Source organism: Neolamprologus brichardi, chromosome 3 (assembly GCF_056152115.1).
Source record: "Neolamprologus brichardi isolate AB-2024 chromosome 3, ASM5615211v1, whole genome shotgun sequence".
Lineage (NCBI taxonomy): Eukaryota > Metazoa > Chordata > Actinopteri > Cichliformes > Cichlidae > Neolamprologus > Neolamprologus brichardi.
In genome coordinates, this window is record NC_142106.1 from 10,829,344 (window position 1) to 10,899,465 (window position 70,122).

The following is a 70,122-nucleotide window of genomic DNA, read 5'->3' on the forward strand; positions in this document are numbered from 1 at the left end:
TTGTTGGTGCTTCTTTGATGGAGCTTTCACAGCATTTACTCAGACTGATGAGGACGGTTTCTGATGTGTGCTCAGGGTTTCCGTACCTCCACCTCCTAACTGCTGCACTGAAAACAAGCAGGATCCTGTTATTGACTTAGCAGCAGACCTCAGGCCTGTGTTTGCGTTCACTGGGTTAAAGAGGTGTTCCTATTGAAGTGGCACCTCCCACACACCTTTGACTGTCACAGTAAAGACAAATCCAGATTTTGTCTACATTGACTTTACAGGGATGATCTGATATCGTCGTGTTGGTGTTGTTCCCAGATCATCATGAAAATGTTGTTCCAGGTTCAACATTGCAAGTGACCAATCACATTATTGTGACGTTATTCTTTTGCGCACCAACCCATTCGTGCATTTATGAAATTCCAATGTTGCAAGGACAATATCAATTCTGCTTAGCGTTTATTAAAGGGTTAGGGTTAGGGTCCGTTGATCGACGGACAAAGGCGGTTTCTCGCAGCTTAAGTACAGTTTTTTTGTTTTACGCCGGTTTTTCCCAAAGTTGCAAAAGTATGACATCACAACATTCTGATTGGTCACTTGCAATGTTGATCCTGGAACAACCTTTAGTATGATGATCTGGGAACAACACCAACACGAGGATATCAGATCGTGCGACTTTACAGAGCCAGCAGCAGCAGATCAGCTGTCAGAGCTCCTGTTCCAGAAATGTGGCTTTTCTGCTTTCTCCTCTGCTCCCTGGGCGCTTCTTTACAAGGTGATTTTAGAATAAATGCAACTAAGAAACAGAACAGAAAGCAGTATCAAACAAATGAGTTGTTCACTTTTCCGTGTGGATCATTTTCATTGTAACCCTCACAGCTCGTCTGACTCTGAGTCCCAGCAGCTCTCAGTTCTTTAAAGGAGACTTTGTGTCTCTGAGCTGTGAGGAGGACGACAGCTCTGCTGGATGGACTCTGAGGAGAAACACAAGCAAACGACAGAGGACTCAGTGTGGAGATGTGTGGGGAACATCATTTAACTCTTCCTGTGACATTAGTTACATCGTTGAACGAGACAGTGGAGTTTACTGGTGTGAGTCCAGAGAGGGTCCCATCAGTAACATGGTTAACCTGACAGTCACTGGTAAGCTGAGTGTGTGGAGTTAGTGTTGATGAAGCTGTGTGTAAATGGATGAAATGCTGTAGTTTGTCTCTGTGTTGAGGTGGATCAGTGATCCTGCAGAGTCCTGTCCTCCCTGTGATGGAGGGAGATGACGTCACTCTGCTCTGTAAAACAAAGACCACTCCCTCCAACCTCCCAGCTGCTTTCTTCAAAGATGGCGTCTTCATTGGGAATAGGCCTACAGGTCACATGACCATCCAGCATGTTTCCAGGTCTGATGAAGGCCTCTACAAGTGTGACATCAGCGGTCATGGAGAGTCTCCATCCAGCTGGATCACTGTCACAGGTGACACACTCACCTGTCTGTGTTTCTGCAGCTTTCAACATTCACAATGTGACGACAACTTAATGACTGTGTTTGCTTTATTTTAGGGGAACACACCACCACACCTCCACCTACATCCACCTCTAACCCTGCATCTACCCCTGATCCAGCTGCAGTGAGAACATAAGACATCTGAGAAAACAGACCCAGAGGTACAGCTGATTTTCATTTAGTAAAAAGAAGATAAATCTGTTTCATAAAAGGTTGAACTGTTCCTTTAAATTGATCAGGAAGAGTCAGCAACACGAGCAGGGGGCCAGATCTAGTCTGCTGTGTTTGGATGGGCAGCTAAAAATAAAAGTCGGGACATTATATAAAACACAGAACCTCACAGTCCATTGTTCATTCAGTGGTGCTATTTTCAGTCGTCATGCAAATGTACTGGGAAACCTGCAGTCAGCTGAGACTGAAAAATTGAAAACGCTACGTCCAGATGAACAGAATCAACTTTTTGGGACTTCCTGTTGGGTTTCTTTCACATTAAAAGCATATACATGAGAGTTTGGTTGCCAAACGTTTATTGTGGAAATTCTGGAGGAAGATCTTTGTTATATTCTTTGACATTGTTCAGTGAAGTGTGTTTTGAAATAAAGGCCATTGTTTATTCGTTCAAACCCTCTGATAATGATGATTCTAAATATGTTTGTAGTTTCTGAGGGACAGCTTTGGTTGTGTGCACAGCTGCTTATTTTTCTCTTTGGTGTTTGTGAGTTTACAGTTTCTGCCGCCACAGATCTGAGACGCTAGTGAGCCACCAGACCAACAACTGCAACCAAGCTTCTGGTCTTTCTTTGTGTTTCTTTTAAAAGGTTCTACTGATAAAACAAACTAACAAATACATTTAAAATGTAAAATGTAAAACAAAAAATATTATAAAAAGATATAATAAATCAATATTTTCTTTGTCTTTACATGTTTTGTCACAGTTTTCTGTATTTTAAATGTTCTTTGTCTGAGTAGACGTTTATGAGGTCTCACTCAGTACTTTAAGATGAAAGCAGAGAGCTGAGAGCTCTTTGTGTCTGACAAACTTCAGCAGAATGAAAGTGTGAGTCAGTGTGAGTCAGTGTGAGTCAGTGTGAGTCAGTGTGAGTCGCATCTCGTTGCTGCTCTGCAGAAACTCCAGAGTCTGAAAACTGTGAAGAAGTCTGCTGCCATCTATTGACGACACTGGTGCATTACATGGTGAATATTTGAATGTCTAAAATGATCAGTTCATTGTAAAATGAGCAATAACTCATTTATTATTGATTATTATAACAATGGGCTGTGCAAATAACTGAGACTTTTTTAACCATTTTCTGACCTTTCAAATGTGAGTAAGAACACAAAGCCTTTAGTCTGCAATCATGTTTTCTCTGCTAAACCAAACTACAAGCAAACAAACGTGAATCAGTTTCAACAAATGAACTTAAGACAGCTGGAGTTTTGAAGGCCCTCAGGAAGTCAGAGGTCATGTTCACTCTTTGAGCTTGCTCTTACAAACAGGACCACCATTCATTAATATGTTTGTAACATTTCTTCTCAGTTTGGGTTTAATATTCCAGAGATTTGACTGACAGGAGGAACAGGAGTGTATATTATTGAAAAACATAACATGAAACATAAATAAAACTGCCACGGCTGTATACATACAGTAACCGTGTCGATATGTTTAACCCTTTAAAGCCGGTCAGAGCAGCACGCTCCGTTTTGCGCAACTACTTTTAAATCCCGGTAGCTCTGCAACCACGTAAGCTAGCGCAATAATTTTAAGTGCATATGAAACCGGAGGAGTTGTACTTACATCTTATGCCATCAGCTTGTCCTCGGTCACAGTTTCCTTCCACATACAGTTTTGCAAAAACTGCATAAAAAGCACTTGCAGCAACAAAAACATAATATTCCAGAAACACGGTTTGCCGATCCGATCAGCTGTTTCGTTTTTCTTTGTTTTTGACAAGGTTGACATGATCTCAGCCTGTAACGCAGAAACTGGAGTCTTAAGGCTTGATGATGAATTGTATCTAATTTCCTTAGTAATATCTTTAAAGCTGAACCATAAATGGTTATAAATGATCCATAATCAAGAATTGATCTGATTACCCGTGTGGATAGACTTTAATGGCGTTTTATCTGCACCCCATTCTCTGGTCCTCAGTCATCTAAATATATTTAAAATCCTTTTACATCTTGTTGTGCATATGTTTACTGCTAAAGCAGATTCCCAAATATTTAAAATGATCTTTTCTTTCTATAGCATTCTCATATAATTTAAGATTAATATGAAGACTGTATTTCTTATATGTAAAGACTAGGCGTGCAACGATACACAAAATTCACGGTTCGGTACTTTGGTGTCACGGTTCGATATTTTTTCGATACAAAAAATGTTCATGCCTTTTTAATTTGTCATTTATTAAAATTATAAATATATATTTTTAAATTTAATGTTGCTGAAACAACAAAATAGTTAAAAAAATAAAATAAATCTATCTAATTGAGAAATCCCTCATCTTTGGAAAAGAGAGTTTATTACAGAGAAATGGCTCTTTCCAAAATAAAAGCTATACTATACGCTTCTTCTGGGCTATATTCTCAGCAGCATATTAAACATACCAGGTCCCCATAAGGAGAATCATGTGCTAACGGCTGTCTAAATGACTCGGGTAAAGTTTGTAGCATGCGTGCTTGTTGTTTTTGTCTGCTTCCACTTGTCTTTGCACTAGGATGATGTCGGCGTAAATGTGCAGTCATATTCGTTGTGTTCCCACTAGTGCTGTCAGCGTTAATCTCGTTGAAATGACGTTAATGCCATAACGCCGCCAATCTCCGTTAACGAGTATATATATATATATATATATATATATATATATATATATATATATATATATATATATATATATATATGTTGGATTTTTGAAAGAGAGAGGAGACACTTCTCTTCTTTTAAATAAAAGTAGAACTGAGTCCAGGCAGCTCAGACTGACCGACACAGACCGAGGTCACTGACCAGCAGAGCTTTAACCAGTGCTTTAATAAACAACTCTGTGCTTGGACGACCTTTCAAAGTGCAGACTGGCACCACATGATTGTGTTTGCAGAAAATATTTTATCGTGAGTGTCAGGAAACTTTTCCACTTACAGCTGAGATGAAAATGAAGGTTATACCTGGAATATAGATTTCATAGAGAGGCTTGGCTTTTCTCAAACTTTAGCTCACATGCTCTGAATTAATTTATTTATTGGTTTTAGCAGATGCAAAAGTGATAAAAGTTTCAGGGGGAGTCACCAAACCCCAACAACGAACAGAAAATATGAGTTCAATTTTCAGCTGGAGACACGAAGCATGAAGACGCAGCTCTGTGGTTTCAGGTCGGAGCGTCTTCCTCCTCAGCAGGAAGTTGGTGGATGTTTATAATCTGTGGTTTTATGTAGAAGCTGCTGCCGCTGAGCTTGTTGGTGCTTCTTTGATGGAGCTTTCACAGCATTTACTCAGACTGATGAGGACGGTTTCTGATGTGTGCTCAGGGTTTCCGTACCTCCACCTCCTAACTGCTGCACTGAAAACAAGCAGGATCCTGTTATTGACTTAGCAGCAGACCTCAGGCCTGTGTTTGCGTTCACTGGGTTAAAGAGGTGTTCCTATTGAAGTGGCACCTCCCACACACCTTTGACTGTCACAGTAAAGACAAATCCAGATTTTGTCTACATTGACTTTACAGGAATGATCTGATATCGTCGTGTTGGTGTTGTTCCCAGATCATCATGAAAATGTTGTTCCAGGTTCAACATTGCAAGTGACCAATCACATTATTGTGACGTTATTCTTTTGCGCACCAACCCATTCGTGCATTTATGAAATTCCAATGTTTCAAGGACAATATCAATTCTGCTTAGCGTTTATTAAAGGGTCAGGGTTAGGGTCCGTTGATCGACGGACAAAGGCGGTTTCTCGCAGCTTAAGTACAGTTTTTTTGTTTTACGCCGGTTTTTCCCAAAGTTGCAAAAGTATGACATCACAACATTCTGATTGGTCACTTGCAATGTTGATCCTGGAACAACCTTTAGTATGATGATCTGGGAACAACACCAACACGAGGATATCAGATCGTGCGACTTTACAGAGCCAGCAGCAGCAGATCAGCTGTCAGAGCTCCTGTTCCAGAAATGTGGCTTTTCTGCTTTCTCCTCTGCTCCCTGGGTGCTTCTTTACAAGGTGATTTTAGAATAAATGCAACTAAGAAACAGAACAGAAAACAGTATCAAACAAATGAGTTGTTCACTTTTCCGTGTGGATCATTTTCATTGTAACCCTCACAGCTCGTCTGACTGTGAGTCCCAGCAGCTCTCAGTTCTTTAAATATGACTTTGTGTCTCTGAGCTGTGAGGAGGACGACAGCTCTGCTGGATGGACTCTGAGGAGAAACACAAGCAAACAACAGAGGACTCAGTGTGGAGATGGGTGGGGAACATCATTTAACTCTTACTGTGACATTAGTTACATCGTTGAACGAGACAGTGGAGTTTACTGGTGTGAGTCCAGAGAGGCTCCCATCAGTAACATGGTTAACCTGACAGTCACTGGTAAGCTGAGTGTGTGGAGTTAGTGTTGATGAAGCTGTGTGTAAATGGATGAAATGCTGTAGTTTGTCTCTGTGTTGAGGTGGATCAGTGATCCTGCAGAGTCCTGTCCTCCCTGTGATGGAGGGAGATGACGTCACTCTGCTCTGTAAAACAAAGACCACTCCCTCCAACCTCCCAGCTGCTTTCTATAAAGATGGCTCCCTCATCAGGAAGCAGCCTACAGGTCACATGACCATCCAGCATGTTTCCAGGTCTGATGAAGGCCTCTACAAGTGTGACATCAGCGGTCATGGAGAGTCTCCATCCAGCTGGATCACTGTCACAGGTGACACACTCACCTGTCTGTGTTTCTGCAGCTTTCAACATTCACAATGTGACGACAACTTAATGACTGTGTTTGCTTTGTTTTAGGGGAACACACCACCACACCTCCACCTACATCCACCTCTAACCCTGCATCTACCCCTGATCCAGCTGCAGTGAGAACATAAGACATCTGAGAAAACAGACCCAGAGGTACAGCTGATTTTCATTTAGTAAAAAGAAGATAAATCTGTTTCCTAAAAGGTTGAACTGTTCCTTTAAATTAATCAGGAAGAGTCAGCAACACGAGCAGGGGCCAGATCTAGTCTGCTGTGTTTGGATGGGCAGCTAAAAATAAAAGTGGGGACATTATATAAAACACAGAACCTCACAGTCCATTGTTCATTCAGTGGTGCTATTTTCAGTCATCATGCAAATGTAGGGGAGACCGGGGATAGTTGTAACGTGGGTCAGTTGTAACACTTCCAATTTCTCCAATCAGGGCTAAGTTTCAAATGATGTGACTCATCCTGTGCATGCCCAATTCAGTTCTGCTATCACATGTGAAAAATCAGCACATTTTGTCAAACACAGACAATTTAACACGAAAAAAAGTAATTTGTATGCCAAAAAGTAAGTTTTTCTACTTTATTTCAATTTCTAATAGCATTATCTGCTTTGCAGTTAAACTCATCAAACTTAAATTATGTTATTTGTATGTCTATGGGGATATATTCTGTGTAGGTCTTTAGTGCTAATGTTTTAGCCATTGGCTGTAATGTTAGCTAGTTCATGGCTATAGGAGTCTGGGTCAGTTGTAACAGCAACAGTCTGGGTTAGTTGTAACAATAATGCAGATGTTACAACTTACCACACTATTACTTTAACTTATATTAAACAAGTTGGGGCAACGACATCAGCAGAGAGAGGTTCACTGGTCGCTTTTGTATATGCGGTTAATGCCATTGGCAACACAATTCCTCCACTGTTTGTGTTCCCACACATACATTATGCAGACCACTGTGTCAGAGATGGACCAGTAGGAAGTATTGGTAATGGAAATAAATCAGGATGGGTGCAAGAAACAGATTTCCTCATCTTTCTGAAGCACTTTGCAAACCACACCAAGGAAAGCCATGATAAAAAGTAATGGAATTGCGATGCTGGTGAACAACTACATTTTTTCAGCTTCATTGTTATGTTCAAAATTGGTGCAAGAGTTGTAGGTTATAATGCCCACTGAGCCAATGAGGCCAAACTCAAGGAAGACCAACCAAAATCAATGAAATATTCAGTTGCAGAAAATTCCATAATTTGTCTTTTTTGGGGGGGTTGGAATATGTTCAAAAGCTAGATTTCTGCATTCTGTCACACACACACATAGCTACATAAATGGCTCTAAGTGCATTCATGTATTGAATAAACAAAGATTACATGTTAATGTTTTGTTAGTACCCTTATTTCATTGTGTTACATTTCACCCCAGGATATGTTACAACTAACCCAGACTATGGGGTTAATTGTAACATTTCACTCTTTGTGTTTGAGACCATACCATGCAATGGGTAATTGTGCTGCAGAAAAAATAGCTGCACTATTTAATAGCCGAGACATGTAAATACTTTGCATTACATTTTCAATCCACTACCTTAAAAGAGCTTCAATTTACAGACAGAAATGTCAAAAATGTTACAACTATCCCCGGTCTCCCCTACTGGGAAACCTGCAGTCAGCTGAGACTGAAAAATTGAAAACGCTACGTCCAGATGAACAGAATCAACTTTTTGGGACTTCCTGTTGGGTTTCTTTCACATTAAAAGCATATACATGAGAGTTTGGTTGCCAAACGTTTATTGTGGAAATTCTGGAGGAAGATCTTTGTTATATTCTTTGACATTGTTCAGTGAAGTGTGTTTTGAAATAAAGGCCATTGTTTATTCGTTCAAACCCTCTGATAATGATAATTCTAAATATGTTTGTAGTTTCTGAGGGACAGCTTTGGTTGTGTGCACAGCTGCTTATTTTTCTCTTTGGTGTTTGTGAGTTTACAGTTTCTGCCGCCACAGATCTGAGACGCTAGTGAGCCACCAGACCAACAACTGCAACCAAGCTTCTGGTCTTTCTTTGTGTTTCTTTTAAAAGGTTCTACTGATAAAACAAACTAACAAATACATTTAAAATGTAAAATGTAAAACAAAAAATATTATAAAAAGATATAATAAATCAATATTTTCTTTGTCTTTACATGTTTTGTCACAGTTGTCTGTATTTTAAATGTTCTTTGTCTGAGGAGACGTATATATAAGTACTTTAAGATGAAAGCAGAGAGCTGAGAGCTCTTTGTGTCTGACAAACTTCAGCAGAATGAAAGTGTGAGTCAGTGTGAGTCAGTGTGAGTCAGTGTGAGTCGTATCTCGTTGCTGCTCTGCAGAAACTCCAGAGTCTGAAAACTGTGAAGCATTTAAAGTCTGCTGCCATCTATTGATGACACTGGTGCATTACATGGTGAATATTTGAACGTCTAAAATGATCAGTTCATTGTAAAATGAGCAATAACTCATTTATTATTGATTATTATAACAATGGGCTGTGCAAATAACTGAGACTTTTTTAACCATTTTCTGACCTTTCAAATGTGAGTAAGAACACAAAGCCTTTAGTCTGCAATCATGTTTTCTCTGCTAAACCAAACTACAAGCAGTGCCGGTCCTAGCCTGTTTGGCACCCTGGGCGAACACTCCCTCTGGCGCCCCCCCCCCCCCCCCCCCCTCCCACACACACACACACAAAACATATTAAGGATTGTACATTAACATAAAGCTGTTGTACACACACACGAAGAGAGAGAGTATACATAGTATGCAAACGGCTACCAAACAGCCATCATAATACGTCATACAATGAGAACAGGACAAATCAACAATTGACAATGACTAATTAATATTAAAATCTGTAACATAATGTTTGGAGTTTAGTCTGTTACTGTTACTATTTTTACCATTTCTTCTTGGAGCAACTGTAACCCACATAATTTCCTTAGGGATTAATAAAGTATTCTGATTCTGATTGTTTCAGGATGACCTGCCATTATCCAATCACACATCTGCTTACCTGCATCTTTTGCTCGTTTCTCCTCCTCTTCTTTTCTCTTTTTTCTAAACTGAGGACCTGATGGCTTTGAACTTTTCTTGTCCATCTTGGTTTTAATTTTGCACTCCAGTATGAACACAAATCCCCCAACCCGAGGATCACCACAACATGATCTAACACACCTACACCTTAGTTCACAGATTCACTTTGTCTAGGGTTTATTTCTGAGATTTCAAACAATCCAGGATTCAAATCATGAATACATAATGGGCTTGGATTTACATCATTATAAATGAAATGTGCTCTATTTGGAAGCAGCCGGCCCCCCTCCCCTTTCGACGGGCTGTGTGTGAGACTTTAAATCATCAAACTGTAAATTATAAATTTTAAATTGTTATTGATCCCTTTACCCCGAGTCCTAAAGTGTATATTTATTTTCTTACTCTTCTTATATTTATTGTTTGTTTACTTGCACTGCTGTAAGTGGAGCCTCGTCGTCTCGTCTCTCTATATACTGGACTGTATGTAGCGGAGATGACAATAAAGTTTACTTTGACTTCAGCAGCGAGCAGGCGCACCGAGGGCTCTCGCTCACTTTTCACGTATAGAATTTTGAAAAAACATCGGTGCAAATTATAAGTCTGTATCATGATGTCTGCTGTTTTCGTGTTTGTTGTTTTGTTTTTATTTTATTTTGCGAGTTGGTTATTAGATGCTGCTCCAGCCAGCCAGAGACTCCCCCGCCGCCCCGCCCTCTCCTCTCTGCGCCGCAAGCAGCAGGCGCACCTCGCAAACGGAGGGCGCTCTTACTCCCAGCAAATGGGCGATAGAAAACCGATCGGTGCCTGTACCATTCCCAATATGCGCTGGCATGATGTACAGCATGAGTACAAGCAATTTTTTTTTTTTTTTTTGCTGATGCCCGTGATGCCGCCCCCCACCACAATACCGCCCCGGGCAACTGCCCGTGTCGCCCGTATCTAAAACTGCTACTGGCTACAAGCAAACAAACGTGAATCAGTTTCAACAAATGAACTTAAGACAGCTGGAGTTTTGAAGGCCCTCAGGAAGTCAGAGGTCATGTTCACTCTTTGAGCTTGCTCTTACAAACAGGACCACCATTCATTAATATGTTTGTAACATTTCTTCTGCTCTCAGTTTGGGTTTAATATTCCAGAGATTTGACTGACAGGAGGAACAGGAGTGTATATTATTGAAAAACATAACATGAAACATAAATAAAACTGCCACGGCTGTATACATACAGTAACCGTGTCGATATGTTTAACCCTTTAAAGCCGGTCAGAGCAGCACGCTCCGTTTTGCGCAACTACTTTTAAATCCCGGTAGCTCTGCAACCACGTGAGCTAGCGCAATAATGTTTTTTGCATATGAAACCGGAGGAGTTGTACTTACATCTTATGCCATCAGCTTGTCCTCGGTCACAGTTTCCTTCCACATACAGCTTTGCAAAAACTGCATAAAAAGCACTTGCAGCAACAAAAACATAATATTCCAGAAATACGCTTTGCCGATCCGATCAGCTGTTTGTAACACTTCCTACATTAGAATAGACATCAGCGCAAACTTTCGCATGTCCGCCATGACCTGCCCAAAACCGGAAGTGACGTCATTTTCGCGGAAATGTAGTTTTTTACCATCAGGGCCTCATGAGCCTATACTGGTGTTTTTAAAAGTTATGTTTGACTTTATGACTTTCTGTGTCGTTTCTGGGATGCTTAGGACTCATATTGCACTGCTGGAAATAGTTTATTTTGATGCATATGCTGCTTTTTTGCAAATTTGCTTTATAATATTTATTTTCGTTTTTTCTGCAGTATATAAAAATTGGTGTATTTCAAAAATAAAACTATGCAGACACTCAAAATAAATTTCCTGTGGTCTGAAACTATTTTGTGCAACTTTTTTGTATTTACAGTTTTGAGGAATAAGCCTCTTAAATTTCTCTAACTAGAAATATATGTTAAAAAAAACAAAAACGATTTTCAATTTTTTTGTAGTTTATTGCACTTTCTTGCAAGTTATGTAATTACTATGCACTTAATGCAGACATATTATTAAAATTTAGGCTGTAATGGTTGTATTGATGTATCGCAACTTGAAATGCTCCCAAAAATGGCTCCACAGCATGTAAAAATATAATATAAGCTCTGGCGGACTTGGTTCTATGGTAGGTCTTAAAGGGTTAAGGGAATGCGGTTCAGCAGCTTTAAGTTGACGTAACTTCTCATTACTCCTGATGTCAACAAGCATATTCTGAATGTCATTAAATAACACGCTGGGACTAGTTTCCATCGTCCTGTTTATGTCCGACTCTGTGCTTGTTTTTTTCAGTCCTTGGCAGTCAGTAAATAACAGATGTTAGCTGGTCATTTAGCTATTAAAATGATGTTTCTGTGATGAGAACGCCTCAGTTCTTATCGGTGTTTGCAGCAGGTGATCATGTTAACCTATAAGTGTACTTGCCAACCTGCTGATCTAGCTCTACAGAAACCTAAAAAGCACTCGACTTCAGCTCCAGGCGACACAGAGTGAAGACTACACAGAGACAAACAGCAGTCGAGCCGTAGCCTCAGGCTGATACTCATTATTATCACATGTCGATCATTTCCGACATATTTCCTGTTAAAAAACAGATGCAGCTCAGATTCCAGTAAGACCCAACTGTATGTTTACTTTCTTTAACGAAGACGTTAAAACAGACTTGTGTGATTCAAAGTTCAGCTTCACCTCACCAACAGTTTTATGATGAAATATTTTCCTATCATTGCTTCTGTCACTAAACTATCCAGCAAACCTTCTTCTAAATTTAAAAACAGATCACAGCTTAAGGATTTGGGGAACTGACTGAGGAGATTAAATGAGTGTTTTCAGTTATTTGAAGCAGATGGTAACGCTGTTATATGATCAAAACACAGCTGCTGATTAAGAACTTTAAATAAAAAGGGCTAAAAAGAGGAAACAATTAAAGCTACGTGATAATTATTTAAACTTTTATTTCGTTTTCTGCATCATCGACCCTCAGCTGGATGATACAGACGGGGTCCCCGTCTGGATTAGCTCTCTTCCTGGGGTCTGTTCCTCTCATGAAGACGTGACACTCGTACACTCCAGTGTCAGTAGCCGTCACTTTCTGCAGCACCAAAGACGCGTCTCCGTCCTCCATCTGTCTGTCCTGCAGATCCATCCGGTTGTCAAAATACGGACGCTCGTTTACTGGATCGAACGTCGTATCATGGTGAAGAAAAACCTGTTCTGGGTGCAGGTCCGGTCTGCTCCACTCTACACCGATGATGTCGTTGTTTGGAGCTCGACATGGCAGAATGATCGTCTGTCCCGGCTCCGCTGTGATGATTTTCTGGTCTGATAAAGAGCAGAGAGGTTAAAGTAACTGCAGCAGCAGCCAGTCAGACAGAGATTGCTGAGCTCTGCTAAATGGGACCAGAGGACGAGGAGGTTTACCATCAGCTGGATGTCTGACAAAATATGATCCACATTGAGTTCATTGAGCGAACTGAAGAAGATCAGCACGTCCATCTGAATATGGACGACATTTGTGTTTTCACTAACATTCAGCACTTTTCTATAACCAGCTTCAACTTTCCCAGATGCTGGATTAAGCTAAACTCCTGCACCGAACTCTGCTATGATGAAGGTTTCAGATGCCTGGGCTCAAAGTTTACATTTACAGATATCTGTTCAGGCTGAAAAGTTCCTCAGATGCCTTTAATTTTAGTATCTTTTACTTGACAATATGAAACATTGAATCATCTGCACTTGGTTGTGTGAACACAGTTCAATTCAGTTCAATAACTTCAGAAACTTGTTTGATAGCATTTGTTCGGTTGACAAATATTTCCTGGTTGGTTTTGTTGAAGCGTCACAAAGATAATTAAAGTGTAAGGTAACAAAGAGCCTGACAGTTCCTTATTATCCACAGTTAATGAAAGAAGAAGAGCTGCCTCTGCTCTTACACTGAGTCCAGCTCTAATACAAGAATGATTTATTCCAGATTTACACCAACTTCTGTAAAGGCGTAAAGATCCAATCCGAGCTTTGACGTTTTGTTCTTATGACAAAGTTGAAAAACTTGCAACAGGAGTCCGATGAAAACTCAGTGCAGCAGAGAGAGTTTTCATTGGCTCTCTTTCTGGAACAAAGTCATCTGATGGTCAAATCTGAATCTTCTCCTTGGAACAGATCACTTAAACTTAATTCAGCTTCAGTAGAATAGGCTCAGGTCATAGAATAGGACAGAATAACTATTTTATTGTAACTCTGAATATACACCAGTTATTGAGCATTAGAACTGCCATCAGACTAATACAATATAATGAATCTAAGCATCTACGAAATAAATATGTTCCCACATACACACAGAAATACAGCAATAAAGCCCAGTGGACATCTCTATTGCAGACATTTTGCACTCATACGGAGGGATTTTAAACAGTTTCAGAGATCATTTACATCCTGAATGTTTACAGAACTCTTCATGAAATCCTGTTTGATTCAAAAAGATTATTCTCACCTGCAGAGACGAGCAGGAGGCAGACAGACAGTAAAGTCCAGCAGAGAGACGCAGAAGTTACAGCGGACATTTCACACAGACGTCCAACGATGGTTCGATTGTTTGAGAATGGCAGAGAAAGTAACTGAGTGTTTTACAAGGCGTGCATGTGAGGTGATGGGGATTGGTTGAGGGTTGCTCTGACTTGTTTCTGACAGAGGTGGAGTCAGAGTAACTGAAGTGTTTCAGGCTTGAATTGTGTGTTTGCTCAGACAGTCGGAGACTTGTTTATAATGACACTCATCATTTCATTTCCATCGCAAATTATATTTGATTTATATCGATTATATCCTTATTAGTACCACACAACCAGCTTTTAATGCAGTGTTGCCTGAGGGCCTGACAACAGGAACGAACAAAAACCAGGACGACTCTCACTCAGTACGTTAACACGAGCTCTTTGTGTCTAATAAACTTCACATTTATGAACACATGACTGAGCTGATCAGTTGTAGTCGCAGGTCTTTAGATATAATTATGAATATCCAGCACACATTTCTGACATGTTTCTTTTACGTCTGATACAAAATATATCATAAATCTTATGCACATGAAAATCTGATGGTCAACCACAACGCTTACATTCTTTAACTACAGTATGTAACTAACAAACTGGCATTAAAATGTGATTTGAAGTTCATGTACCTCCCCAGGACTTTTACTGCTGCAACAACAGCAGTGAAGCTCAATAACTCATTTCTTTAAACAGTTCTTAGTTTATATTAAATCAAATTTTTCAAATTTAAAGTAAGAATTGAAAAAAGCATTTAAGATCATTTTGGGGGGTTTATACATTTTATAAATGATTTAAATCCTGTTACATAAAATAATGTTAAAATAAACTGAAAGAAACAACACAGAACATAAGAAACACATTTTATATTAAAGCTGCTTTCAAAATCTTTAGATATTGTACATATAAATAGTTAAAGTTAAGCAGTAAACAACACCATGAAATTTAGTTAAAGTAACTCAAGTGCTAATGCTAATGTGTCCCCGTTGCAATGTTTACATTACTCTGCACCAGAGATGAGTGCGAGGATGTGACATTTATGACCTGTGTTGAACTTGAATTCACAGTTTTCATTGTCACAAACTTTGGCTCTATTTCACCTGCTCGGATCATGATTGGTAAATGAAACTAAACGGAAAACTTGAGAGAGCTGGTTTGTTTAGTGAATTCAGTGAGCAAGAGCTGTTCTGACCCTCTGATACTCTTAGGTGTAAACATATAATATAGCATCTGAATCAATTTCATTCAGTTTATTTCTATAGCACCAAATCACAGATTATAGTCGTTAGCTTCTGATATCAGACAAGATCAGGTGAACACGCCAAACATTCATATGGAAGAAATTAAAAAAAAGCAAACCAGGAGTCAGACAAAAATTCACTGCAGTTTTAATTATCTGTTTTTCTTTAACAAACCCTCACCTGACGGTTAGCAAAACCAGTCTTATCTGGTCTGGAACAGACCCAAGATCAGATCTAGCCATGCCACATGCAAAACATTGGTATGAGGAAATGAATAAGACAAACCAGGAGTCTGATAAAAGTTCACTGTCATTGGCTGAATTTTATTTGGCTCTATTCTCGGAACAAAACCTCACCTGATGGTGAGGGGAGGACGAGGACGTGACATTTATGGGATTAATGACCTCTGCTAAGCTTAAATTCACAGTTTCCAAGCTCTCTTTTCATCTGCTCCGATCGTGATTGCTAAATTAAACTAAACACATGATGTGATTCAGAGCAGTTTGCTTACCATTAGCTTGTTTTAGGACTGTTTTTGTTTGGGTGAAACATCAATATGTTAGATGTTTAGCCCATTTAGTAGTTGGAGTTTCATCCAGCATTCAGGATGCCTGGGTTCAAAAACTTCCAGATACACGTCGATATGTTGCTCAGATGTATTGACAGACCAACCACACCCTGCCTCTTTTCAGTGTTTAACTAAGATGTCTTATCTGTGGTTTGGTCCCAGATCACAAAAAAAACAAAAACCTTTAAAAAAGTGAATTTTGGATTTCTTCATGACTCCAGCTGGCCCGAGTATCTCCACTGACTCTTTAGCAGTATGAGGGCTAGTGATGGTAAGTTTGATTCTTTTTACTGAATCGAGTTTTAATGAGTCACTCACCAAAGTGAATCGTTTTTTTTTGAGTCATTTGATTCACTGAGTCAGTCGACCAGGCAGTGTAAAAATTTACATTTTTACTCAAACTTAATTTGTTTCTCTTTTCATGTAAATCCTACTGCTAAGATGAATGATTCTAAAAGAAAACAACTATTTTATAGAGCAAAAAAGAGCAAAAACATTTCTAAAATTAAGCAATTTAGTATCAAAATTGCTTAATAAACATTTATTTTTATTTTATTTTATTTTATTAGTATTTTCCTTAAATGTCTTAAATATATATTTTCTCATCTAAATGTCCACTGAGCTGTGAGCCAGGGGGCGGTAATGCGCCTTAACATTGGTTGCCAACCAAGAAGAAAAAGAAGCTGTGAGCCAGGAGGGAGGGGGTGAGTAGCTCAAATGTGCTGTTAGCATGTTAGCAGAGCGATGCTACTGTGAACCGAGGAGCTATTTTCTTGATGTGAGCTTCTACTCAGGGTTTTTTCTTCCAGTTCAGAGCAGAAATGTTTTTGTTAAGATACTGGATGTTGTGTTTTTCTCCACAATTTTAATTATAAGCTAGATACATGCTAACAGCAACAGGGATGAGTCAGTGAGTCAGTTGGGCTTGTGAATCAAGATTCATGAGTCAGTAAAGTGATTCTCGAATATTGAACGATTCGTTCATGATTTGCACATCACTAATGAGGGCTGTGGTTTCCTATCAGCCAGTCAGAGCTGCTGTTCTGTGATTGCCAAGAACCCTGTGTTTGATTGTTATTTGATGATTCGTCTTTTAGTGACTTTGTCTATGGGCATTCTTTTTCTGAAGAGTGAGTCTGGTCGCCATTTTCTAATTTATCTCATTACTTTATTAGTTGAGTCAGTGTCCTGAAGGATCATAATCATGTACTGCATGAAAACAGTTAATCTTTGTACATTTAGCAGCATCACACATGCAGACCTTATTTTTATGTCAGAGTTGACAGTGCTACGTTTACTGACTCTCACACATCTGACATAGTTAGTGACCATAAATAAAACAGATTGTTGTGAATCAGGACTAAAAATCGTAAAGTGTTGAAAAAACAGGTTTTGTGTGTTGTGTTTTCAGTTCTCAGCGTGTCAGTTTACAGAAATGATGTTACTGAAACCAGAAACTACAAAGAGCCTCTGGATGGAATTTCATCAGAAGAGAAGGAACAAACTAGTTCATGACTATTTTAAACACATTAAAAACTCCAACATGATTTATTACATTGCTCTGTCGTCTCAGGCCCTGCTGTCATCAGGGCAAACTGTAAAACTGATATGAACATAATCAACCCAGATATTTGTTTACTTGGCCACTAGAGGGAGATGTTTGAGCACTACACACACACTGCATGGCTTCATTAGATCATCCATTATTTAATAACATTCAGTTGAACATAAGCAGGTTTTTTTTTTAAATAAATATCAGTGCTTTAATTAACTATTAATAAAAATCAGCTTCACTTAAATATGCCCATATGCTTTGACGTTTTGTTCTTATGACAAAATTGAAAAACTTGCAACAGGGGTCAGATGAAAACTCAGTGTAGCAGAGAGAGTTTTCATTGGCTCTGAAATCATCTGATGGTCAAATCTGAATCTTCTCCTTGGAACAGATCACTTCTAATTCAGCTTCAGTAGAATAGGCTCAGGTCATAGAATAGGACAGAATAACTATTTTATTGTAAGTCTGAATATACACCAGTTATTGAGCATTAGAACTGCTATCAGACTAATACAATATAATGAATCTAAGCATCTATGAAATAAGTATGTTCCCACATACACACAGAAATACAGCAATAAAGCTCAGTGGACATCTCTATTCCAGACATTTTGCACTCATACGGAGTGATTTTAAAAAGTTTCAGAGATCATTTACATCATGAATGTTTACAGAACTCTTCAGGAAATCCTGTTTGATTCAAAAAGATTATTCTCACCCGCAGAGACGAGCAGGAGGCAGACAGACAGTAAAGTCCAGCAGAGAGACGCAGAAGTTACAGCGGACATTTCACACAGACGTCCAACGATGGTTCGATTGTTTGAGAATGGCAGAGAAAGTAACTGAGTGTTTTACAAGGTGTGCATGTGAGGTGATGGGGATTGGTTGAGGGTTGCTCTGACTTGTTTCTGACAGAGGTGGAGTCAGAGTAACTGAAGTATTTCAGGGTTGAACTGTGTGTTTGCTCAGAAAGTCGGAGACTTGTTTATAATGACACTCATCATTTCATTTCCATCGCAAATTATATTTGATTTATATCGATTATATCCTTATTAGTACCACACAACCAGCTTTTAATGCAGTGTTGCCTGAGGGCCTGACAACAGGAACGAACAAAAACCAGGACGACTCTCACTCGGTACGTTAACACGAGCTCTTTGTGTCTAATAAACTTCACATTTATGAACACATGACTGAGCTGATCAGTTGTAGTCGCGGGTCTATAGATATAATTATGAATATCCAGCACACATTTCTGACATGTTTCTTTTACGTCTGATACAAAATATATCATAAATCTTATGTACATGAAAATCTGATGGTCAACCACAACGCGTACATTCTTTAACTACAGTATGTAACTAACAAACTGACATTAAAATGTGATTTGAAGTTCATGTACCTCCCCAGGACTTTTACTGCTGCAACAACAGCAGTGAAGCTCAATAACTCATTTCTTCAAACAGTTCTTAGTTTATATTAAATCAAATTTTTTAAATTTAAAGTAAGAATTGAAAAAAGCATTTAAGATCATTTTTTGGGGGGGGTTATACATTTTATAAATGATTTATATCCTGTTACAAAAAATAATGTTAAAATAAACTGAAAGAAACAACACAAAACGCAAGAAACACATTTTATATTAAAGCTGCAGTGATGAGCGGCTCCTCGCACCCTGGTGCACATCTGAGCGTGTGCGGTTTACAAGAGCGAGCGTGTTGTTGAGTCACACGATCATATGATTGTCTTTAGCAGGGGATGCTGATTGGATGCTGTCATTTGGGGTGATCGTGGCTCAAGAGTTGGGAGTTCGCCTTGTAATCAGAAGGTTGCCGGTTCGAGCCCCGGCTTGGACAGTCTCGGTCGTTGTGTGCTTGGGCAAGACACTTCACCTGTTGCCTACTGGTGGCGCCAGTGTCCGGCAGCCTCGCCTCTGTCAGGGTGGCTGTGGCTACAATGTAGCTGCCATCACCAGTGTGTGAATGGGTGCATGACTGGATATGTAAAGCGCTTTGGGGTCCCTAGGGACTAGTAAAGCGCTATATAAATACAGGCCATTTACCATTTACTGAACACCTCCTGTGTCCACTAGATGGCGGTGAAGATTACGCACTAACTTTATGCAGGCGATCATGTTAAAATTTCCTCTAAATGCCATGACAATGACCTATTGCTGATTTTCTGCTGCCACCAGGTGACATTTGTGTCACCTAATAATGGTACATGGACGTCTCCAGACTCAAATTCCCATCAAGCACAAGTTTTAAGTTTGGAACATATTGGATCATTTGCAGTTGAGATATACGATTTTGAGTCTTTTGGCGAATGATTAAAATTAGTGCCATGACATTTCAACAACAAGTCTCTTTTTAAGACTAAATTAGAATTTGGAGAAAACTCACAGTTTTGAACATAAACTGAGTAAACTGCTTTAGGGTATGAGGCTGCTGTATAATGAAAAATGTTCTTTATTTGTTTAAATGATGCTGTCTTTGTGGTATTGTATCAAGAGTCCAGCAGCATGATTTAAAAGGCTGTGTTAAATTAGATTTCAAACTAGAGAGCCGTGTGTGTGTGTGTGTGTGTGTGTGTGTGTGTGTGTGTGTGATGTATGTCGGTTTTTTTATTGTCTTTTAAGTTAAGCAGTAAACAACACCATTAAATATAGTTAAAGTAACTCAAGTGCTAATGCTGATGTGTCCCCGTTGCAATGTTTAGTGATTACTAACAGCTGCAAAAGTTCTGGAGTCACTAATAAACACAAATAAAACAAAAAGTATAAAAAATGTTTATTCTGTGGAGGTGAAATTTCCTCCATGGAGGTGCAGGAAGATCTGCTGACCTGTTGGTGGCAGGTCTTTAATTCTAGTAACTTTGGTAGGGTGTATGTTGGAGCGCTCTCTCCTTGTTTTCTTTTTAAAAGGGGCACAAAGCTCAGCATTACATAGATAAGGGGTTAGGTGGGGAATAGTTTCAATGCAAACCCAGGATGACAGCACGAGGTGAGGCAGAGGAGGAGCAGGGAAGTGACGAAGGAGGACCAAAAGGATCCTTCTGTATCTTTGGGTTTGCAGCAATAAGCAGGTGGATTTTTAATGTTTCTAACTGTTTGCACAGTTTCCATGCTGTTATTTTTTAGCTTTGGGGCCGTTTTATAATAGTTTTGTCTGAGGTATTTAAGCTTCTATTTGTTCTATTTTAGCTCCTCAACAACGCGTTTAATCTGCTCTAAAACGTTTACAGTGGTTTGATTCTATATGAGCTCGTTCCAGTTCTTTCAGTCAGTCCACTGCTTCTCTCCGGATCATTTTCCCTGTTCCTCATAAATCCCAAGGATGGAGCCCGTGGGTGAATGTTAGAGTCTGGACACATTTCCAACCTGAAAAGAAGAAATGACATTCAGTTACCTTTGTGTGCAGCAGAAATGCCTCTTGGGTGCACTGGAAATAGAAAAGCACATTCCTCACTTATTTTAAAGCTAATGCGTTCAATAGCATTTCTATAAAATCAGACCTGATTTTTATTAGGGGGGGGGGGGGGGGGGGGGGGGGCGCTAGTTTCATTCACCATATTTACTGATTCCTCTCAAACAAGTAAATCTCCTCATGAACCAACTCCATCATATTAAGCCCATCTCTCAGCATAAACATTACTGTCATGGGTTACTTTGATAACTCCAAACTACAGGGGGTCAGAGGTCGTTAGAAGCTCCCTGGCTGTGAAGAGACAGGAGGCGAGCTGTAGGAAACCCTTTGACAGCTGATAAAGAATTGTAAATGCTTTTCCTTGGAAGACGGCAGCTCGTGAAAGGCAGATGTGCAATGCTTTTGTGCTGTCTGAACGACCATCGCTGAACATCTATAATCCAGGTTTATCCCTTTTTGTTAGGTGTGACTGCACTTAAAGAGGTGTCTGTCTTCATGCATGAGAGACAAAGGTGCCACCCTGTCTGCTGGCTTTGTTATCTTCACACCTCGGCTCGTATGATTAGGTAGAGGATGATTAGGGGGTCCATGACCCTCTTGGGGACACTCCCATGTGGCTAAATGTGGGACTCTCCATCAGTAGCTCCTTACACTACGCTGAGCTGGATGACTGAGAACCTTCACAGACATACTTCCAGGTGAATGTAACCCTACGGAGAAACTACAGCGAGAGTCAAGCGGCTAACTTTGGTGTTTTTACAAGTATCAGGTAATTTTATATGTGACTTTTCTATCAGCTGAACAAACTGTGCATGGATATTCACGCTAAAGTTAAATGCAGAGAAAGCGCAGAGTCTCTGCTTTCAGAAACAATTGGATTTGTTTCAATTGAGTGAACGGTTCAAAAGTTACAGTGATTTAAAAACACGTTGCAAAAACCTGTTGGATTGTGAGGTTCAGACATTAAAATGCAATTCTACATCCGGACACTAGAGGGCGCAGAGCGCGATGGTGGTACTGAACAGTGTTTTGGGGCGCAGAAGAAGAATTTCACAGAAAGAACTTCCTGTTATGAAGCTAACGCCAGCACAGCATGTGTGTCTTTTGTGTTCACGGTTTAAAGAAGATTTTTGTGTTTTCGTCTACTTGTTACCCAGGCTGACAGCAGCTTCACTGCCTCAGGTTAGTAAACACGCATTACAATGAATGTGCACGGCACACCTCACAGTGCAGGATGTTGTTCGGTCATTCGTACATCTCGGTAAAGGATGCAGGTCATTGTGTGTACATTGTGGGTTCAGGCTGCAGGCTGATTGATGCTAATGCAGAATACAGTGGAACCCCGACTTACGAAAACTTTCACGAAACATTCAAGTTACGAAGGCACTGAACGGCAATACTTCTGCCCGTGTTACGGCAAAATGCCCGCGTAACGAAATCCGCTGGCTCTGATTGGCTGAGCCTTCAATGCCCACAATGCCTTCCGAATCATGTGACAACCCCTTCACTTCCGTACTTGCGCTTTGCTGTCCACTTGAACCACGCAGCTAGCAAAATGAAGCGTAAAGTGCTGTCGATGAAAACAAAGAGAGAAATTATTGATAAATATGAGCGAGGTGTGAAACTTAGTGCTATTGCACGTGAGTATGGCCGAAATCCTTCGACCATAGGAACAATTCTAAAACAAAAAGAAGTCATCAAAGCAGGTAAGCCTTCACTGGGCACCACCATCATGTCCAAAAGGAGGACCCCCATACACGACGAGATGGAAAGGCTTCTCCTTGTTTGGATTAAAGACAAGGGAAAGACTGGCAATACCCTCACAGAGACTATCATTTGCGAGAAGGCGTCCTCAATTTATAATGATTTAGTAAGTAAGGCAGCTTCCGATGAGCAGCCAACGGCATCGATGTCCTCGCAGGAGGCACCCCTAACCTCCCCAGAGTTCAGGGCATCGCATGGGTGGTTTTACCGGTTCAAGAAGAGGACTGGCAACCACTCCGTTGTGCGTCACAGCGAGGCAGCAAGTTCCGATCACAAGGCTGCCGAAGAATTTGTTAAAAAATTTGAGGAACTTATAAATCAAGAAGGCTACATCCCCCAGCAGGTATTCAACTGTGATGAGACTGGCCTCTTCTGGAAAAAGATGCCGCGGCGTACGTACATCACCGTGGAGGAAATAAAGATGCCAGGCCACAAGCCCATGAAGGACCGTCTTACCCTCGCCCTGTGTGCTAATGCCAGTGGGGACTGTAAGGTCAAGCCACTCCTAGTGTACCACTCGGAAAATCCACGTGCCTTCAAGAAACACAAAATTTTAAAGGAGAGGCTCGAGGTTATGTGGAGGTCCAACCCCAAGGCCTGGGTGACCCGACAGTTCTTTGTCGAATGGGTCAACTTGGTCTTTGGCCCTGCTGTCAAGAAGTTCCTCGAGGAGAACGATCTCCCCATGAAGTGCCTGCTGATCATCGATAACGCCCCCGCCCACCCCTCTGGCCTCGAGGACGACATCCTGGAGGAGTTCTCGTTCATCAAGGTTCTCTTCCTCCCTCCCAACACGACCCCTCTCCTCCAGCCCATGGATCAGCAAGTGACCTCTAATTTAAAGAGACTGTACACGAAGCACATGTTCAAACGGTGTTCGGACATAACGGAGAGTACGCAGCTCAGCCTCAGGGAGTTTTGGAAATATCATTTCGACATCGTTGCATGCCTCAAGTTGATTTCTTTGGCATGGCGGGAGGTGAGTCGTCGAACGCTAAATTCTGCTTGGAGGAAGCTGTGGCCTGATGCTGTTGCTGCCCCTCGAGATTTTGAAGGCTTCGAGGGGGAACCTCAACCTGAAGTCAAGGTTGAGGAGATCGTAAATCTTGGCACCGCCCTGGGACTGGAGGTTGACGAGGAGGATATAAACGACCTCGTGCATGAACATCGAGAGGAGCTGTCAGCGGCAGAGCTGCAAGAGTTGGAGGCGATGCTGCACTCATCATTACAGCAACAATTCAGCGAGGAGGAGGAGGAGGCCGTCATACCATCGGCCGATATCAAGGACATTCTCTGCGCTTTTCAGAGGGTGGCCGCTTTTGTCGAACAAAATCACCCTGAAAAGAACTTTACCGCTCGTGCTATAGAGCATTTTGGTGACGTCTGCCTCTCCCACTTCAGATCCATTTTGAAAAGTAGACAGAGACGGACGTCGTTGGATAGATTTTTCACAACGAGGCCAGCAACAAGTCAACCTTCAGGTGAAAGTGTGCCTTAGAAGGCGAAAAGCAATGAAAGTAGCAGTAGTGATTAGTTCAAAAACATAAAAATGCACAAAAAATATAAAATAAAAAAAATTATACAAGTTTAAAAAATATGTAAGTTTTAGTTTTAATGTTTAGAACGTCATGTACATGCAGCATATGTATGCATGCATACAGTTGACACATATATACACTTATTCCTCTAATTTTGAGTTATTGGTAATGTTTTTACCCAAATACTTCTTAAAATACAAGCAGACATTACAAAGAAAGCTGAAGTGTTACTAATCGTGTAAAAATGTCTGAATTGTTTTTGTGGCCTTTCTTTTTTACTTGTAGTCTTTTAGATGTCAGGGCTGTTGGTGGATTAAAACTTTTTGTTAATAAAAAATAATGTTTTCTCTGGTCTTTAATGTGCACTTCAGTGTCTGTTGCACTACCTCCTGATGTAAAACCGGTCGGAGCGGGCACGCTCTGTTTTGCGTAACTATTTTTAAATCCCGGTAGCTCTGCAACCACGTGAGCTAGCGCAAAAATTTTTTTTGCATATGAAACCTGAGGAGTTGTACTTACATCTTATGCCATCAGCTTGTCCTCGGTCACAGTTTCCTTCCACATATAGCTTTGGAAAAACTGCATAAAAAGCGCTTGCAGCAACAAAAACATAATATTCCAGAAACACGCTTTGCCGATCTGATCAGCTGTTCATAACACTTCCTACATTGGAATAGACGTCAGCGCGAACTTTTGCATGTCCGCCATGACCTGCCCGAAACCGGAAGTGACGTCATTTTCGCGGAAATGTAGTTTTTTACCATCAGGGCCTCATGAGCCTATACTGGTGTTTTTAAAAGTTATGTTTGACTTTATGACTTTCTGTGTCGTTTCTGGAATGCTTAGGACTCATATTGCACTGCTGGAAATAGTTTATTTTGATGCATATGCTGCTTTTTTGCAAATTTGCATTATAATATTTATTTTCGTTTTTCCTGCAGTGTATAAAAATTGGTGTATTTCAAAAATAAAACTATTAAGACACTCAAAATAAATTTCCTGTGGTGGGAAACTGTTTTGTGCAACTTTTTTGTATTTACAGTTTTGAGGGATAAGCCTCTTAAATTTCTCTAACTAGAAATATATGTTAAAAAAAACAAAAACGATTTTCAATTATTTTGTAGTTTATTGCACTTTTTTGCAATTTATGTAATTACTATGCACTTAATTCATACATATTATTAAAATCTAGGCTATAATGGTTGTATTGATGTATAGCAACTTGAAATGCTCCCAAAAATGGCTCCACAGCATGTAAAAGTATAATATAAGCTCTGGTGGACTTGGTTCTATGGTAGGTCTTAAAGGGTTAAAGCGTGATTAATCTTTGAATTAAAAAAATCAAGAACTTTACACCCTAATGTTATGCCAGTTTCCCCCGTGGTGGTGCTGTATGTATGCATGCATACGTATGCTTTCTTCAGCCTCTGCCACCAAGAACTTCGTCTCCAGCCAGCATCGTCTCACTCAAAAGGCGCGACGGGTGCTTCGATTTACGAAAAACCGTCGGGAACAGATTAATTTCGTAAGTCGGGGTTCCACTGCAGTGTGTTGCTGGACTTAGTCCCAATATGCGTGCTTGTGTGTATGGTGTGTGTACTGTTTGCAAAGGTGCTCCGACGCTTTCGGAGACTGTGTCTCAGATCAGTTGGTGACAGTCGAACAGAAGTGTTGCAGACTTGCTTTTCAGGAGCTGCTACCAACAAACCACTAAATATTTCATCTGTGACACTTGTGAGGTTCCCTCAGACACACTCTGTCAGTCTTGTTGCTGTTAAAAGCAAAATATAAAAAAATCCACCATCTGTTCCACCGTCACAGTTAATCTGGAACACCGGGTGATTTAACGCTACTCCGTTTTCATACTTGGAAGTATTAGCATGTTATTGACTTGGATACTATATTGTTTTAAGCTATTGTGAATGTTTGTTCATTTTAAAGTGAAAACGCCATCTGCTTTTGGCACAAAGCTATCAAATTTGCAGCTTCAGTTAAGTGGGATGGTTTGTCAGACATCACCGTAACATAATCCTACGGTAGGACCGTTTGTCAAACGGTGGTTACATGATGTCTGGAGACTTTCTGGTTCAGTTTTGTTTGTTTAGCAACTTTTGCTCATTTGCGTAACCGCTGTTTTAGTCGTGGCTTGTTTTCTTTGCGTTTGCTGGTTGTAGAAATGGTTTCTATGAAGCGTTTCTTTTAGCTGAACGAACTGCTCGTGTGCGTGCGTGTTTTATACATGTGCTAAAGTTAAATGTGTTTGTGTGCTTTGGAGAAACGGCAGAGGATCAACAAAGGTTCAGTTTTAAAGTAGGTACTGCTCGGTGTCCAGTGTAGCGACATAGCTAGCTTTGCATCATACAGAGACGTGCTACTGGTGCTATGAAGTGATATGGGGAGTTTGTCTCTCTCTTTGTATTTGCAGTCCAAACAGCATGGAGAGAAACATTGTGTACTGCCTGCTGTGCAACAAGCCCCAGCATTCCATTTGGAATCACCTGAGCAAAGTGTGCCTGAAAGACGGCACAGCACAGGAGAGGGAGCAAGAAGCTTCCAGAGCTACTGCCTCCCAGAAGCTGTTTTCCAGGGAAGGTCGACTCTGGAGCATCTCGGAGCTGCAGGAGTTTTGCAAGGACGCAGCATCTTGCACCAAACTCTGCAGTCGCCTTCAGAGCCGTGGCTTTATCGTCACAGACACTCCCCAAACCTGCCCAACACAGAGGTCTGATGAGCTTATTGCCACTCTGGCTCACTTATACTGCAGGACACATACGCACTTTCAACACTGTCATACTGTCACCTTTGCAACAGCTCTGATAAGAAGGAAGTCCTCGCCGTGGCTAAAAAGGACATCGAGTATTTCCACCAAAAGCTTGCAGGCGGTGATTGTATCCCCAACGTTGCCATGACAACGTTCAGGCAGTACTGCGAGGCCATCCTGATGGTACAGCACGGTCTGACAGCAAGTGCTGTTCAGGAACTTTCTGTAAGCGCCGCCAACAAAAACAGTAGATTATAAGTGATAGTTGATGGAAGTGTGCATCACCCTAAGCTCCAACACTTTGTCCCACACACACAGGTGCAGGACTGGATGGAGCGAAGGGCAAGCTTGAGGATGACCATCCAGGAAGAAGAAGTAAGTCCTTTGTTCTCAGCAGCGACTCTCTTCCTGCTCTGTTGTTATAATGGTTGTCATTGATGGCTCTTGTCTCTGCAGCTGTTGGAGTGCTACTTTAAGAACATCCGCCCAGTGTCCTTACAAAACCAAAGAGCTGGCGGTGATGACGGGGGCAGGTTCTTCCTGGGAGAAGGTGGGGTCCCTCTGACCAACCCAGGAGGAGATGTACGGCGCCTGAGGGCCAGGTGAGTGCTGCACACCACTGGATCCATACTGGCAAAACGTAGCCAGTGTGGTCATAACACTCAAACACATGTGTTGCTGCGTTTGTTGGTGGATGTATAACTGCTTCACCTTTCTAATTTGGTTAGATACCTGCGCAGCGACACTGAGGATCCTGCGGCTGGGTCAGCATCACACTCAGCAGGAGGAGTAGAAACCTCGGGACAGGCCAGGTATGCTTTTCGTTTTTATGTTACCCACTAGCACAAGAAAACCTGCGTTACAAGTTTCCACATCCAAACTATTGGTGGATTTCTCTCTCATTCTGTGTAGGCCCATTTCCACAAAGCGCCCACCACTCAGAGAATGGGATGCCTTCCAGCGGACCTTCCCAGTAACCCTAAATGGAGAGCCACCTTCAAAACGCCGGTGTGTACAGGCTGGTTTTCCACACCACCGAGCCCACTACCGCAAGTGGAGGGATCTTCAGCTTAAGCAGAGAGTTCAGCACATCCTTGGTAAGCCCGTCATGCTAATGGCCGCTCGTCCTCCATTATTTACACCTCTAATATATACAAATAGCTCAGTAATACTTCACATCACAGAGGTTCAAATATATATGATTGACTCAGATGGTTGATTTGCATTATTCCTCACGTCTCGCTCTGGGACAGGGTGTGTCAGAAGAGGCAACGCCCCTCAGCGTGCAAGAGTACAGACGGCATTAGATAAGGAGACCTGGAGCACCAACAAGCCCACTGTTGATGCCGTCCTACAGGCCTGGGTTGCTCCACAGCCCAGGATCCAGGACAGCCAGTCCCTCATGTCCTCGATTACAGAGCAGAAATGGAAGGGCCTGGCTTTGAAGGACTTTGGTGAGGAAAAGGGCAAAGGTAAATGCACCTATCGTTTGGACCACACCCTCGTTTGACAGCAAGTCGACATTTCTAAAGAGCTTATGATGACTTCCTGTTTGCTCACAGGTGTCATCGCCCTGATGCCCTTCAACAAAGGAGACGTCGTCTGCGACTACCACGGGACGTGCATCACCAAAGCTGCAGAGAATCAGAGGCTGCGGTCAGGGTCTCTCTTCTTCTACAGGGGCGAGTGCCACAGGGTTGATGCCACTGCGCCCCCTTGTGCCTGCCACCTGCACAAGGACTCCTATGGAAGGCACATGAACCGTTGCCAAAGGAATCCAAACGTGAAGCCACAAAGGTTCACAATGAACTTCCCTGCTGGTCCTCGGGAGAGTGTGCTGTTCATCGCCCTGAAGGACATCGCGGTTGGAGAGGAGCTCCTGTGGGACTATGGAGTCTAGAGGTGGCACCGTGTTTTATGTCCCATACCATATCATGGTATGGGACACTTGTTTGTGTTTTTGAGTCGTTGCCTTCGTTGTTACCTTCTTTGTTGCCTTCTTGGCTCTCGCAGCAGGCTTCTTCTTGGTAGACCTTACCAAAGCATTGGTAAGACTGAAAGTGAATCATTATACAACACATTTATATGCACAGCCTCTTGATAAGATCTGAGTGGTATTTTTTCTTTCCTTCCAGAATCATAGCAGGTTTCATTTTCATAAACTCACTTTTACTACATGTTAACAATAAAGAGTCACCCTGAAGAAACTACTGGCATTCTGAAGTAATCCCAGGGATTAGTAATATGATTGAAAGGCAGTTTAAGCTGTTTGCTCGTTAGATGCTTTTGTACCATCGCCCTGTTTGTTGGATGTATCAGGAGTTTCTGCTGTTTCTCCAGTACTGCAGCTCTCCCTATTGTTTACATTTGGATTTCTGCCCATACCAACATGACTCCAATAGAGTGTATTTTACAATCAATAAAACTGTGTTTCTTTTAATATATTGCTGTGTTTTGTATAAGTTCAAACTCAAAACACTAAAGCTATTCTGTTAGACCTTTATGCAGGAAATACACTGCAGCCAAAACATTTCATAGTTCATCAATACTGACCAATATAATAAACTTAAAGCTGCACCATCCTCCATATTCTGGTGTTTTAAAGAGTACTTAGGTTGTTTAATATTACTGCTAACTAACAGGGTTAGCATGTCCCAGCAAAAAAAGAATAATAGGGCCCCACCCTCCACCTCGTGATGCTTAATCGACGTAATCAACTTTAATTTGATGCAAATGCACAGAAATCAATTATTTTTCTACAATAAGTAAACAGATTCAACATCTTTCTTCAACAGAACTGCAGACTGCGCAGGTGGTACCTTCCCAAAGGAAAAAGCACTACAGCTTACTGGGACCTAATAGTTACTATATACAATAATGGATTTCTATACATTTGACATCAGATAAAAACTTTGGTTGTAAGATTCAGATAATTATTTAATAAAAGTTGACATTTTAAATGAGAATAAGAAAGTATTTCTTCGTGCCCCCCTCTCCCTGTTAATGCCCTATACCACCTTTCACTGTTTATACCGTTACAAACTAATAATAATGATAATAATAAACATGGGCCATAAAAACTCAAAAATCGACGGCCGATGGCCAGTCCAGCTGTGGCTCCATATATTTTTCTCAGAGGTGAAATGCCGGTTGACTCGGTCCATCCCTGATGGAGTCTCCCATAAATCCTTTGGCTGGACATTTGACTTGAGTTGTCTTTATTTTTCCTTTGTTTGATGCTTTGCTTGGGTTTTGTTTTGTCTGACCTTTTCTGATTAAAAATATATATACCACTGGAAACCCTGTTGTGACAGCTGCAGTGGACACTTCAGGGCTCAAACTTTCTCCGATTGGCTCCAACCTTGACAGGCTCAGCCTGCTGCAACCAACAACACTAACTTTCCTCCACCGTGCACCTCAGGCCTCTGCAGTTACTGATGATCATCAGCCTTGGTTGGAGATTTCCAATACACCCAAACACTTCATTTGAACCTGAACTCACTCTTTACATGAACTTTCAGCCCAACACTAATGTGGCCCTAAGCTTAACTTCAGTTTCACACCACTGTGTGTAAACCCAGCTCCACTTGAACCCTCAAACACCAAACTAATGTTTTTATGGTCATTTTCATAAAAATATTGGAGACCACATTTAACGTAATTAACAAAAACATCCATGCCACATCATTAGAAACAGGCTTTGTTACAGGAAGTATTTCAGATTTGACAAACATTGTTCATGAAGAACAACATTATAGAAAACTTACATTTGAGGGAAATGTCAAATATGAACAAACATTTGTTTTTTATGTCTTTCTTGTTTTTACAAAAGGTTTAAAGTGACAAAAGTTCAAAACAGTTCTTACAAAACACTTAAGCAGAAGGTGTTACGGCCCAGTCTGGGGGTGCAGGTATGCAACATAAGGTTTATAAGGAAGTGACCCCGCCCTCATCGTGCTATGGAGACATGGAGCCAGCGATGAAGAGAGGAGGCTCTGTGCTGTGGGAGTGTTTAGAGTTTAGGTTTGCCAGCTTGTTTCATTTTGTTTTGTGTTTATTTTATCTGAAAGCGTGAAAAACGTGAAATGTCTCAACAAAATAAAAATGGTAAATATCATAAATTTACTTTAGAACGACTTTGGTTTGACTCTTTACACGTAATATGTAGAGTTATATGGGAGTTAGTATATAAACTCTTAACACCTAGTTAGCATGAATAAGTGATTTGGTATTTAACGCTAAATCAGAGTTAACGTACCAACTCTCCAATAAGAGTTAAATTAACTTATATAGACACTTTAAAAGAGCTGAAATCAAATCTGACAGTCTTCATTTGGACATGTTGGATTTGCTGTGTGGTAAGGCACCTGGGCCAGATGGCTTTCTGACTTTACAAAACCTTCCCAGAAAAAAGAATAATTCCACTTTTTAACATGTATGTAGAAGCATATCAAACTGAGGCTCTCCACCCACTGTGAGACAGGCAGTGAGTACTGTGAAACCTGCAGAACACTCATCATTTAGTCTGACGGGGGTTGACACTAAAATACTTTAAATGTTTAGCATGAAGATCAGACCCTTGGATCGCACATTTGATTCACTTTGTACCAAAGCATCAAGGGTTTCACAATATAAGAAGGGTTCTAATATAATTCATGAGAGATTTGATGCTAACAATGCAGCTTTATTATCACTGGACGCTCGTCAGGCCTTGGACAGAATAGACTGGTCAGATTTATTTAACGTCCTCCCAAGATATGGATTTGGAAATCATTTTCTCAGATGGGTTCAACTTTCGTAACAAACAATAGTTTTTAAACCTGTCACATTGGAGCGTTCCACTCATCAGGGGTGCCCGTTATCTCCAATGTTATGGAACCTCTGGTGATGACACTTAGAATGAGAGCTGTACTATTTGGTTTCCAGTTAGGAGATCGAGAGCAGAGATTGGCCCTAGGACCTAGACTAGGCTGTCTGTTAGCATAGCAAAATTAATGCTATAAATGGAGCTATTTAGACGATTTTCTGGCTATAAATGATTCAAAAATCCTCCGTCCTATTCCTGAACAAGGATGAAAGGTTATGCAAAGTTTTTATACTGAGTCACTTCCTCTGCCTCCTCCAAAAGAATCCTTTGAGAAGTTAAACGACATCTTTAATTGATTAATTTGGACTAACAAAAGTCCTAGATGAAGACTTGGCTTGTTGTACCTGCCGTATGAAAGAGGGGGTTACAATTCTCTAAACTTAAACTGTATCACTGGTCTGCACAGGTGCGCTCAGCCATGCTCTATTTTTATATATTATATATATATATATATATATATATATATATATATATATATATATATATATATATATATATATATATATATATATATATATATATATATATATATTACATATATATATGTAAAGTTTTTTAAGTTTCCACTTGACAGAAATGTGTTTTTGTTTGAGATTCCCGAGGATCGCACAGTGTCATCCTCCTGAAAAGGAAACACCTTGTGGCGTCAGGTGAGCTGCAAAAGGTGCTGTCAGTCACATGACCCTGAGCCTCAGCAGGAAGTCTGACCCCTTCATAATAAGAGCATGTTCCTCACAGACACCTGCACTAATCAGGCTGAGAACACGCTGGGCTGGAGTCACGTGATCGTTTTCTAGTTCAAACACAGCTGTTTCCTTTCCTGAGTTCTTATCACATCTCCTAAACATATTTCCTCCACCTCAGAACGTTTCTATCAAGGAAAAGTGGTTAGGAAAGGAGGTAGGAGACCACTGAGTACGTGGATGTGAAGGGCTTTTATTGTGAAATGTAGGGTAGGGAAAAGCTGTTCCGCACATGCGCGGTAGAGATCCTGCGTGAGCAGAGACTAGTCAGTTTAATAAGTTTGATGATTTGTTTACAATACAGAACAAAAGTAAACAAAGTTGGACGGTAGGGCATCATGGCGGCTTTATGAACGGTAAGAGGCGGGAACACGGGGGCGACGGTCAGAGAGAGGACATCAACAGGAGGAGGACCGGAAGCTGTTTGAAAGCCGTGAGCGGGAGTTTGTCAGCAGGGGGAGAAACCGACACCCGGAGCGAAGACATGGACCCCCTGCAGGAGCTCCTGGACCGGGTCAAGCCCAGCACCGAGGCGGTGAGTCCCACACTGACCCTGTTTGCCCGAACTGAGCGATAAATAACAGTCTACGTACATTCAGAGCCCTGCGTACGTACTGCCTGCATCATGACGTAAGGCAGAGCAGCAGCCAATCACTGTTTCGAGCTAATTCTATAGCAGAAATCCAGACAGAAAAGAGTGAATATAAGCATGTGAGCCTGTTTTATATTTATTATTGTGACCTCCGACCTGCTGCTTTGTTTCTTTAGGAGTCCCTGTGGTTAAAGAACATCTTCACCTTCATCTCTGAACACCTGAGTCCTGTTGTGTGTAGCTCCGCCCCCTCGCAGACAGGTGAGTTCCTGTTTGTTTGAAACAGCTGGCTGATAAATCAGCTGTACTTTAAATCCTTAATGACGATGTTCACTTATGAAACCAAATACTATTTAAACCATTATTTAAAAAGTGAAAGCAGGGCTCACCTGCCCTCACAGGTGTCATCAGTGCAGTCCAGTGTGTAGATGTGAGTGTGGTTCAAAGGTCAGAGCCATGAAGGTGACCGACTGTCAGTGAGGAACAGGGAGGACTAAGAGTCTGAGGATGAAGAGCAGCTGCTTCCTCAGGTGGTCCCACCTGTTGACACACCAGCTCTGGTGTCCACTTCAGGTGTTCTCAGTGGGCGGGGCTTCAGTTGTTTATGTTTATGTTTGTGTTTACCCTTTAAACTTTGTTTTCCCAGGTAACCACGGTGACCTCAGCCTCTTCGATCTGAGCATGTGTGCGGTGCAGGCGATCCAGCAGCAGATGTGTGTGGCCCACAGCTTACCTGTCAGCTACAGGTAACGCTCGCTGACATCATCGCTGTCGCAGGTCACGTGACCTGGCCTTACCGCTGTCCTCCCGTCTGTCCGCAGGCTGCTGTCCGTCTCCGAGCTCGTCTCCCAGCAGCACCTGGCCTGCGTCAGCAACCTGTCCTGGAGCACCAATCAGCAGAGAGCCTGGGCCAGGGAGGCGGAGCTCGCCGTGCCGCGTCAGAGGGCACTGCCGAGGGTCAACTTGATGCTGATTGGCTGTCTGAAAGAAGGCCCTGACGGAGAGTACAGGCTGACGGACGCCAGCGGCAGCGTCATGTGTGAGGTGAGTCAGAGGGGGAGGAGCCTAACCTTAACCCAGCAGGAAGAGGAAAGCACAGCAGTGGAGGGCCTACAGGTAACAGGAGGGCGACGGCGTTCACGCCAAAAACCTGAACATGAGGACCATTTCCTGACGTTGTCATCGTCCATCAGCTGGTTAGTTCTCAGGAGCTAATCTAATCTGATCTAATCTGATCTGATCTAATCTAATCTAATCGAATCTAATGCAGCTATTAAAACAAACGGCATCACTGCAGATCAGAGCTGATGAAGCTGTCATCATCAGTACAGGCTTCCAGCATCCACCCAGGACACACTCCCCCACTCTCTCACCCGCGTCTCTCTCTCTTTCATCCAGTGCCTGTCTCTCTCGCCCCTGTGGCTCGATCGTCCCGTTTTCCTCCCTCACTGGAACTACATCCCCCACAATGCATCGGACCAGGAAGAGGCCGCAGGCTTCTTGGAGCTGATTGGCTCCCCTGTCCTGTTGTGTCCTGGTGCTGAGCAGGGATTGGCTGCTGCTCCTGGAAGGGTGGAGCTAAGCGGAGCAGTGGGAGTCGGAGAGGCCGGCAGGCTGCTGAGGCACAGGTGGGTCACATGACCTCTGAACTGCAGTGGAGTTTCTGAGCAGTGTGTGCGTGACAGATGTGTGTGTGTGTGTGCTCCAGGGTCAAAGGTCAGCGGCTGAGCGTGTTCGGAGAGGTGGGCTCAGTCTGCCCTCTGCTGGCCGTGGCAGGAACGACCTTCTTTTGCTTCACACTGACGGATGAGTCGCGCTCGCTGCCCGTGCTCGTACAGGTACCAGCTCTCTGAGGATGATGATGGTGAGGAGGGACGATGAAGCTCAGTGTGTGTGTGTATGTGTGTGTGTGTGTGTGTGTGTGCAGGACAGCAGCCGGCTCAGCTGGATCCAGCGTGTGTGTGTCGGGCAGAGCGTGTGTGTGACAGCTCTACGTGTGTGTGCGCTACGAGGCTGGAGAGGAAACAACATCCTGTGTGTGACGAAGCGCTCCGAGCTGCACGCCGACTACACGCACACACAGGAACACACACAGGAACACACACACTCTGAGTCCCTGCTGCTGATGTCACAGCCTGCTGAGGACGACTGTGAGGAGGCGGAGCATGAGGAGGTGGAGCTGGACCAATCAGCTGTGAGGATAAAGCAATCCAAAGTCATCAGCTACCAGGTGAGAGCGCTCTGAGCTCTGATTGGCTACCACATGTTTGTACCTGTGTGCTGATTACTCAGCCTCCTCTGCTGTGATAGGGCATGGTGACTGAAGTTGTGAGTGAGGGGGCGGGGCTCTACGTGCTGGATGGGAAGGTGGGTCTGTGCGTGGCCTATCAGCCGGCGGCGAAGAGGAAGCTGAGGGCGGGAGACAGAGTGGAGGTGAGTCACATGACGTCATCATGCCCGTTTGTGTTCGTGGCAGCCACGACTAATAAAGTTTGATGGTTCCTCCTCCTGCAGTTGCATCACGCCCACTTCCTGTACCGGCCCTGCCCGGACTTCCCTCCCAGCATGCTTTGCACCTGCCTGCGCTCCAGCCTGAGGGTGACGGCCTTCAGCAGGGCGGGAGGCTCGCCACCCGACAACCGCTGCCCGGGAGATGGGGTGTTACCACGGTTACTGCTGCAGAGAAACACAGATGTGTCCGATTACCTGTGGACGTGTCACCTAAGCTCGCAGCTGGCTCACAGGTGAGGCTCCACCCACCACCACCTGTCCACAGTCAGAGACAGCAGAGCCTAACCTTTGTCCTCCTGTCCTCCACTGGCTCTGGCTTGTTTCCTGGTCCTGGTCTTGGTCCTCACTCTCGTCCTGCTCCTGGTCCTGGTCCTGGTCTTGGTCCTGGTCCCGGTCTTGGTCCTCAGTCTGGTCCAAGGTGTGTGGAGGCAGCAGTGTGTGTGCTTGCTGTCCTGGAGGCTGATGGAGACTCTGAGCAGAGCTGGAGGACGAGGACGCAGAGACATCTACTCCGAGATGCTGGACGAGCCTCACACCTGTCCTGTCACTCAGGTAGGTCCCACTCTCACCTGTCTTCCTTACAGGTGAGTGTGGAGCATGCTCAGTGTGCTCTGTGTCCCTGCAGTACAGCGTGTCCTCGGCGGTGCGTCAGTACCTCGGTGTGTCGGAGCTCCTGGAGTCCCTGCAGACTGACTGCTGGTCTTCGGCCCCTCTGAGCTCTCTGCTGCCCCCTGATGGCTCCAACCTGACCTCCTCCCAGATCAACGGGTTCCTGTCCTGGTCTTGCAGGACTCTGTCCTCCGAGCCTCGGGGTGGAGACGCTGTCAGGTAAGGTGACAGCAGCTCCTCACATGAAGTCATGTGATTACGTAACAATGATTTTTGCCGGTTTGTGTGTCAGGCAGCGCCCCCTGCTGCTGGTCGGCGTGCTGGAGCTGCCGTCACAGACGTCTGAGTTCAAACACTCGATGCAGCTCAGAGACGCCGCGGGAGCTGCAGCCTGCGTGCTGACGGAGAGCAGCGAGGAGGAGGAGGGAGCGCAGAGGGCGGTCTTTAACAGCGCCTGGATCGGTACAATGCACGCACACAGACACACACAGGGACACACAGCTTTATTCTTTAATGTGTGTGTGTGTGTGCTGCAGGTTGTCTGGTGGGTGTGGTGCAGTTCACCATGGTGACAGAGAGATTCCTCCAATCAGATTTCCCCTCCTACCAACACCTGGACCAGGACAGGTTCATCACACACAAACACTGCAGGTACACACACACACAACCTGCAGCATGCTGACTGCTCATTGGTCCATTCTCTGTGATGTAAGAGGGCGTCTGATTGGTTCAGGATGTGAGCTTCCTTCCTGGTTGTGAACATTATGAGTTAAATAAAGCTGGGTTCAATTCACAGGGTTTACCTGCAGTTCTCTCTGGACCACCTGCACATCCTGAGTCCATCTGTTGCCATGGAGACACACCTGAGACACAAGGGGGAGGAGCCAGGAGGGGATGTCACTGCCAGGAAGCAGACAGTAGAAGAAGAGACTGCTGGGAGTAAGAGGAGGAGAAGAGAAGAAGAAGAAGGAGGAGACTCCGGCAACCCCTGGCCCTGTGTCTCCATGGTGATCAGTGTGCAGCAGAAGGAGGGTGTGTCCTGGAGGAATACAGGGGCGGAGGCAGAGGATCAGGAGGCAGGGCTGAGATTGTGCTTCTCAGTGAAAGCTGCTGTGATTGGTCCAGTGGTCAGCTGGAGGCGGGACCCAAAGAATGAGCCAATGACAGAGAAAGAAAGTGAACAAAAGCAGGAGAGAAAGGTGAGAGACGCACCTGTGTGTGTGTACCTGAGCTCACCTGGATACACAGTTACGTGTGTGTGTGTGCGTGTGTGCGTGCAGGTGGTGCTGGCGTTCTCAGGTGTGTGTACGCGGTGGTTTCCTGTCCTCCAGCCTGGATGTTTCTACAGACTCATCGCCGCTAACACTCAGGTATCAACCCAGCTTTGATGATGTCACTAAGGGGTGTGGCCAGAGGTTCGCCTCATCGGTCTCTGCTCTCTGATATTAGTACACATGAACACGTTTTTCAGCTTTAACTGTAGTTGTTCACACACTGAGGTTAATTATGGAGTCCCACAGGGTTCAATGCTGGGACCAGTTCTGTTTACATTACACATGCTTGCTTTTGGCAGCAGCATCAAAACACACAGCTTACATTTTTACTGCTATGCAGATGATACCCAACATTCCTGTTTGTGGGGGAGTTGATATGACCTGAATCCTTGCAGCTGATTGGCCCATGTGTCTGTCAATCAGGATCCCAGTGTTTTGATTGGCTGTGGAGTTTCTGGGCGCAGTGGGGTGGATCTCCACGCTGAGTCAACCCTACAAGTCAGACGTGGTTGGAGATTCCACACTCTGACACGCCCACTGCTGCTGCCCACCTGCAGACAGGTAACACTCGGTTTGCTCCCCGTCTTCCTCCAGGACCCTTAAACTTTTTTTATAGAGATTGACAGACCATGTGACTTTCACGCATTGCATTGTGGGTACAAGTGGCAACAAAATCAAAACACTGCATCAAACACTAGCATTTCCAGCACCAGTAATCATCAATTCTGCTCTTTTAACCCCTACTTGCATTTTATTTGCCCCAAAAACAGTGATGTACAAAACGACGGAGAACACGGCTCCGCACAAAGACAGATGTGACGAAAAGGCAAAAAAAAAAAAGGACGAGTAAAAACTCAAAGGAGTGAAAGGGTCAGACCCACACGAGCATACAGAGTGGAGTAAGGACGTTAGCGTGCTGCCCAACTTTCATCACACACATATTTACTATTATATGGTCCTAAGTGTGAGTGCATACACTCACAAAATGTTTAGTAACTTCAGATCCTGCAACAAGCCCAGGTCCAGTTTACTTTGGTGATTTGGACTATTCCATTTCACCGCTGGGGTGGCAGAGCAGGTCAGCCAGTAATCAGAAGGTCACTGGTTCGATCCCAGGCTGCCTCCTGGCTGCCCAAATATCCTTATATTAACCCCCTATACTAACCCCATGTCTGCCTACTGGTGGTGGTCAGAGGGCCCGGTGGCGCCAGTGTCCGGCAGCCTCGCCTCTATCAGTGCGCCCCAGGGTGGCTGTGGCTACAATGTAGCTGCCATCACCAGTGTGTGAATGATTGAATGTAGTGTAAAGCGCTTTGGGGTCCTTAGGGTCTAAGTCAACTATACAAATGCCATTTACCGTTTATTTAGCTGTTGTATTGTTTCTTTATCTCCAGGCCAACACATCTATTTGTTGTTTCAGGTTGTAGTGTTACACAACATTTTCAGATCTAATAGAAATAAAATAAGTGTTTCATAATTCATTCAATTTGTCTTTATTTATAACTGGCATCATTGTTTCATTCTATTATAGAATCTTACAAGAAAGAGGCAAAATTATATTTATATTATATAAATATATTTCAAAACAACAAACTGGAAAACAGTTATTCATCACTTGATTGCTTCAATACAACACGTGGGCACATATATGCGGACGTTTCGTGGCTGTTTTGATCTCGCTCTCTCTCTTAACCGATCAAATCTGGCTGTGGAAGCAGCTTTAAACTCGGTATGACCAGGCTGATAGAGGGGCCCAGTCTGGATCACATTCCTGCATTTTGTAGGCTGGTTTTCCTACAAACACAACAAACATTAACCCGCAAAGCCACAGTGAACAAAGCAGCATAGCAACGAATTCAATTCAAATCAATATAAGACTTATTTGTAACCTACATCAACAATTATGATAAATTACGTAATAACTACAACAGAAGACTTGATAATACAACACAGTTAATAATACAGCAGCTTCTTGCCATTTTTTGTGTTTCTTTTTATTACTGTGTGTCTGTTTTCATGTGAAAGCCTGCACGCGCTAGTACCACTTGCCACTCGTACCCACAATCCTTTGCAGTTTTACCCCAGAATGACGTCACATTTTCCATCTCTATTCTCTATGTTTTCAGGCCGTCCCACCCACAGTCTTGTCTGTCTCAGAGGTCTTAGACTGCAGGTAAACTGCTCGTCCCTCACTGAGTCGCCCCCTGTGGCCATCTGAGGAACTGCAGCTGCAGCCTGCTTTAAACTCTTACTGGTGTGTGTGTGTGTGTTTCAGCTCAGAGCTGGTGTGTTTTCAGGGTGTGGTGTCTGAAAGGATCAGTGTGAACAACAGGACTGTCCACTCTGGACACACACACTCAGGTACAAACACAACATGGGGGTCTATGGGGGCGACTCACTGCTGCCTCTGCTGGACACTCGAGGAACTGCAGGCATCAGTGCTTCAGGTACGAGTCTCAGGTCTGACTGTTAGCTGAATGTGTGTGTGTGCAGGTGTGCGTCTCACTCTTTGTGACCAAGCTGGGAGGAGTCTGCAGGTGTACCTGGACTTAAGCCACACCCCCTACCCACCTGGCCTGTTGCCGGGCAACATTCTGCTGTTGTCTGGTTTCCAGAGGAGGCTGTCCAGGTGAGACACACATAGACAGGCTTATAAATGTTTGGACTCATTTCCAACAATGTTCACTACAAAGTTACGCCGATGGTTACGTACCTGTGTGGTTTACCTGTGTGTGTGTTTCAGGACAGGAAGTGTGTACTGCACGTACTTACCTGTCAGCTCCATAACTGTGGTCTCCCTGGGAGACAGCAGGTAAGTTTACAGGTAACGTCTGGTTCACGTGTTTGTCGTGCTGTTGTTTATTTGTTTGTTTGGTTTCTATCAGCTCGGCCCAGCCTCCTCCTCCTGCTCCCATCATGCACCTGGGCGAGTGGGCTCTGAGCAGCAAGCAGAGGTGCGCTGTGGGACAGGTCAAAGGTCACGTGGTGTGTTTCCTGTTCCTGCAACTGCAGTGGAGCTGCTCGCTGTGTGGCAGCGTGTACACACAGGTACTGCATAAAATACACACAGTGTGTACAGGATGTGTTTAGTTGTAGTTTCTCGGGTGCAGTACTCAGAGTGCTTCATGTGTTGTTAGCGTGTTGGTGGTGTGTTAGTGTCGGTGCACGTAAGTAAAGTGTGGTTTTGGAGGAAACTGCTCACGATTTCAGGTGTGTGTGTGTTTACCTGTTGCTCTCTCTCTCTCAGGGCTGCAGCAGCTCTCAGTGTCGCTCGACCTCGTCAGTGTTTCAGTCCAAAGCAAAGTAAGAGCAGCTTCCTGTTGAGCTCACCTGCTGATGTTAATCACCTGGATCAGTCAGGTGACAGTCACATGATCAAACCATGTCGCTCTTCGATCAGGCTGGTGATTGATGACGGGACAGGTGAGGCTCACGTCTGGTTCTCCGCTGCTCTGGTTCGTGCTCTGCTGGGATTGGCTGATACTCAGTGGGAGGGGCTTCAGAGAGCGCTCAGGGTCAGAGGTCACATCAGAGTCTTCCCTCGTGGGCAGAGCCAGGTCAGTAGCACCTGTCAGGTGTATATGTTTACCTGTCACAGGTGAGTCACGTGCTCATCGTCGTCTTTAAACTTTATTTTGTCTTTAAAATTTAAGATGAGGCTTTAACTTTGAAAGGGCACATCCTGTTTGCATCCTGGTAACAGCTCCGTCTGCTCACACCTTTACTGCTGAACTGGTTTGGGGGCGTGGCCACTTCCACCTTTAAAAGTCTGTAGGTGTGACGGACCCACGCTGGGCTCACGTGAACAGGAGGGAGGGGCCTTACAGCCGTGTGTTGTGTTGTGACTCCACCCACTCAACCTGAAGAAGCAGCAGGTGGTGTAGTTCTGAGGGTAATCAGGGCTGACCAGCTCCATGTTCACTGCAACACCACACCTCCCACATGGAGGGTGGAGACCACAGGGGAGGGGCAGGGCAGCGCGAGGCATTTAGGACTTGGGTCACACCAGGAGAACCCACAGGGCCCCTCCACCCACAGGTGGAGCTGTGTTAACTGGATATAAGTTTTTGTCCTTTACTGCAGAAAATAATTCTAATCATAAGAAAGTGAGATTAGTGTCAAAAACACAAACGTGGAGTCTAAACTGAGACGTTTCAAATAACAAGAAGACGTTTTAACTCCATAAACTGTGACACGAGACTCTTTATGATTAATGAGCACTTTATGGTTTGAACTCATCTGTTATTTGTTATTTACTTTGCAAAGATCCGTTTGTAGACTCAAGTTCAAACTGAGGGTTTTATTCATATTTACAGTCGGTGTGAAAACGTCAGAAGGTTTGAGTGAAAAGAGAGAAACAGATGTTTGTGAGGATTCACATTGTGGATATCTGAGGTTATCAGAGTGTCAGGAAGGGAAACCTGAAGAAAGTCAAAGAGCCGCCCAGCACAGAACAAGCCTGTCAGAGCAAAGCCTCTACAGGCTGCACAGGGACGCGCTGTGAGCTCACAGAGCTTCACGTCTGCAGACACCTTCAGCCACACTGCTGAGTCGTCCTGTGGAGGTGAAACGAGAAGAAGATGCAGCTACAACCCAAAGAACAGCGTCCACACAGTGAAGCACGGTGGGGACACTGTGGTGGGGCCACCACAGAGAGAAACAGGCGTCCTGCAGGACGTTTCCACAGGGCCGAGCCGTGAGTCTGCAGAGACATAACCTCTGTGTCTGTCTCAGGTGTGTGACGGGGACGCTGACGACTTCCTCCTCCACTTCCTGTTGTCTCTGTGCAGCAGTGATGTCATGATTCGGCCGTTCAGCCTCACCTGCAGGAAACACACCAACCAGAGACCAGAAGGTAACCCCACCCTCACCACCCTGACCACCCTGACCAACCTGACTGCAACCTTCAGAGTCGTGTGTGTGTGTGTGTGCGTGTGTGTGTGTGTGTGTGTGTGTGTGTGTGTGTGTTTCAGAGGTGAGGAGGTTCACTCGAGGAGACAGAGAGTTCCTGACCAGACTGGCTCCTCCCCTTCAGCTCACCTGTCTGCACCTCCACCCTGACTGAGCTCCACCTGCTTTGTTCTGACTTCACCTGTTTTACATGTTCATGCAAATAAAACTTTATTGTTCCTCCTGTCACACGGTATCTCACCTTCACTGACTACAGGAAGTGATCCCTGTGAGTGGCGCCCACATCAGAGACGTTCTCAGATGGTGATTCATAAAACCTGAACCAGTAAAATCTGACAGTAGAAGGATGATGAGTGAAACTGGTTAATCTGGTGTTTGTGGCACAGAAGGTTTGACCTCCACTGTGTCACACGTGTACCTGAACAGGTGCGCCGTGCGGCTCTGGGTCAGGTGTAACTCCCACAGTGAAGTAAAACTAAACACTGAATGTGTTTCAGTTTGTTTACAGACGTCAGACGGTGAAAGCTTCAGCCTGACGAGGAAAGAATCAGTCTGCTTTAAATCACACTTACTTTAAAATGAATTCCTCCTGACCTTCATGTGTTTTGTATTATTTGATCTTATACTGAAAGAGTTGATCCATCGACACATTTTAACCCTGCAACATTTCACCGTGTTAGTTTGTCATAAATTGGACTATTTTAGGATTTTAGTTCATCTTTCCAATAAAGCTGGCAGCTCTGAAACAGCTGTTCTCTCTGAGGGTGTTTTACATGTAAATAAAAGTGAAATAATTAAATGTAAGTCCAGTGGAGCTCCTCAGGGCTCTGTGCTTTCACCACTTTGATTTCTATGCTAATGAGTGTCAGAGCACGTCAGCATTAGTCCTTCAACATGGTCACAGCCACTGATGAAGGTGTTCAAATGTACTCCCGGAACATCAGCTTCTGTTCTAAGCAGGGAAAGCTGTGATGATAACCTGCTACGAATGGAGGAAAAATACATATTCCCATTGACTCCTTTGTTAGACAACACTGCCACCATGAGGACACAGTGGAATATTGAACTCGGGTTACATATGGCCACTAGAGGGAGATGTTCCACTTTAAAAACTAACATGGATACAAGCAGATCATCAGTGATGCTTCCTCACCTGGTAAATACATAAACACATAGCACGTTGAGCATGTGCAGTTCCTAATAAAAAGCTTGATTTTACCTAACTGTGGATAAAAATTACTTTCACTTAAATGTGTCCTGAAATATTCTGTGTACTCTGTGACTGTGGGGTTCAGCTGTACTTCCTGATCAGACTGTAATATTTCTGATATAAAGTTAAGAACAACTCGTGTATTCCAGAGTCAAGTGAAAATATGTAATACTCACAGTCAGGAGTAAAAAGTACTTTCTGCTTACAGTCTGTACTCTGCTGATCAGCACGACACCAGCAACGTTAATGCGCAGCAAGTGAGCTTTTAAGGTAAATGGTGAATTGACGAGTCCCTTTATCCTTCTACTTGTGCACTTTGTGCCGCAAGCCTCATTCACCTGTTCTACACTTAAGTGATCTAACATTCACCCTCCAATGAATGCTTCAAAGAGCAACTTGGGGTTCAGTTTCTTAACTAAGGGCACTCTGGCAGAATGGAGTGGCCAGGGATCAACCAACCTTCCAATCAGTAGATGATCTCTGCCTTCACATGATTCACAACATCAGCGTCTACACTGAAAGCATTCCACCTTAAACAGCTGCTGTAGGCAGTGTCACAGTGAACGTTATTTGTTGTTTGTTGGCTGTTAAAGAAGAGAATGAATGTGGGAAAATTTTGCTATTTTTCAAACCAATAAGAAAGTTACTTTGAAATAACATTGATAAGGTGATATTAATGATGCTTTCATATTGTCACTTACATTTTCTCTAATACTGATGGGCCCTTTCAGACCCACATCTCTGTTCTGTCCCTGTGTCATTTTTAGATAAAATCCTTATATACTTTCAAAAAACCAAAAAGAAGAATTAAAAAGACTTTAACAGCACTTAAACACCACACCCCAAAACTGAGGCCCCCGACTGGTCAGAAGGTTCAAGCTCAGGTCAAAGGAGCATAAAAAGTAAAGTGATTAGATGCAATCACAGGTACAATCAGTTAAAGAGACTACTTCAGTCTCTTAAAGGTGAAAAACAAACAAACAAGCAAAAACAATTATCTAGCACAAAGTCAGTTAAAGTATATGAAAAAAAAAGTCTTTCTCTCTTTTTTTGGTTTTCGTAATACACATTTGGACACTAGGGGCAGTTACTTTTTGAGGGACTGTACTAATAAAGGAAGGCTGTAATTTCTGGTTTTGGCCAGTGGGGGAACTCAAGAGTTGATAGTGGTATTTCTATAGCAGGTATGAAAGCAGTGACCATGGCTTTATCCCAATTCAGGGTCTGCAGCCTTAAAGGCCGCATTTTAAGGCCGATTACGTCACCGCGACGCGACGAAGGCTGTCCCAATCCAAAGGCTGCTCGAAATCCGGCCCTGAAATGCATCCTTAATTTCCCTGAATTTTAAGGACGTGGCGGTGTAGACTTCGTGGCCCAACATATCCCAGAATGCATAGCACGGCGGTGGGTGTGGATAATTTTGGCGAAAAAAACGGCGGATGAGGGGCACCGAAGAGTAAACTTTAAGTAAGTACTGAATATTATGTCACTTATTTATGTGCAAATGTTTAATAATGAAGAACATTAAAACATTACTGTTGGCCACATGTCGGCAAAGTTATATGACATTAGTGACGTTTGTACTAACTTGGTTTTACAGCCTTTACTTTAAAATATACGCCGTTCAATAGCTGACCTTAATCAGAGAATGATCAAAGCTCATGTAGAAACACACAAACAAATGAACAAAAGATTTTCTCCTTCATTTCTGTCAAACAAAGCTTTACGAAACGTTTCCAGCTGTTAGTATCATGGTTGCTAGGCAACCTGGGCAGCGCGACGGAGGTTAGATTTCACAAGCCTCGCACTTCCGGCCTTAGCGGTCTTTGAGTACGTGGCCCTTGAGGATCGTTGAGGCTGCAGATCCTGAATTGGGATACAGCCTATGTTATTTAAAGGCTGCATGATTAATGCAAGAGAAGAGCTAACATCAATACAATGAGGTGAGTCTGTGAATGAAGCAGCAGCAGAGCTGTTTGGACTTGTTACTATTTTTACCAAACAACCTGTATTAAACTTAATGTAGTTTAATACAGGTTGATTAGCAGCTAGCTTGTCTCTGTCCAGAGTTAAAGATAAAGAGCAGCAGTACCTGGGCCTCTTTGTTCTGATGGTTTTTGGTCCATAGCTGACAGCTTCACATCTCTGCAGAATAAAATGAAATACCACAGGTGCAAGTGCAGCAGCACAGCTATGGAAAAACATGTTTATTATTTGTAACATTGTATTATAAAGAGAATGTCTTATGATCATTATAAACAACAACACATTTTCACAGACTTCTTACCACCTCTGTTGTGAAACGCAGAGGGAGCACAAAGAACTGAGGGGGAGTTAATGTGAAAAAAAGGTGGACGACCACAAAGCTGCCATCTTTTTTCACTGCAGTCTGACACTCTTCACCACAGAGGACAAAGTACACGTGTTCTCACAGCATGAACACTTTTATTTGTCAAACCAGAACACCCTGCGGTGAGAAGTCTCACCAGCTTCAGGGTACAAATACAGTTAACTGGTATCATCAACATGATGAATTTCTTTCTATCAGAAACAGGATGCTGGACGACTGCAGAGCTGTTAGCTTCAGTTAACCACAGACCACAAACACACAGTCCAGCTCACAGTGAACAACACTCAGTGAGTACAGAGGGAAACACACATTTTATCTGACTGAGCTGATCAAGTTTTAGGTCAATGACATACACAAAAAAGAAATGATAAATATTAAATTTCGTGATTTCAGGTTTTGAACATGAAACATTTTCACACTTCTGATCATCCCTCACATGTCCATCATGTCCTTATAATCCATCAAAGTCAGAAACACTCCTCATGAACCTATGACATCATGTCCTTGCTTCTTTTCCTTTATATGTTCCCACACTGAACCAGAGTCTTTGTTAAGCTATACAGTACACAGTGCTACCGTATTTCATTTGATTCTCTGTTCTTTACAATTTGATGCTTTGATGATGTTGTACATGACATGAGTGATGATGTCATCTTCTCCAGTTTCTTCTTGATCTGCAGAAATGATCCAAAAATGAACAATAATATAAATTAAATCTAAATATAGAAAGCATTTCGGATAGTTGTTACTTTAATCATAATAAATGTGAACTTTATTCTACTAAAAAAACTCAGACATGAAAGATAAGGAAGTCTGAGTCTCACCTTCAGGTTTCCTGTGAACACATCGCCTCACCAGCAGAACCAGTAACACCAGTAGAACCACAACACAGACTGATCCAACACATGACAACACAGAGAGAACAAGAGGTGAGACTGATGGAGGAAGAATGATGGAGGTGGAACCAGGTGGAGGTGTGGATGTAGGTGGAGGTGTGGTGGTGTGTTCCCCTAAAATAAAGCAAACACAGTCATTAAGTTGTCGTCACATTGTGAATGTTGAAAGCTGCAGAAACACAGACAGGTGAGTGTGTCACCTGTGACAGTGATCCAGCTGGATGGAGACTCTCCATGACCGCTGATGTCACACTTGTAGAGGCCTTCATCAGACCTGGAAACATGCTGGATGGTCATGTGACCTGTAGGCTGCTTCCTGATGAGGGAGCCATCTTTATAGAAAGCAGCTGGGAGGTTGGAGGGAGTGGTCTTTGTTTGACAGAGCAGAGTGACGTCATCTCCCTCCATCACAGGGAGGACAGGACTCTGCAGGATCACTGATCCACCTCAACACAGAGACAAACTACAGCATTTCATCCATTTACACACAGCTTCATCAACACTAACTCCACACACTCAGCTTACCAGTGACTATCAGGTTAACCATGTTACTGATGGGACCCTCTCTGGACTCACACCAGTAAACTCCACTGTCCAATGGGAAAACAGTGATGTTACAGGAAGAACCAGCACCTTCTCCCCACACATCTCCACACTGAGTCCTCTGTTGTTTGCTTGTGTTTCTCCTCAGAGTCCATCCAGCAGAGCTGTCGTCCTCCTCACAGCTCAGAGACACAAAGTCTCCTTTAAAGAACTGAGAGCTGCTGGGACTCACAGTCAGACGAGCTGTGAGGGTTAATACTGGTTTGGTTATACTTTTGTTAGAACTGTTATAATTCTGTGATTAATCATTCATTTAATACGTTTTATATGTCAGATCCATTCTGAAACATGAACCCAATCAGGTCATATCAGTGAGCATTTCTCAGGTTTAAACTGTGACAGAAGAAGGTTACTGACCTTGGTTTGTTGTGCAGCTCAGCAGTGAGATCAGAACTAAAGAGAAATGACACTCAGGTTGATTTGAGGTGAACATAAAGAACAACTCCACACAAACAGCTGACAAACACACAAACTCATCTCTTTCTGAAATATCTGCTTATTTTCTATTCGATGCCAGCAAAATGTTTAAAGATATTTGGTTGAAGATCTCTTTATCCATTGTATCTGACTTGAAACAGAAAATGGGAGCTTATCCCAGCAGGTGCTTCTGGCACAGGTCCTAAAACTGTGACCAATCTGGCCTGCTTGACAGGTTTGCAAAATGTGAAGCAGGACATAAATCTTTTGACTTCAAACTGTTTTCCAACTTTTCCTGTTGATAAACACATCACCATAGACATTCATACTACACCAAAGTATTTAATTAACAGATAATCAATTAAATGAAATAAACGTTCCTGGTGTTCACTGCCTACTTAAGAAAAATAAAACATCTTCATCAATCAACAAAAATGTCTTTTAATATCAATACAGAACAGTCTGGGCAGTGAATCATCTGCATTTATTCTATATTTTCACACATTTGTCAGGTAGAAAAACAGAGATTTGCTGTTGAAACTGCACTAAAAATCTTATAGTAAGATATCTCAGTCACTCGTAACTTGTGACTCTCGATGTAAAAGGAGTTTGCATCCCTGTCACACAGTAACTACAGGTCATCAATCCATCACAGACTAACAGTCACACCTACGGCCAGTTTAGAATCACCAGCTAACAACACGTCCTTGTACTGTGGAGGAAATTTACAGACACTAACACTGCACCTCTGTGACACCTGTACTGTTACATATGATAAATAAATCGTTGCTTTTTTATTATGATTTTGAGATGTCTAGAAGATTTTCTTCTATGTTTGTTACTGACGTAACATCATAATTTTGATCTAAGAAGTATACATTTAATGTGATCACAGTGATCATGAGCACAGACTACACTCTGAGTATATATATATATATATATATATATATATATATATATATATATATATATATATATATATATATATATATAAATATAAACTGAATTTAAATAACCCAGTAAAGTCATGTGTCCACTGTGCAGCTGTGTTGATATAATGAGTGAATGATTTGATCTTTTCACTGCCTGCTGTGTTTCCTCGACTCCTGAGCAAAGATAAAGAGTCAGTTCAGACCTGCAGTTGGTCCTCGTGGTGTTTTGAACTTGAATTCAGCCTGATTTGTTTTTCATGTCTTCTCCTCCATCATCAGTTATCAGGAGAGCAGACAGTCAAAGTACAAGAATTCAAACAAACACAGAGATTCTACTTACAGAGCAGACACAGCACAGATGTTTCCTTCATCGTCCTTCTCACTCATTTGAGCTTTTTTTCATTTCTGTCACTGACACCAAGTAAAGCCCGCCCTCTTCCTCTGAGCACCAGCTTTCTATTGGTTCAAATACAGTGGGTAACTAAATTCTTATAAATATGCAAGATATAAACTATAAACATATATATTTTAATCCAAAGAGCTTGCTGAGACATCTGGCAATTCACACAGATGGAAAGAAAACTCAGAAACAAGTCAAATGTCCTCTGCTCTCAGTGATCTGTAGTTTGGTTGATGAACAAATCCATGTCCATGTAGTTACGTCCCCCTCAGTGAGAGAGGCAGATATGAGCTGAAACACAGGAATCAAACCAGGGACGCTGCTGTTATGGAGCTGAACTGGAACCATTCAGACACTGAGGCCCTCTGAACACATTTTAATTACAGCTGTGCAGAGACACACTGATGACTGACTGGAACACTATGATTCACATTTTACATTAACACCATCCTCACACATGTTTATATATGGCCACTAGAGGGAGATGTTGGACTTTTCATACTAACATGGATACAAGAAGATCATCAATGATGCTGTCATAGTTTGATTAAAAGACATTAACATAATAAATATGTCTGTATCTATTGAAAATGCATTTTTTATGGTAAATGTCAAGAGATATATTCTAAATGACACTTCTTCAGCTGAGAGTCAGAGAGTGGAGACACACATGCTGCAGTTTTTACTTGCAAGGGCGGTCACAGAGCGCTCACACCAGAGTGGGGCCCTGTGAAGTGTGCTCTGTTCTTGCACTTGTCTTTATTTATACACAAGAAAAGTAATACAATAATGAATACATTTGTTCAGTGGAATGTTGATATGTGAGCATGTGCGGATTTGATTTGTGTGTGTGTAACTCTGCCATTGCCGGTCCCAAGCCCGGATGAGAAAGGAGGAGGGTTGGGCGTGGGGCTAGCAACCCCACCCTGTAAAAACTCCAACTGCTACGGAAACAGCATGTGAATCTCATTATCAACTGAATCAGGGCGAAGATGATCGGCAATCCTTAATGACGGCAGTGGAGAAAAGCCCTCGGGTCGTCCACTGCCCGATGCGTCGACCAATTTTCGACCGAAAAGAAAATACTCGTTATGGAATATGGAATGTACGGACTCTGTACCAAACAGGTAAATTGGCCCAGCTTCTATATGAATTTGACTCGTACCGTATGGACATCTTGGGCATCTCAGAAATGCGATGGGCAGGAAGCGGGAAGATGATTAGTGATGGAAAGATGGTGCTCTACTCTGGCCATGCCCAAGACCATGCACGCGGCGTGGGCTTTATCCTCTCGCGACATGCAAGAACATCATTGCTGGCCTGGAAGCCCATTTCAGACCACCTAATCTTGGCTCGCTTCCAAGCTAGGCATGTGAAAGTCACAATTCTTCAAGTATACGCTCCAACAGAAGAGGCTGACGATACTGACAAGGATGGTTTCTATGCGATGCTCCAGGATGCCATTGACAACTCCCCGCGTCATGATTTGCTGATCGTGGGCGGAGATTTCAACGCGCAAATAAGCAGTAACCAGGACGGCCTGGAATCGACTATCGGCCCGTTTGGAATCGCAGCAATGACAAATGAAAATGGGGGACGGCTGATCTCGTTCTGTGCGGCAAACCGGCTGACCATCAAGAACACCTTCTTCGGCCACAAGCGGATACACAAGGCGACGTGGAAGGCGGATATACAAACGAGATCGACTACATCTGCATATCATCCCGCTGGGCATCCACCATTAGCGATGTTAGAGTGTGGCGTGGAGCCGACATTGACTCTGATCACTACCTGCTAATTGCCAAATGTAAACTTCACCTGAAGCGCCTCCAACCACGACTGCAGCGGACAAGTCCTTTTAACGTTCAACGCTTAAAAGATGCAAATACGGCAGCGGAATTTCAACTCAAATTGAGAAACCGCTTCCAGCTCCTTGCTGCGGAAGGAAATAACAACGAAAATCCAGATGCACTCTGGGATGAGCTAAAAGAGGCTGTGGTCGGTGCAGCAGAATCAAAGATTGGTCGCCGACGGGGCGGCTTTAAGGAGCACTGGATCTCCGACCGTTCATTGGAACTTATAGATCAACGTCGCTTGGCAAAGTCAGTTCGGGACCAGGTGGCCTCTGACCCACATGCTTCTGCAGACCAGCGTGAGAGGGCCATGGCCACCTACCAAGACCTTGCCCGACAGGTCAAACGCAGCTGCCGGCGTGACAAGCGTGAATGGATCGAAGCTAAAGGCATTATAGCCCAAGAAGCAGCCGATTGGAACAATACCTGAACCTCATATCGCATTGTACGAGATCTAACTGGGGTTCGTGGTGGCTGCGGTGTTCCAATCCGAGACAAAAATGGACGTGTCCTCCTTACTGCAGCTGAACAAGACCAACGATGGGTCGAACACTTCCGCGATACTCTGAACCAACCTGAGCCACCCCAACCGTTCGAGGCCGAAGACCTGGCACCTTCCATGGATCTTCTTCCTGTCGCTATCGGACAAATCAGCATCACTGAAGTCAAGACAGCGATCCGACTCCTCAAGAGTGGAAAGGCCGCAGGCCTGGACGAAATCCTCGCCGAAATGCTGAAGCATGGCGGACCCCATCTTGAAGCTGCCCTTACAAGACTCCTAAACGCCTGCTGGTCAACATCACATGTACCCGATGATTGGACAAAAGGCACCATCATCAAACTTCCAAAAAAGGTGATTTGGGTGACTGTAACAACTGGCGGGGCATCACGTTGCTGTCGGTACCCAGGAAAGTGTTTTGCCTCGCTCTTTTGAATCGGCTATGACACGCAGTGAACGAACGATTGCGAGAAGAGCAGGCTGGGTTTCGGAGTGGCCGGTCATGCGTCGAGGAAATCTTCACGCATGATCATTGAACAAACATTGGAATACCAAGGGAAGATTTCTATTAATTTCATTGATTTTGAGAAGGCTTTGGACAGCGTCCAACTCTATGGGCTATCCTACGCCACTATGGAGTCCCTCAGCAGTTTGTAGATGCCTTTTGTTGTCTGTACTCCAACTCCAGTTGCTGCGTCCGGACGGATGACGGCTGCACAGATTTCTTCAAGATCAATACTGGCGTCCGACAAGGATGCGTGCTATCCCCTTTCCTCTTCCTGTTGGTAATTGACTTCATCATGTGACGATCAGTTGACCAAGCTGGCATCAGTGTGCCCTGGCACGAAGCGCGTAATCTCACTGACTTGGACTTCGCAGATGACATTGCCCTGCTGGGCTCGACTCAGGAAGACCTCCAAAAGTTGACCTCGGCCCTGCAGAGGGAGGCGACGAAAGTTGGATTAAGAATCAGCGCCAAAAAAACAGGGTACTCCGAGTTGGCTATGCACGTGCCCGCATTCCTGTCATGATTAACCAACAACGTGCTGAAGAGGTGGAGAATTTTACATATCTTGGCAGCATCATCTCGAATGACGGGGTCTCTGATCGGGATGTCGACGCTAGAGTAGGGAAGGCAGTTGGTGTCCTGCGACGTCTCCAACCTATTTGGAACTCGACCTCCCTGAATGTTAGGGTCACGATCAGACTACTGAACGCTATCGTCTTCCCTACTGCACTTTACGCTAGTGAAACCTGGCGCTCAACAAGTGCAATTATTCAACACCTGAACGTGCTTCAACAACGTGGCCTGCGGCGAATCTTGAGAATTTCCTACCGGGACTGAATAACAAATGAGGAGGTCCAACGAAGAGCAGGCACCCGCCCATTAGCTGATGTTGTTGCAGAAAGGCGCTTCCGCTTTGCGGGCCATATTTTACGCCTACCCCCTCATCGCCCAGCTAAGATTGCCATGACATGGCGTCCACGCACTGGCAAGCGAAAGCAAGGCCGACCAAAGACCACATGGCGTCGAACATTCATGGACGATCTGAGAACTGTCGACATTGCCTGGGACGAAGCTGAAGCAGTCGCTGCTGACTGACATCGATGGAGATCACTAGCTGCCCGATGCGCCGCCCGGCGTAGGAGGAACTAAGTGCTAAGTAAGTGTGTGTGTGTGTGTGTGTGTGTGTGTGTGTGTGTGTGGAATGTGGGAAGCAGCCCTTTTTCCTGGTAAGAGGTCAGAACTGCTTGTTCAGCTTCTTACTATCGCTGTGGGAAGATTTCAAATAAAAATATCCGAACAAGTTTTATAAAGAACAATCAGTTCTAAGTAATAAAAAGGTCATCATGCAGTATTCTATCACATATAAACTTATATAATTAAAAGCTTATACTGACTACTAAGTACAATTTTCCATTGACATAAATGGTCTGTATTTGTATAGCACTTTACATAGTCCAAAGGACCCCAAAGCGCTTTACATGTTCAGTCATCCACCTATTCACACACTGACAAGCCGCCCTGGGGTGCACTGACAGAGGCGAGGCTGCCGGACACTGGCACCACCGGGCCCTCTGACCACCACCAGTCGGTGAAGGTGAAGTATCTTGCCCAAGGACACAACGACCAGGTCTGTCTGAGCCGGGGCTTGAACCAGCAACCTTCCGATTACAAGATGAACTGGCAACTCTTGAGCCACGATCGCACCTCAGTGTCACTGTGGATACAGATTCTCTTCATTTACACATATTTTTGAGATGGAAATTAAATAAGTTGTGGAGAGTGTGAGTGTTAAAGAACTTTTTGGATTTTCAAACTTATGTGTTCTTCTGAAATTCAGGAAATCCTGTTTTGTGCTCCTCCCTGTTCCCATTTCTATGGTCATAACATGGAAACTATGTGTTGGCAAATGTTTAGGCAGGTGTTGTTTGTGGTTTGTTGATGTGATTTTCACCAGAGAATAATTACACCATGTTTGACGAAACACACAGTCAACAGAAAGATCTCTGACTTTCAGTCACTTGTGATTGAAATGGTTATATTTAGACATGTGCTTCATGCATCTGCTCTAATAACATATGAACAAAGTGCTCAGCAGTGTGCTGGATGCTAGAGGCGTTTTTAAACATAAAGTGATTCCAGGAAGAAATTCCATTCATCCTTTTTCTTCCACTTATCCATTTTTCGCTATATTGTAGATGGCAAATGCAATACATTTATGGAACGATTCAACTTCTAAAATACTCTCGGTCAATCATATCACATCTTTAAAAGTTACCTGCAGCTCTCTTTATGTTACTTTAGCAAATCAGAATCTATTTTAAGCCAGTGCTGGTCTAGTTGAAGAAGATGGTGTGAGTTTAAAACATAAGCTTGAATATCAGTGTGTGTGAGTGCTGTCCATGGTGCTGATCAACAGCTGGAATATCACAAGCTGAATGGACTCAGGCCCAGACTCTTTAATAAGCCAGTGGGTTTCTTTACAAGTTTGTGGTGCAACAATAGCCCAACACAGTAGTGATAAACCCCATTTCCTGCTCCACGTTGCCATTAAGTAACTGCTGCTCCTTACCTGTCAGTCTTTTCAGCTTGATGATTCCCTTCATTACACCGGCAGTAGGTAAAATTTTACTTCTGTCCTGCCTGCCCTCCTGCACACCGCCTACCTCCATATCACTAATCAAAGAGCAAAAAGGTCAGACATTTTTCCACACTTACCTTCGCCACTCACCTGGACACTCGGTTGGCTCCTCTCGAAGGGCTTGACTTCCTGCTTTTCAAGTAAACATACATTTTGTCAACCTACAATTTCTGCCAGCATATTCTGCCCAGCAATAACCCTCCTCTCCCTCTAATTGCAATGGACCCCACGCACGACACTCTCACTGCTGTCACACATTGATGGTTAAGACGTGATATAAAACTGAATTCTTATGAAGTCGCCCTTCTCTTTAGAATGCTTTTTGTTGGCTTTTGGTCCCACTACTCGTACCTGCTTTTTGGCTTTCTGACAGTTGGAGCCACAGAGAGCAAATCTTTGTTCTTTATGGAGAACCAGTGAGGCTGTTTAGACTTTCCTATGAAACATCAGTGCAGGAGTCTCTCAGTACATCTGTTTACAGTGAGGACAAAGAAGCAGCAGAAACACACACAGACTAAACATGTAGAGACAGGTGGAGCTGCTTCCTGGTTGATGGTAAATGGATTATTGAATTGAAAGTGACCTTTTAATGCTCAGTTCTGTTGTCACCACAGCAGAGCATCCACTCTCAAACAAAACCACGACGTGCTCTTGGCGTCATTTGGAAATATTTACTTATCACTCCTCTTATTGTTATATATTAAATGATTAAAAAAATACCAATTTAATGTGTAAATAAATCGAATAAACTGAAAGGTAAGAATTGAAATGCATGAAATACTTTATTTTGATGTGCTTGACTTTCCTGGTCCTGGTCATTCTTAGCAGAGCAAGAAAATACAAAACATTTGTCTATTTTCTTCAGTGGAGAGTAATTTATTATTTGCAGAGCTAAAATTTAATGTATTCAGAAGTACACCATATAAGAAACAATTAGTCTTTGTATCGCAAGACAGAATCATGACCTAAAACTACAATGGAGCTCTGATAATCTACATATAGTTATAGACATGCTGTATAATTTGGTGGAAGCCCCTTACTGCCTTCATGACTTTGTTAGACGCCCCTGCTGCCACTCTGGGAACCTTTATTTTGATAAAAAGCAGTTAAACACAAATGACGTCAGGAGTCAATTGAAAGATATCACACTGTCAAAGTATTGTCATGTGAAAAACAGCTGCTTTGCTTGGAGCTGGAATGTAAATGTGTCTTTCTCTCTATCAATATCGTCGATAATTGTGATATTTGGCTCGAGCTCTATTGTATTGCTCAGTGTTACCAGTAGACGGCAGCAGATTTTATATGTGACTCATTTTCTTTTGAACCACACGAGGAAAATAAGTGAGAGCAAAGATTTTAAGTAGCTGAGGGAACAAGAACAAGGTGCTTGAGTCACACGTAAATATAAACAGTGAAGCTACTCTGGCCATGAAACACATGTTTATATTGTTTTTCACTGCAGCAAAATACACATTTAAATTTTCAGTTAAAAATATATCCTCATGTGGTTTTTGAAGTTTTGAATCATTTTAGTTTATATCAGTGAAAAATTAACACGTGGATGTCCTCTGGTCTGAGGTGCTGGGGACCAGTTAGAGACCAGCAGCTGGACGTCTGTGGTTGGACTTCACTGAAGAGTAGATGGTCTCTGGCTGTGGTTTAAAGTCTGAACACAAACACACACAGTTCAAACAACAGGAAAAATGATAACAAACTTCATAGCTCTTGGTGACTTTGTTGAAAGATTTAGTCACATTTCTAAATGTCCTGTGATAAACTGGTGTAGCCGACCTCTCACCATGAACAGCTCCAGCTCCCATGTGAAACAGTGAAGCAGTAACAGTGAGCAGTGGTGCAGCACCTATGTGAAGCGAGGGGCTTCACAGCCGTGTCAGAGTGAGCAACTAACTGGCTCACAACATTTTGAGCCACTGTGAGGGTGAAAGTGGGCTCACATGTGAGTTTATTTAGTGTGACGTTTACGTGATATATTTAAAATACTAGATTTAAGTCTTAAGTCTTAGTGTCTGAATGTGTGTGTGAATGGGTGGATGACTGGTTGTGTAAAGCGCTTTGGGGTCCTTAGGGACTAGTAAAGCGCTATACAAATACAGGCCATTTACCATTTAAGTCGCATAGATATCATGACACATTTGATTTGATTAACCTTGTAGCCTGTACACTGGTGTAAAATCAGTCTCTTTAGGACATGGCTGTCTGAGTTAATGAACAACTGGTGAAAATATAACTTTGATTTATGTGTTATTAATTAATACATTTAATGATTTTAAATGACTTTTTATTTGTTTGTATATATTACTTAACAGGCTGATTTTCTATACATTTTGATATGATTTAAATTTCAGAAAATGTTCAGTCGTTGTGTTAAAGAGTTGTCTCGTCAGCTCTTTAAACCTGTTTTAATTTAACTGCCAAGCAAGTGTGCCTAATATTAATGTTGGTGTTTGACCTCTGCAAACATTAGAACTTTTTTAGTTATGTACTTTTCATAGAACCAAACACCTAGTTTGGTCAAAACTGGTGTACCAAGCTTTAGACACAGCATAGACCAGTTAGACCACAGCTAAAAAGACTGTGTGAAGATTGACCTAAGTATGTAACGTTTGTAAATAGCTGTAGCTTTTCATGGTCTTTCTTTTTCCATTTCTCAATGCTTCTGCTGAGAAACAACAAATGACTAGCTGATGATGACCAACAGAGAGCTGGCACCTTTTTCAGTGCAGGCTGAGACTTGACCACAGCGCATGTTCTCAAAATATAAACAGTGTCATTGCCCACACCAGAACAGATCATCAGCTTCAAACTAAACTACAGGAAGTAGCTGCTGTGGTGTTAGAACTCTTTTTATGCCGTTCATATTAGCAACACTTTCACCCTGATAACAAACTGTGTGCACTGAAGCCAGAGAGCAGTATAACTGAATTTAATTGAATTCAGATTTGTTTATATAGCGGCCACTCACAAAAACACTGATGCAGACCTCTGGATGAGTCTACGCTATTTGTTAAGGTCCAGCGTGGCCCAAAGAAAATTGCAGATGTTTCATATTTGTACTCCCTCCAAGAAGAAGCGCAAACATTGGGATCTCATTAAAGGGTTAGGGTCTTAAAGTGTGGTCAGTCTTATCAATGAGATCTCTGAAGTTGTTTGGTCATAATATTTGTGGAATCTGTTTTATATTAATGATCATATTAAAACAATGAGTTTATGAAGGCAAGTCTTTAACCTATAATCATATTATTGAATCTATATTTGAGGACAGGGGTTTTATCGAGGAAAATGGTTTCACAGTTTTGAATATGCAAGTTGTTTATGCACACTTTGTTGTTCAGGGAAACTCAGTGATGAGGATCAATGGTCAAAAGACGTAAATCCCTGCCTGTATATGTTATAGATTGAGTCTAATGTATATCAAAGTTTGTATGACTAAACTTCAGGTCTGCATTTTACACAGATGACCATCAAATCCTGATCAGAGGCTATGTGATTGGTGGTCATTTTAGCTACAGCTTTAGAACTTTTACTCTCTCTACTTGTATCTAATGTAACCATTAGCATATGACCTCAAATCAAGGTCAAGGTCAAGCTTATTTATATAGCACAATTCCAAAAGCTCATGCTGCACAAAGTGCTTTGCAAACTAAAATGCAACTAAAAAAGTAAAATGTACAACAATGTTGCAATTAAATATAAAAAAAGAAGACAATAAAACAATAAGACAATAGAAAGAACTAAAACAACAATGTGTGGGTTACCTTGTGCTGAAATCCAACAAATGTGCAGATCTAATATTTAGAGGCAGACTATTACAGAGTGTGGGACCTGCCACACAGAAGGCTCTGTTGCATAATAACATAAGTTTGGAACTGGACCGCATGGTTCTCTCTGGAGCATAAATAAATAGGAGCTCGAATTTTAGATCAAAATCAAGGTGAGCCTGCAACTGTATATAGATCACTTTATCCAGAACTCTTGAAAGAAAATGGGAGCATTCCATCCATCTAGATTTTTACACTTCTGATCATCCCTTACATGCTCCACAGTGTCCTCAAATAACTTTATTTTTAATAAACCATAAAATGTCTGTGCACAGAATCAGAAGCTCAAACTTTTCTGAAGTATGAGATAAAGCATTTCATTAATTCAACAACAACAACATCTTTACAACCATTAAAGAATCTTGTAACAAAAACACCCAGAATTACCTCGAGTTCGTTTGATTGATATTTGGATGTCACCATACATGATGTCATCTTCTACAGGTTCATCTTGATCTGGTGAAATGATCCAAATTCAACAGCAACATGTTTTACTTAAAAACTCTAAAGTTAGGATATTAATTTAAAAAAGAAAAAAACGATATACAAAGAAATATTCGTAGATTTGTACTATGTTGAGTTACTTCCATGGGGATCAAACATCAATGCAAAACCATCAAATCATTATGAATGTAAACACTATAACATGTAGATTAACATGAACTTCAAATCTAAAATCAAAAAGTCTGAGTCCGTCTCACCTTCAGGTTTCCTGTTCATACATCGTCTCACCAGCAGAACCAGTAACACCAGTAGAACCACAACACAGGAGGATCCAACACATGACAACAGAGAGAGAAGAGGAAGAGAGAGTGGTGGAGGAACAGTGATGGAGGTGAAAGCTGGAGAAGAGGTGGATGTAGGTGGAGGTGTGGATGTAGGAGGAGGTGTGGTGGTGTCTTCCCCCAAAATAAAGCAAACACAGTCATTAAGTTGTCGTCACATTGTGAATGTTGAAACCTGCAGAAACACAGACAGGTGAGTGTGTCACCTGTGACAGTGATCCAGCTGGATGGAGACTCTCCATGACCGCTGATGTCACACTTGTAGAGGCCTTCATCAGACCTGGAAACATGCTGGATGGTCATGTGACCTGTTGACTCATTCCCAATGAAGATGCCATCTTTATAGAAAGCAGCTGTGAGGTTGGAGGTCTTTGTTTTACAGAGCAGAGTGACGTCATCTCCCTCCATCACAGGGATGACAGGACTCTGCAGGATCACTGATCCACCTCAACACAGAGACAAACTACAGCATTTCATCCATTTACACACAGCTTCATCAACACTAACTCCACACACTCAGCTTACCAGTGACTGTCAGGTTAACCATGTTACTGATGGGACCCTCTCTGGACTCACACCAGTAAACTCCACTGTCTCGTTCAACGATGTAACTGATGTCACAGGATAAATTAGCGGATGTTCCCCATCCATCTCCACACTGACTGGTGTTTCCTTTGCTTGTGTTTCTCCTCAGAGTCCATCCAGCAGAGCTGTCGTCCTCCTCACAGCTCAGAGACACAAAGTCTCCTTCAAAGAACTGAGAGCTGCTGGGACTCACAGTCAGACGAGCTGTGAGGGTTAAAATGAAAAATATTTGATTTGTTATATCAAATATTTTTGTTAAAACTTTTATAATTCTGTGATTAATGCTTAATTGAATCAGTTTCATATTTGAGATCAGGCTGCAGACGTGGACGTGCCAAAAAGAAAACAGTGAAAGTACACCCTGAGGGAAGACGATGAGAAAAAAGAACTCCACCCATACTGAGCTCCTAGAGGAAAACAAATTGAGAAAAAAAAAAGATCTCGGCACAGAAAGGCAAATGAATCTTCATATCTTAACACCATAGAATCACATGACAAACAGTAGGGGTGGGTAAATGGGACGAGAGTGATCCGGTGTAGACAGCACTGGTCACCAGGTCTGTAAATTTCCAGTTGAAGAGTCGTGTTATTCCTTGGTTTCATGTGTCATTGTGGGTCTCTTGGTTTTGGTTTCTGTAGTATTCCGAGCTTTTACTGAGTCCGAGTTCTTAGGCTTTGGCTCCATGTTTGCCATGTGTGTATATTGTTGTTTGAGTTCTTGTGCCGTGTTTCCCCTCGTGTTATGTTTATCCATGTCTCCCCCCCCCCCCCAAAGCTTCTGTGTGCACTTCCTGTTTTACTGTGAAAGTATTAACAGTCAGTGTACTCAGTTTTGCATCCTCCCTTTCTCGTCATGTGTAATTATCCTCAGCCGTGTCTCCCAGCTGTTCCCTCTTTGCCCTGTTGACCTTCTGTATTTATTGTCTGTGCTTGCCTCTGTGCTTTATTGCATCATTAACATTCATGGCCTCAGACATGCCTGTGTGTTTTAGCTCTAGTTCAGTTTCTAGCCCTCCTAGTTTTGTTCTGTTTTTGACTTATGCCTGCAATAAAGCAGTGGACCTTGAGTTTAAGTTCTGCCTCTACGAGTCTGCATGTTGGGGTTTTTTCCTGCCTGCATACAGACATGACAGCCGTGAGCTTCTCCAAGATCTTTCCATTTTATGTTCAATAAGCACAGTACTCACGCCCTTCCCATCACTTCGATCAAAGCAGCTAGCCTTGTGGAGTTTTGAACAGCCATAAGAGCTTTCTTTAATATCAGTAAGTCAGGGCCGAGCCAGCTCCGATCAGTAAGAACCCTGTTATCACGGTTCAGAATAGGTATATATCTTCTATGTCCTAAATTGACAATCCCACCTGGCACACGATGTGCCAGTGCTGCCACCCGTCCATCGTGTATCCGGCAGAAAACATCCCACCAGGACAATTGGGCTCTCCCAAACTCAGGCTTGTCGTCCATAAAAAGGTGTTAATTGCGTTCAGAGACCAGTTGATATAATCCATATTTTTTAGGGTTTAGAGAACAAGAGAGAGACTCTCTGAGGGTTAGAGTAGACAAGACAAGGACATGAGTAGCGCAAACAGGGAAGATAAGATGAGCGGGAGGGAGAAAAGATGCGACTGAATCTGTCAAGAGCCAAGAGCCTAGAGTTTCATGTGTGACAGAAGAAGGTTACTGACCTTGGTTTGTTGTGCAGCTCAGCAGTGAGATCAGAACTAAAGAGAAATGACACTCAGGTTGATTTGAGGTGAACATAATGTAGCCAATCTATCACATATTTATACTGATGTAGACGGGGGCCCCTAGGTTCTTTTCTCTTAATACAGTATGTATTTCAAGTTCAAGTTCAAATTCAAATTTTATTCGCCACATGCAGTGGCAGGTTGCCCTGCAGTGGAATGAACCCGCCCCCCGACCATACACACACAACACAGACATCACATGGGGATACAAGTCAGAGAACGGTTGCATTACAGAAAAAACACTGAAATGGACACTACAATGGGAAAGTACAAGAGGAAAAAAAGAGACCTCTACTCATGCTGGGCTACAGGAGGACAGCATGAGAACAGGAAACAAAAAAACTCCTCTGCACAGAGAGCACATAAATGTCCACAGTACAACATTATAGAGCACGTGACCAGCAACAGGGTTGGGTAGGGGATAAGGAGTAATCCCAGGCAACACAGCAGCCATCCTGCCACTGCGCCGACTCTCCAGCGCTTGCCCAGACCCGCCTCGTGTTCCCAGGAGGCAACAAGCATCGATGGCATTGGAAGGGGAGGGGGGATGTGTGAGTGCTTATCAGTGTAAGGGTATGTGTGTGCGTGTCCATAGTTCAGCTGAGACAGTGTCCTTCACTCTATCAGGCTAAGTAAGCAGTCTTCCAGCCAACCCAGATGGCCTTGCATGGGATAGGAAGAATAGTCATCACACAGTCGTTATCAGGGAGTTTTGTTCGGCTCCAGCCTTGGGCCCGCAGCTGGCGCCGTGGTGTCATGTTGATGTTGTTGATTTTTCTTTTATGCGAGCAGCTCAGGAGAATTTCAAAGCTGTTCTTTAACACTTCGACACTGGTCTCTCAATCTCCCGTTGGAGAACCGCAAGCCTCCCCATGATGGTATCAAACTTCTGTTCCGTGGTGTTCTCATTCTTTTGATTCTGAGACCTCACAACTGCTGTGATCCGTTCCGCGATGTGATCCAACTTTCGCTCAGGGGTCTCATTTTGAGCAGGGCTCTCTTTGATGTATCCCACCATACGCTCAATGGTGTTATTTTGAGTCTTCACGGCAGCTGTAAGCGTCTCCAAGGTGTTAACCATGCTGCGTTCGTTGTGAGAGGTCGCGCCTCGTCCCATCGCTTCAATTCCAGCGGGCAGCCAAAATTCCCTAATGTCAATAATGAGACCGACATATGAACTACTTTTAGATTCTGGGCCAGAGTGGCACAACCCATATATTCTGCAGCTGTTCCTGACATCTTCTATTCTGCTTCGGAGTTCTGGTTACTTGACTTTATAGAAATACTATACACCATGAACACAATGAATACACAGTGTTTAAACTTGAATGTGTCTGTTAACTGATATTACAATATAAATATTATAAGTATTGTACAGTGTAGAAGCAAATTTAAATGTAACTTTAAATGTAACTTTATAACTTTATAACATTTATAGAGTTGGTTATGTGCCCCTTTGGTAGTTACGTCTTTTGATATTTACGTGTTATGTTTACATATGCATGTTTAAAGCAGTAATAAGTATGTGTTATATCTACCTAGTTGTTTTCCCTGCATTGATCCGAGTATAGCTTCTGAGAGGCCAGTCAAGTATTGATGAGGGTGGTAAACAGGAAGTGTTGGGTTGTTGTTGCTGTGTGCTGAGAGCAACGAGGCTTCTAAAAAAGTTATCCGTCTTCATCTTGCTGTTTCTAATCATTCAGAGTGATTCCAAACCACATAGCAAACCCTCACGTTACAGGTAATATACAAAATTAAAGTTCACTTCTCTCTTGTTGATCAACTGAAATTTTCCCACTTATTTTAGTGGCCACTCACTTCATCAACAAGCAGCAAACTTCAGTGCAGCAACGTTCAGGTCCACATTCGCTGCTTTGCAGTGTCTAATAGTTCAGCTGCAGGATTCCACTCTCTTTTGCGTAAGCTCCTCTGATTGTCTCCCTGTGACTGCTCTGACACAAAAACTTCTAAACTTGTGTCTAGTTCACTTCTACTGGGACAAAACTGCAAGTAACATGTTTCTTTTTAGCACCTTTATTTTTTTAACAAAATAAATAATAAAATTAAATAAACACACTAAATATTTTAACCATGAACTTAAAATGTCATCACACAACAAAGCATGTTATTAACTGTCTTTAATTTTGTAGGATTGATGTATTATGAACTTAATATTTGCAGCAGTTTCCAATTTTCTGTGGGTTTTCTTTTGTTTGTTTGTTTTTGGCTACAATAAAGAACAACTCCACAAACTCGTCTGTGTATTATATATTTATGAGCTCGTTTTTTATTTAATGCCAGTAACATGTTTCAATAAGGTTTGGACAACAAATATTGAAAAAAGTAAATTCCATAAAGTCATGTGTCCACTGTGCAGCTGTGTTGATATAATGAGTGAATGATTTGATCTTTTCACTGCCTGCTGTGTTTCCTCGACTCCTGAGCAAAGATAAAGAGTCAGTTCAGACCTGCAGTTGGTCCTCGTGGTGTTTTGAACTTGAATTCAGCCTGATTTGTTTTTCATGTCTTCTCCTCCATCATCAGTTATCAGGAGAGCAGACAGTCAAAGTACAAGAATTCAAACAAACACAGAGATTCTACTTACAGAGCAGACACAGCACAGATGTTTCCTTCATCGTCCTTCTCACTCATTTGAGCTTTTTTTCATTTCTGTCTCTGACACCAAGTAAAGCCCGCCCTCTTCCTCTGAGCACCAGCTTTTCTATTGGTTCAAATAGACATGTCCATGTAGTGGAGGTCCCCCTCAGTGAGAGAGGCAGATATGAGCTGAACTGGAACCATTCAGACACTGAGGCCCTCTGAACACATTTTAATTACAGCTGTGCAGAGACACACTGATGACTGACTGGAACACTATGATTCACATTTTACATTAACACCATCCTCACACATGGTTCATATATGGACACTAGAGGGAGATGTTGGACTTTAAACACTAACTAACCAGTCATGTTAGATGGTTACTGTGTTGATATGTAGATGTTAATGTAATGATAAGGTTTACCAGCAGGGGGCACTGTATTTAAGAAAGCTCATGAATGCCTCCAGGGGAGCACATAAAAGAAGACTGGTCTGTGGTGTGACATAATAATGATGTTAATAAAATGTTTGGGGCAGTAGCTCGCAAAGCATAAGTGGATGCTGTGTTATTTTGAACGAACGCAACGAAGACAACATGGTACCAGGAGTAAAAGTGAAAGAGTGGAAGCGATAGCAGTTCAAAGTTGGACGGACATGAGATGGACGGTTTGAAACCACCGGAAGGACTGAAACTGGTGGTGTTTTAAGCATCAGTGTGAGCTGTATATGGCGGCCATGGGACTGGACTCCAAACCCGATGCCAGGAAAATTGCATTGCTGCTCACGGTACCTGGTCCTCAAGCCATTGAAGTCTTCAACACGTTTGAGTTTGAGGAAGTTGGTGACACATTCACATTTTACATTAACACCATCCTCACACATGGTTTATATATGGCCACTAGAGGGAGATGTTGGACTTTACATACTAACATGGATACAAGCAGATCATCAGTGATGCTCTCATAGTTTGATTAAAAGACATTAACATAATAACTTTTTTATTAAGTATAAACACACTGTATTGAATGAAAAAGTTGTGTTTGATGTCACTGTTGATAAAGATTCCCTTCATTTAAATATGTGTTTTGGATGGTAATTAAATAAGTTGTGGAGACTGAGAGTAAATAAAATTCTTGGTTGAGTAATGAAATTTATAACAGAGAATAATTGCATCATGATTGATGAAACACATAGTTCACCTAAAACTGTTGGAAGTGACAAAAATGTCTTTGACTTTCTGTCACATGTAATAGAGATGGTCATGTTTAGACATGTGCCTCATGTATCTGCTGTAATAACATGTGAGCAATGTGTTCAGCACTGCGCTGGATGCTAGAAGTGTTTTTATAGCATAAAGTGATTCCATGTTATGTTACTTTGGCAACTCACAATCTATTTTAGGCCAGTGCTGGTCTGGTTGAAGAAGATGGTGTGAGTTTAAAACATAAGCTTGAATATCAATGTGTGTGAGTGCTGTCCATGGTGCTGATCAACAGCTGGAATATCACAAGCTGAACAGACTCAGGCCCAGACTCTCTTTAGTAAGCCAGGGGGTTTCTTTACAAGTTTGTGGTGCAACAATAGCCCAACACAGTAGTGATAAACCCCATTTCCTGCTCCACTTTGCCATTAAGTAACTGCTGCTCCTTACCTGTCAGTCTTTTCAGCTCAATGATTCCCTTCATTACACCGGCAAAAACTAAAGTTGGGACTTCTCTACTGACACAGAGAGAATGTGTACTGACAGATGAAGATACTTCCTGGTTGATGGTAGATGAGTTGGTGAATTGAGAAGATCGCTTTAGTTTTGTTCTCTCCACAGCAAAGTGATGCAGGTCCACTTTCAGTTTAGGCGTTGTTTTCAATAAATTGCATGCTCAAAAAAAGTTTTGTCTCACTCCCATTCCTTCTTGGTGGATGTTGAAGCTCTACTTGGAACCTTGTTAAGATCCAACCATGCAAAATAGGATTTTCTGTGATTTTCAATTGATCCTAAAATTTTGATCGGGACTGTATTAAATGATGAAATAATGAATTACCAAATTAATGCGTAATTAAATCTAAGAAAAAATTTCAATTGAAATGCATGAAATACTTTATTTCAATGTGCATGACTCTCCTGGTTCTCCTCAGCTGAGCAAGTCCAGGAAAATGGGTCTATTTTACTCAGTGTAGAGCGATTTATTATTTGCAAAGCTAAAAATGAGTTTATAGGGAAAACATATACTGTATAAAAACAATTAGTCTTTGAGTTGCGAGTAAGAATCATGACCTAAAACTACAGTGAAGCTCCTATAATCTACACATAGCTATAGACATGCTTTATAATTAGGAGAAAGCCCCTTACCACCTTCCTTACTTTGTTAGACGTCCCTGCTGCCACATCAGGAACCATTATTTTAGTTAAAGGAAGTTAAACACTAAATACTTCAGAAGTCAACTGAAATATGTGACACTGTAAAAAGTGTTGCCACATGAAAAGCAGCTGCTTTGCTTAGTGTTTTGCCAGACTGATGATATTCTGATATCAAGTAAATGCTTTGGAGAGCTGGAATGTAAATGTGGCGACGTCTACAGTACAGACGAGGGTCGACACACAAAAAGTTCAGACATTTTTCATCATTCATGTTTGAGGTATGGTAAATGTCCTGTATTTGTATAGCACTTTTACTAGTCCCTTCTAGGGACCCCAAAATGCTTTACACACCCAGTTATCCACCCATTCACTCTCACATTCACACACTGGTGGAGGCAGCTACAGTTGTAGCCACAGCTGCCCTGGGACAGACTGACAGAAGCAAGGCTGCCATATCGCGCCATCGGCCCCTCTGGCCATCACCAGTAGGCGGTAGGTGAAGTGTCTTGCCCAAGGACACAACTATACTTGATCGTATATATGTTTTTTTTTTCATTAAAACATATTTACTTAACACTTCTAAGTGTGCTATATACTGAACTTATGGACTAGCACTATGCTATTGCACTAGTATCAATCTAATATCAATAACAGCGTTGGCTGTTATTTCTGCTGTAACACTCACTGAGGTGTAACAGGAGGGTCTCTGAGCTGGTTCAGGAGATGAGTCTGTCCAGTCTGAGTCACATGGTCATCAGTTTGTAGTTCATCTCTAAACACTTCAGCTCTTTATGTTAAAGCTCTGAGTGTGACTCTGTGAATGTTTCCCAGGTGGAGAAACAATAAATGAACACTCAGTAAGTAAGTTGAGTAAGATGTTCTGTTTTCATTTGACCAGTTTAAATAATTAATTTTAAAAAAGCCATGTCAGCAGCTGCTGGCTGGTTTCAGTGTGACTTACTGTAAAACATCAAAGTAAAATCTCTCTGTCTGAGATGAAGCTTTGCTGCATTATTTAAAGCCGTTGTATTGTTTCTGCTGCTGTGGTTTAATGCTTGTTTTCTTTTCTGCAATGAAAACATATGTGGGTCGGTTAGCCACGACCAAGTCAGATTTTCCATCAGACATCTCGGTGAAACCCACAGAACCACACGAGGAAAATAAGTGAGAGCAAAGGTTTATTATTCACGCAGAGAAATTAAATAGTTGCTGAGGGAACAAGAACAAGGTGCTTGAATCATACTTTAAATATAAAAAGTGAAGCTACTGTGTCCATGAAACACATTAACATATTTATATTGTTTGTCACTGCAGGAAAATACATTTAAAACTTACTTAGATTAAAATCCTCATATGGTCTTTGAAGTTTTGAATCATTTTAATCTTAATCCGTGGAAAATTAAAATATGGATGTGCTCTGGTCTGAGGTGCTGGGATGAACCAGTTAGAGACCAGCAGCTGGACGTCAGTGGTTGGACTGGTGGACTACTTCAGTAAAGAGTAGATGGCGTCTGGCTCTGGTTTAAAGTCTGAACACAAACAACAACAGGAAAAATGATTACAAACTTCATAGCTCTTGGTGACTTTGTTGAACGATTTAGTCCCATTTCTAAATGTCCTGTGATAAACTGGTGTAGCCGACCTCTCACCATGAACAGCTCCAGCTCCCATGTGAAACAGTGAAGCAGTAACAGTGAGCAGTGGTGCACCTGTGTGAAGCGAGGGGCTTCACAGCCGTGTCAGAGTGACCAACTAACAGGCTCACAACATTTTGAGCCACTGTGAGGGTGAAAGTGGGCTCACATGTGAGTTTATTTAGTGTGACATTTACGTGATATATTTAAAATACTAGATTTAAGTCTTAAGTCACATTGATATTTGATTTAATTAACCTTGTAGCCTGTACACTGGTGTAAAATCAGTCTCTTTAGGACATGACTGTCTGAGTTAATGAACAACTGGTGAAAATATAACTTTGATTTATGTAATACTAATTAGAAAGGCTTTTTAATTTTTGTATATATTATTAGACAGGATGTTGTTTCTATATTTTAATATGAGTTACATTTCAGGAAATGTAATCGCCTCTGTCAGTGCGCCCCAGGGTGGCTGTGGCTACAATGTAGCTGCCATCACCAGTGTGTGAATGTGTGTGTGAATGGGTGGATGACTGGTTGTGTAAAGCGTTTTGGGGTCGTTAGGGACTAGAAAAGCGCTATACAAATACAGACCATTTACCATTTTTATTTAAATGTTTAGTTCCTGAGTTGTCTGGGTCAATCTTTAAAAGTGTGCCTAATATTTAAGTTAGTATTTGATCTCTGCAAACAAGAATCCTTTGGTATCTACTTTACATCAAACCCAGCACCTATTTTGATCAAAACTGGGGTACAAAGCTTTAGACACAGTACAGAGCAGTTAGAGCACAGCTAAAACGACTGTGTGAAGATTAACACATGTATGTAACTTTTGTAAAGAGCTGAAGCTTTTCATGGTCTTTGCATTTCTCAACACTTCTGCTGAGAAACAACAGCTACCCTAACTAGTTGAAGGTGCACAACCACAGATCTGACACCTTTTTCAGTGCAAACTGATGCTTCACCACAGGGCAAGTTCTCACGATATGAACTCTGTGCTTGGCCAAACCAGAACAGAGAAGTGTCATCAGCTTCAGACTACAGGAAGGAGCTGCTGTGGTTTTACATGCAGAACCTTTTAAGTAGTTAAAAAGATTTATTGTAGTACAGTTGTCTCTTAATACACTTCATATTAATATTCACCCTGCTAACAACATGTGTGCACCATCAAGACAAAAGTGTAATTGAACTGAATTGAATTTACATTTCTTTACATAGCACCAAATCACAACAACAGTCACCTCGAGCTTTATATTGTAAAATAAACACCCTACAATAATTCATAGGAACAACATGGAAATCAAATGACCATTTGAGCAAGGACTTGGTGACAGTGGGAAGGACAAACTCCCTTTTGACAGGAAGAAACATCCAGCAGAGCCAGGCTCAGGGAGGGCGGCCATCACCCATGACTGGTTGGGGTGAGGGGAGGGAGACGGGGCTAATTACATGCTGTAGAGATATAGCAGACACATGTGAGCCTAACCTGAGCTGTTCAGTTCACTGCGAAAAGTTATAACACGCCTGAAATCTATATAAAGCAGAGGTGCGGCTAAGTCTTTGTCATTAATAAAGGCCAAGTGTGGCTCAAAGAAAACTGCAGACATGTCCTATTTGTCTCCAAGAGGAAGCAGAAATTTTGGGATCATGTTAAAGTGGAAAATGTGAGGTGTAGTCTCACCACAGGCAGTCTCATTCTAAAGAAATGTTTTTGAAAAAAAATTTAAAAGTGTGTGTGTGTGTGTGTGTGTGTGTGTGTGTGTGTGTGTGTGTGTGTGTGTGTGAGAGAGAGAGAGACTGCCATGATGTTCAGCCTTATCAATGAGATCACTTACGTTGTGAGTTCTCAA

General features: G+C 42.5%; 5 protein-coding genes and 1 pseudogene across 8 annotated transcripts; 5 read left to right on the top strand and 1 right to left on the bottom strand.

The window, feature by feature from the left end:
• The first annotated feature begins 608 nt into the window (after window positions 1–608).
• LOC148103470 (Fc receptor-like protein 5) lies at window positions 609–2,406 on the top strand. 2 transcript variants are annotated; one of them, XM_087838815.1, is made up of 5 exons: window positions 609–763; window positions 868–1,131; window positions 1,211–1,456; window positions 1,543–1,647; window positions 2,207–2,406. In XM_087838815.1, exons 1-4 carry the CDS (start codon window positions 715–717, stop codon window positions 1,620–1,622), a joined length of 639 nt encoding a protein of 212 aa, XP_087694941.1. In that variant the 5' UTR covers window positions 609–714; the 3' UTR covers window positions 1,623–1,647; window positions 2,207–2,406. The 2 variants fall into 2 exon arrangements, with proteins under 2 accessions (XP_087694941.1, XP_087694940.1); XM_087838814.1 differs by having other exon boundaries at window positions 611–763; window positions 2,214–2,406.
• Window positions 2,407–5,543: 3,137 nt separating this feature from the next.
• Window positions 5,544–8,592, top strand: LOC148103471 (Fc receptor-like protein 5). Of its 2 annotated transcripts, none has more exons than XM_087838817.1 (5): window positions 5,544–5,693; window positions 5,798–6,061; window positions 6,141–6,386; window positions 6,473–6,577; window positions 8,409–8,592. In XM_087838817.1, the coding sequence occupies exons 1-4, from the start codon at window positions 5,645–5,647 to the stop codon at window positions 6,550–6,552; spliced, it is 639 nt and encodes a 212-aa protein (XP_087694943.1). In that variant the 5' UTR covers window positions 5,544–5,644; the 3' UTR covers window positions 6,553–6,577; window positions 8,409–8,592. The 2 variants fall into 2 exon arrangements, with proteins under 2 accessions (XP_087694943.1, XP_087694942.1); XM_087838816.1 differs by having other exon boundaries at window positions 5,545–5,693; window positions 8,416–8,592.
• A 13,316-nt stretch (window positions 8,593–21,908) lies between these two features.
• Window positions 21,909–29,308, top strand: LOC102800252 (uncharacterized). 2 transcript variants are annotated; one of them, XM_087838704.1, is made up of 9 exons: window positions 21,909–22,029; window positions 26,575–26,871; window positions 26,961–27,135; window positions 27,229–27,285; window positions 27,367–27,512; window positions 27,639–27,722; window positions 27,823–28,007; window positions 28,164–28,382; window positions 28,473–29,308. In XM_087838704.1, exons 2-9 carry the CDS (start codon window positions 26,585–26,587, stop codon window positions 28,808–28,810), a joined length of 1,491 nt encoding a protein of 496 aa, XP_087694830.1. In that variant the 5' UTR covers window positions 21,909–22,029; window positions 26,575–26,584; the 3' UTR covers window positions 28,811–29,308. The 2 variants fall into 2 exon arrangements, with proteins under 2 accessions (XP_087694830.1, XP_087694831.1); XM_087838705.1 differs by lacking the exon at window positions 21,909–22,029 and adding an exon at window positions 26,416–26,459.
• A 3,457-nt stretch (window positions 29,309–32,765) lies between these two features.
• On the top strand, window positions 32,766–42,643 carry LOC102796387 (CST complex subunit CTC1). Its single transcript, XM_087838888.1, has 25 exons — window positions 32,766–33,055; window positions 33,289–33,373; window positions 33,759–33,858; window positions 33,934–34,156; window positions 34,511–34,740; window positions 34,821–34,950; window positions 35,040–35,342; window positions 35,423–35,545; window positions 35,627–35,856; window positions 36,031–36,175; window positions 36,249–36,451; window positions 36,525–36,694; window positions 36,769–36,883; window positions 37,029–37,431; window positions 37,513–37,602; window positions 37,930–38,067; window positions 39,633–39,679; window positions 39,782–39,867; window positions 40,000–40,135; window positions 40,250–40,318; window positions 40,392–40,554; window positions 40,754–40,809; window positions 40,907–41,063; window positions 42,241–42,361; window positions 42,480–42,643. The coding sequence occupies exons 1-25, from the start codon at window positions 32,870–32,872 to the stop codon at window positions 42,569–42,571; spliced, it is 3,801 nt and encodes a 1,266-aa protein (XP_087695014.1). The 5' UTR covers window positions 32,766–32,869; the 3' UTR covers window positions 42,572–42,643.
• Window positions 42,644–46,559: 3,916 nt separating this feature from the next.
• On the bottom strand, window positions 46,560–49,269 carry LOC118455727 (Fc receptor-like protein 5). The gene is made up of 5 exons (XM_087838116.1): window positions 49,166–49,269; window positions 47,834–47,869; window positions 47,399–47,659; window positions 47,074–47,319; window positions 46,560–46,651 (listed from the first exon to the last, which is right to left on the bottom strand). Exons 1-5 carry the CDS (start codon window positions 49,194–49,196, stop codon window positions 46,560–46,562), a joined length of 666 nt encoding a protein of 221 aa, XP_087694242.1. The 5' UTR covers window positions 49,197–49,269.
• A 965-nt stretch (window positions 49,270–50,234) lies between these two features.
• Window positions 50,235–51,508, top strand: LOC118455923 (protein CFDP2-like; annotated as a pseudogene).
• The last annotated feature ends 18,614 nt before the right edge of the window (window positions 51,509–70,122 follow it).

Bases quoted from the DNA above. Each gene is read 5' to 3' on its own strand.
- LOC148103470 (XM_087838815.1), top strand. From the start codon at position 715: ATGTGGCTTTTCTGCTTTCTCCTCTGCTCCCTGGGCGCTTCTTTACAA. The intron at 764-867 runs GTGATTTTAGAA...TAACCCTCACAG, and splicing joins CCTGGGCGCTTCTTTACAAG to CTCGTCTGACTCTGAGTCCC. The intron at 1,132-1,210 runs GTAAGCTGAGTG...CTCTGTGTTGAG, and splicing joins GGTTAACCTGACAGTCACTG to GTGGATCAGTGATCCTGCAG.
- LOC148103471 (XM_087838817.1), top strand. From the start codon at position 5,645: ATGTGGCTTTTCTGCTTTCTCCTCTGCTCCCTGGGTGCTTCTTTACAA. The intron at 5,694-5,797 runs GTGATTTTAGAA...TAACCCTCACAG, and splicing joins CCTGGGTGCTTCTTTACAAG to CTCGTCTGACTGTGAGTCCC. The intron at 6,062-6,140 runs GTAAGCTGAGTG...CTCTGTGTTGAG, and splicing joins GGTTAACCTGACAGTCACTG to GTGGATCAGTGATCCTGCAG.
- LOC102800252 (XM_087838704.1), top strand. From the start codon at position 26,585: ATGGAGAGAAACATTGTGTACTGCCTGCTGTGCAACAAGCCCCAGCAT. The intron at 26,872-26,960 runs GTCTGATGAGCT...CCTTTGCAACAG, and splicing joins CAAACCTGCCCAACACAGAG to CTCTGATAAGAAGGAAGTCC. The intron at 27,513-27,638 runs GTGAGTGCTGCA...TAATTTGGTTAG, and splicing joins GTACGGCGCCTGAGGGCCAG to ATACCTGCGCAGCGACACTG.
- LOC102796387 (XM_087838888.1), top strand. From the start codon at position 32,870: ATGAACGGTAAGAGGCGGGAACACGGGGGCGACGGTCAGAGAGAGGAC. The intron at 40,319-40,391 runs GTAAGTTTACAG...GGTTTCTATCAG, and splicing joins GTCTCCCTGGGAGACAGCAG to CTCGGCCCAGCCTCCTCCTC. The intron at 42,362-42,479 runs GTAACCCCACCC...TGTGTGTTTCAG, and splicing joins CACCAACCAGAGACCAGAAG to AGGTGAGGAGGTTCACTCGA.
- LOC118455727 (XM_087838116.1), bottom strand. From the start codon at position 49,196: ATGAAGGAAACATCTGTGCTGTGTCTGCTCT. The intron at 47,870-49,165 runs GTAAGTAGAATC...ATTTCTCTTTAG, and splicing joins ATCTGTGCTGTGTCTGCTCT to TTCTGATCTCACTGCTGAGC. The intron at 47,660-47,833 runs GTCAGTAACCTT...TAACCCTCACAG, and splicing joins GAGCTGCACAACAAACCAAG to CTCGTCTGACTGTGAGTCCC.